Here is a 72,089-nt window from a genome sequence, read left to right on the forward strand (position 1 = left end):
GAAGTGACCCAGTTTGTAGTAATGTATTACAACAGCGTGAGAAAACAAATCTACGAAAAAAAAATCTTGTTGAATATCTCTCTGTGCTTAGCACAGTGACGGTCACTTAGAGAGATGCCAAAATGGTTTGGTCCCTGTCTTTAAGTTGCTCACCATCTACTCGAGGAGACAAGGCTTGCACAAGGAATGCCTAGGGGGTAATAAAAGATGACAGAGAGTTTAGAGCTAAAGTGAGGGATACAGAGGATAAATGCTCTTGGAATTCTGACCACATAAACAGACAGAAATTACAGGACCTAGCTTGCTCCTAAGAGAGAGTTCTGTAGGTACAGGAGGATGGCATTGGAGAACTGCTGACACAGCTGGGTTATCTGTCATTGTACTGTGTGCTGCAGGCCTGGCATGTTACCAGTGAGATCCCTGGACATTTGAATGGAGCTGAGGGGTGATGGGTGCCTTTCATCACCACGCTGATGTGCTGTCATACAGAAAAGAATCACTGAGCACTGCAACAAAAATAGTCCGTTAGCCCGTACTCTCCTAGCCTCCTTAAGAAACCCGTCCAGCCCCCAAGCATCTCAGCTGACATTGTCACACCATCTGTAGAATTCATCTGTCCTCATGCCCTCATTCCAGCCCACTGCTCCTTATTTTCAAGCTAACTGGTTCTCCCATTCACCTTCTCCGAGCCCCTGCAATTTGTTTCTGCCAATGGGAACTTAGCAATGGGAACTTGGGTCACTTCCCTTTTCTATGCCTTGGGTTCCTAATCTGCAAAATGTGGAGGATAACAGCGCTCATCTGGTAGGGGAGTTGGCTGTGAGGATTAACTTAGACACTGTGAGTAAAGTGCTTAGTCTAGTGCCTGGTAAGCACTCAATCAAAGTGCAGTAAGGTTATTATCACTCACTAGGACCAGGTATTATTTGATCATAAGTAGAGAAATCATATGTCCAGTTTGCACAGGGCAGCTCAGGCTTATACCTGCTTTCCCAGATTAGTTATTAATAGCACCCGTTTTTTGCATTTTATTTTATTTTTATTTTAGCAAATTGAAATATTTCACATTATTTGATATATTGCATTTTCACATAATTTTTACCATATCGTGAAGTAATTAAAAAGCCTGCAATTCATATAAGCTACATAATGTTGTATCTTATACCTTTTGTTGTTTTTTGATCTTATACCTTAAGTTGTTTTTTTTATAAATAATTTTTATTGGACTATAGTTGCTTTACAATGTTGTGTTAGTTTCTACTGTACAGCAAAGTTGCATCCCTTTTCGTTTAAAAAAATGTCCCCAAATGGCACCTTAATCATAAGGGAAGAGGCAAGAAGCCAATTATTAGAATTCAGTCATCAGATAAGCATCAACAAAAAAGCTGATTTATAGTAAAACATCTGGCTCAGAGCTTGTCCATCTTCCCTGCCTAAGGAACAGGATTGGTGCAAGGACCAGAGATGGGACTGAGTCTCTGGAACAGGCCAAGGGTATAGAAACGGCTACAGACAGAAGATTTCAGATACATGCTAAATTTCTCTTCTCCTTGAACAATTTCTTCTTCATCCTCCCTAATCTAGGGAGAAAGAGGGGATTAGAAAGATCCAGCTCTGCTGCCATTTGATTATTTCAAGCAGGCGTTTTTGTCTGCCTCCCTAGAAAGAACAAAGTCAAATCCTTTTGATATCGAATTGCTTCGATACTTTAAAGCTCCAGAGCTGTGATTATGGTCTGAAAATAGCTCTTGACATAAAACAAAGGTTAAAGATTCAGGTGAGTTTAAAGATGGGTTCTCCTTAGTTCTAAGGAGGCTAAAACGAGAGTTAGACCAAACAACAATTTATTACAGGGATAAGATAAGGAACTGTATCTAGGCATTCCTTCTTTATAATAGCTTTTCCTTTAGAATGACCTCTCTTTCAATCTTTCCATTCATAATTTTATATGTATATGGATGTATATATCCATATCTATATCATCTCTAAATATACATATTGTCAATTGTACTTATATGTATGTGTGTATATATACTCCCTATATATTTATATGTAGGGAGTTTCTGTAGGTATTGGCATGGAAGAATGTCTCTATCCATGTTGTACTACAGAAAGTAAGTGTAAAAATAAATATATGGAATGTGTGTGTTTGTACAAGCTTAATAAAAAATCTGAAACAATATCCCTGGGGAGTGGGAAAGGGGGCTTGGTAGGAGATGGGTAAATTTTACATTTTATGGTAGAGTCAATGGGTTTCTGTATCATTTTACTTATTTTTTAAACACTAAGCACGTGTTACTTTTATGCTTAAAAAAATTAATGCTCAAAAGTTATTATTTTGATTTTTTAGCATAATGAGGTCTCAAAAGCATGAAAATATTCCTTTTGAGAATGGGTATTAATAGACAACATGGTTGGACCGGAAGATCAAGGTTATAATTTGGCATATGTTAATTGGAGGCCAACTAACTAAGAGGAAATAAACAGCCTCTTGAAAGCATGACGACTCCACGTGTAACTTCTACCCCAGGAAAACTCATTCCTTTCTTAAAACGTAGAATTGTGGCAGCAGAAATCTAAAACACCTATTTGGTGTATAAACCTTGTATAATCCTTTCCCCTTGAGTGTGGTCAGAACCTGTAAATGTGATGGGATTTCACTCACATGAGTATGTGAGTATGCTACATACATGGCAAAGGTGAAGGGATTTTGCAGATGTTTTAATTTTTTATTTTTTTAACATCTTTATTGGAGTATAATTGCTTTACAATGGTGTGTTAGTTTCTGCTTTATAACAAAGTGAATCAGCTATACATATACATATATCCCCATATCTCCTCCCTCTTGCGTCTCCCTCCCACCCTCCCTATCCCACCCCTCTAGGTGGTCACAAAGCACCGAGCTGATCTCCCTGTGCTATGTGGCTACTTCCCACTAGCTGTGTATTTTACATTTGGTAGTGTATATATGTCCTGCCATTCCCTTCTGGCTTGCAGAGTTTCTGCTGAAAGATCAACTGTTAACCTTATGCAGATTCCCTTGTATGTTATTTGTTGTTTTTCCCTTGCTGCTTTTAATATTTTTTCTTTGTATTTAATTTTTGATAGCTCGATTAATATGTGTCTTGGCGTGTTTCTCCTTGGATTTATCCTGTATGGGACTCTCTGTGCTTCCTGGACTTGATTGACTATTTTCTTTCCCATATTAGGGAAGTTTTCAACTGTAATCTCTTCAAATATTTTCTCAGGCCCTTTCTTTTTCTCTTCTTCTTCTGGGACCACTATAATTTGAATGTTGGTGCATTTAATGTTGTCTCAGAGGTCTCTGAGACTGTCCTCAATTCTTTTCATTCTTTTTTCTTTATTCTGCTCTGCAGTAGTTATTTCCCCTATTTTATCTTCCAGGTCACTTATCCGTTCTTCTGCCTCAGTTATTCTGCTCTTGATTCCCTCTAGAGAATTCTTAATTTCATTTATTGTGTTGTTCATCACTGTTTGTTTGCTCTTAGTTCTTCTAGGTCCTTGTTAAATGTTTTTTGTATTTTCTCCATTCTATTTCCAAGATTTTGGATCATCTTTACTATCATTATTCTGAATGCTTTTTCAGGTAGACTGCCTATTTCCTCTTCATTTGTTTGGTCTGGTGGGTTTTTACCTTGCTCCTTCATCTGCTGTGTCTTTCTCTGTCTTCTCATTTTGCTTAACTTACTGTGTTTGGGGTCTCCTTTTCACAGGCTGCTGGTTCGTAGTTCCCGTTGTTTTTGGTATCTGTCCCCAGTGGCTAAGGTTGGTTCAGTGGGTTGTGTAGGCTTCCTGGTGGAGGGGACTGGTGCCTGTGTTCTGGTGGATGAGGCTGGATCTTGTCTTTCTGGTGGGCAGGACCGCATCCAGTGGTGTGTTTTGGGGTGTCTGTGACCTTATTATGATATGAGGCAGCCTCTCTGCTAATGGGTGGGGTTGTGTTCCTGTCTTGTTAGTTGTTTGGCATAGGGTGTCCAGCACTGTAGCTTGCTGGTTGTTGAGTGGAGCTGGGTTTTAGCGTTGAGATGGAGATCTCTGGGAGAGCTTTTGCCATTTGATATTATGTGGAGCCGGGAAGTCTCTGGTGGACCAATGTCCTGAACTCGGCTCTCCCACCTCAGAGGCACAGGCCTGACACCCAGCCAGACCACCAAGAGCTTGTCAGCCACATGGCTCAGAAGAAAAGGGAGGAAAAAAAGAAAGAATAAAATAAAATAAGATAAAGTTATTAAAATAAAAAATAAAAAAATTAAAAAGTAATTTAAAAAAAGAAAAAATAGAAAGAAGAGAGCCACCAAACCAAAAATCAAATCCACCAATGATAACAAGCACTAAAAACTATACTAAAAAAAAACAAAAAAGCGGACAGACAGAACCCTAGGACAAATGGTAAAAGCAAAGCTATACAGACAAAATCACACAAAGAAGCATACACATACACACTCACAAAAAGAGAGAAAGGAAGAAAAATACATATATTTAAAAAAAAAAGGAAGAGAGCAACCAAATCAATAAACAAATCTACCAATGATAATAAGCTCTAAACACTAAATTAAGATAAACACAAAACCAGAAACAAATTAGATGCAGAAATCAAACCCCAAGTCTACAGTTGCTCCCAAAGTCCACCACCTCAATTTTGGGATGATTCATTGCCTATTCAGGTATTCCACAGATGCAGGGTACATCAAGTTGATTGTGGAGATTTAATCCGCTGCTCCTGAGGCTGCTGGGAGAGATTTCCCTTTCTCTTCTTTGTTCGCACAGCTCCTGGGGCTCAGCTTTGGATTTGGACCCGCCTCTGCGTGTAGGTGGCCTGAGGGCATCTGTTCATTGCTCAGACAGGACGGGGTTAAAGGAGCTGCTGATTAGGGGGCTCTGGCTCACTCAGGCCAGAGGGAGAGAGGGGTATGGAATACAGGGCAAGCCTGCTGCGGCACAGGCCGGCGTGACGTTGCAACAGCCTGAGCCTGAGGTGCGCCATGTGTTCTCCCGCGGAAGTTGTCCCTGGATCACGGGACCCTGGCAGTGGCGGGCTGCACAGGCTTCCGGGAGGGGAGGTGTGGATAGTGACCTGTGCTTGCACACTGGCTTCTTGGTGGCTGCAGTAGCAGCCTTAGCATTTCATGCCTGTCTCTGGTGTCCGCGCTGATACCTGCGGCTCGTGCCCGTCTCTGGAGCTCGTTTAGGCAGTGCTCCGAATCCCCTCTCCTCGCACACCCCGAAACAATGGTCTCTTGCCTCTTCGGCAGGTACAGACTTTTTCCCAGACTCCCTCCCGGCTAGCTGTGGTGCACTAGCCCCCTTCAGGCTGTGTTCACGCAGCCAACCCCAGTCCTCTCCCTAGGATCCGACTGAAGCCCGAGCCTCAGCTCCCAGCCCCGCCCGCCCCGGCGGGTGAGCAGACAAGCCTCTCGGGCTGATGAGTGCTGGTTGGCACCGATCCCCTGTGTGGGAATCTCTCCGCTTTGCCCTCTGCACCCCTGTTGCTGCGCTCTCCTCCGTGGCTCCGAAGCTTCCCCCCCCGCCCACCCCCGTCTCCACCAGTGGAGGGGCTTCCCAATGTGTGGAAACTTTTCCTCCTTCACAGCTCCCTCCCCGAGGTGCAGGTCCCGACCCTATTCTTTTGTCTCTGTTTTTTCTTTTTTCTTTTGCCCTACCCAGGTATGTGGGGAGTTTCTTGCCTTTTGGGAAGTCTGAGGTCTTCTGCCAGCGTTCAGTAGGTGTTCTGCAGGAGTTGTTCCACATGTAGATATATCTCTGATGTATTTGTGGGGAGGAAGGTGATCTCCACGTCTTACTCCTCTGCCATCTTGAAGCTACTTGCAGATATTTTTAAGTCTCTATTAAGTTGCCTTTAAGTAATCAAAAGGGAGATTTTCCTGGGTGGGCATGACCTAATCAGGAGAGCTCTTTAAAATTGGGACTGGAATTCAGAGACAGGAGTATGAGTAGCAGATACTCAATTCTCCCATTGACCTTGAAGAAGCAAAATGCCATGTTAGGTAGAGGGTCATGTGACTGGGAATGGCAGGCAGACTCTACAGGCAGGCAGACTCTAGAAGCAGGCAGACTGGGGCTGAGGGCCTCAGTTCTACAGCCTCAAGAAACTGAATGCTGCCAATAACCACCAAGCTTGGAAGAGAATCCCAAGCCTCAGATGAGACTGCAGCCCTGGCTGACACCTTGATTGTACCCTGGTGAGACCTGAGCAGACAACCCAGCTAAGCCGTGCCTCAATTCCTGACCCACGTAAACTGTGAGATAATAAATGTGTGTTGCTTTAAGTTGCTAATTTGGGGGTAGTTTGCTGCCCAGCAATAGAAAACCAATGCAGGGATTAAGCCCAATTCCCTGCCTGGCCTTCAAAAACCAGCCTCTACTTCTTGTTTTTGCAAAACTGTCTTCTACTGCTCTTTGGTCTAGCCCAAGACAACCCTCTATGCAAGGACTCATAACTGTGTAGTTACCATCCACATACTCGCTCAGTTCATTACCCCAGGAAGAGATGGCATAGAGGAATGGTTAAATAAATAGATGGTAAACTAACGCCGTCTACCAGAAAGTTCTAGATGATGAAATTATTCTCTATATTTGTGCTGTCCAATATGGTAGCCACCAGCTACATGTGTCTATCAAACACCTGGAATGTGGTTAAATGCAAGTGAGGAACTGAATTTTAATTTGATTTCATTTTAATGCATTATATTTAAATAGCCACCAGTGGCCACCAGATTGGACAGTGCAGTTCTCAAGTTAGGCCATCTAGGTCCAACTCCCAGCTCCATGACTCAGCTGCACAACCTTGCACAAGTTCCTTCATCTCTCTGTGCCTGAGTTTGCTAATAATTTGATCTCCCTCATAGGGAAGTTGTGAGCATTAAAAGAGTTACTACTTGTGAAGTACTCAAAACAGTGCCTTGTGTATAGTAAGCATTATATAGTTTTATCAGATGAATAAGTAGATTTGACTACCCTGTTTTTTCCCCATCTCAATCTTACCCATTTATTTTTTAAACCCTAGGGATTTTCCCCTCTTACATGAAACATTTGGGACAACTCCAAACCACAATAAATATTTATTGGCTGTCACATTAATTTGGCACCTAATTACATACTGCCTTGAATTGTTATTGAAATATTTGTGGATGTATTTTCTGTCTTTCTCCAAGATTGAATGGTTCTCAGTGGAAATTACTATATCACATGTGCCTTTTTGTATCCCTCATACTGCTAAATACACATCAGATATCTAAAAAGACATTCAATAATATTTGTTGACATTTGTATAAGGCCTTGAATTAGAGATGGAGAGGCAGAGACAATGACCAGAGATACTGCTAATCCATTTCTTATGTAGCTAAGGTGTCACTAGGCTCAAGTAACATAGCAGCTTAGAAAACATACTGCCAAGAGTCTAGCTGTCAAGACCTGAGAGAGAGGAGAAAATTAGAATCCTAGGCTGAGAAGTTTGTAAAGAAGAGGATGGCAATGACCCCAATAAGGAATTCATATCCAGGTAGAGCAAAAACACTCCCCCAAGCCAAGGCCAGGCCATAATACACCCAGGCAGTGTGGTGTCATTACATGTAATGGGCACTGGGACCTTCTCAAAGGACAGAGATCTAATCTCCTTCCCCGGAGATTACAGACAATTAGTCCAAAGAGGCTTTGACCCTTTACATCTTGGGAAGCTGTCTTTGCTGTAAGCTCCCAGAGCAGTCATAAGACTCCTTAGAAACTAGTCCCGTTGGAATCTAGATCCTAATCCCAAAGTCTGACTCATGGCCTGCTTCATTCCTGCCTTATGCTCAGCCTGACAATCTCCTGTCTACTGATCCTGCCTAGACTTTTCTTTGGGATCATGCCTCAATCTGCCAAATCATTTGAAACTGCTTCACCTCCTGCCTAAGAACAAGACTTTGGTTCGATTTCTGCCAGGACCTGTGTCCCCACCTACTCCCTCTATGACTGCACCTCTAGCTGAAGCTCTGTCCATGCTCTGACTCACCTTGTCTCCAGGCAGCCTGACCACCTCTCTCTTCTGCGTGAATCCTAATCGGCTTGGCAGGCTACAATGCTGCCTGACACTGGCCATCCAACTCCACGGGCTTCCCAATGAGGAGCTGGAAGCTACGGTGGCAGGAGAGTCATAAGGATCCTATAGTCACCCCTTTCTCAAATCACACTAAGTTACTACCTCAATCCTGTGCCACTGTGCATATGACAGAGACAACAAGGTCCCTCCAGGAGCTCACTTAAGCTCACACTCTACTCTCTTTTGTAATCAACCAACTCTTTTTTCAATGGCTATAAATATTTCTCCTAATTTTAGGAAAGGCCAATCGACTTTTATTGCCAGGCATTTCCACTTACACTTGAGTGCATTTCTACATATAATCTTTAACCATCTAGTTGGTTAAGGAAGAAGAAAAGAAGAAATAAGTGTTAATCAGTTAAAAAAAAAAGTGTAAAACAGTAAAAAAGTGTAAAAGTGTAAAAAAAGTGTAAAACAGTAAAAAAAATAAAGCATCAGACTCAGCAACTGCAATACTGCTCACCATTAAGAGCTCCTCTGACTTTATTATCCGTTACTAATATAGCCCTTTATTTTTGCTGCATTTTTTCATTAGTAAGCCTGCATACAGTATACTGTAATAGCAACACTAACTCTATTCATTCTAGGACGTGGCAATAAAATGTGACTCATGAAGCTCATTAGGAAATACCAGTAATTTGTGGTCATTTAATACTAGAATATTAAACACAATATTCTCATTGTTACTTTGCATCATGACTCAAAACAAAATATGTGATTATAAAAAAATAAACATTTATATTAACTATGAGCTGCGAAAACTCCTGCATTAGATATTTTAAGCATAATTCTTATTTTTTAAAACTCTGGAATTGCAGAAATAGTTCCATGTTCTTCCTGGAAATGAATCCTATTGATAGATAATTCATGATGAAAGTTGTATTGTAATCAGACTACCAAAATGTCACCAATTCATATTAAGTGCAAAGAAGATCAGTGAGAACTAATGGAAAAAAGGTAAAGAAAATACTTTTATTACAATAACATAGAATAAGACAAATTTCCAATTAAAATATTTCTAAGCATTTGCCTCTCTGGTAATGAAGATGATGTTGCCTTTCACGTGTTATGAGCAATAAAAGAGATCATGTGTATCAAATGTCTTACACAGGTACTAGAGTAGATATTCAAGAGAAATAGTAGTTGTATTATTATGAAACACTAGTGCCCCAAGTTTTTTAGTCTTCTAAGAATCATTTTTCTTGAATATCTAAATAAAATAACTTGAGAACTCATCCTAGGTGACCATGAGTAACACAGAGTCCTCCTGTGTATTTCAAATGATTCCTGTGGAGTATAAACCTATCTCTCCTGTGCCAACTAAAAATTGGCACTTGCCATCTGCCTCTACAAAGACTAAGTCACAAACTGCTGCAGCCACTGACCTTCAACACCCCTGGAAAGGAGTTCAGGGTGGAGATCAGGAATGAGGCACTCTGTACTCTGGGAAAAACTGGCAGAACAGGCCTTCAGATAGTTAGATATTTTCAGGGGAAAATTTAATGCACCCAATTCTTGTATCTCCTCATATCTAGAAAAACACTAAAATCATTAACAGTGACATCTGCTCCTTGTGACTGGCAGCAAGCCTCTGCCAAAAGGTGTGCTTGACTGCACGTACCCGCCCCCCCTTCACTAAAACCATATATAACACTGACCTTCCCCCCTACCTCTCTGGAGCAGTTTCTCAGAGCTACCTGAAATGCTGTCTCCCAGCCTATAGTCCTCATTTTGCCCCAAATAAAACTTAACTCACAACTCTCACGTTGTGCATTCTTTTTCAGTCCACACCGGCTTTTTCCTTGTGACACTTGGCCCTAAACTGATGCCTCCAATTTCTCTGGATCACTCTAATTTTGGTCCATCTGGTTACCACTAAGCCAAGCCACTCCAGTTCTCAAAAACCTCTGAATACAGAAAGAGAGCTCCTTCCTCCCCTCCCCAAGGTAGTACTAACACAAGAGGGTGTGGTGGTTAGCACATCGTGCTGGAAACGTGATTACAGTGCAGAAAAGGAAAATTGGGTTCAATATCAGACATTATTGCTCCCCAAATCCATAGGACACACTCCAATATGGAAGGTCTCTTGCAGACCAGCTGCCAGAGTTTCTTCTCCCATCATCTCTCTCTCCCCAGTTCCAAGGCTCTTCAGCTTTTGTCCCAGAGCATGCCAAAGGAAATGGAAAATCCCTAGATATCCAGGGGTGCCTGGATTTCCATCCCTCCACCCCCCACCAAAAGTAAACTTTTGCATTACTAGAATAAGTTAGCTTTCCACTTGGAATTACTTACACTTAGATTACTTCCAATATCAGAAAACAAAGAATAAGTATTTAGCTTACTTCTGGATGTCAAAAAGCTTAATCCCTTCTAGAACAAAGAGAAAGACTACCTACTCCCAAGGCACATTCCCACTTTCACTCTTCCAGCCTCAGGAGGCAAATTTCCTGTAATTTTCGAAAAGCAGTTTTATCCCTGATGCTAGTCATCAAGGAATCAGAAATACTGAGTTTCAGTTTTGGACCCCTTTACTACAATATGAGTAACGTTAATAAGGTCTTGCCAGACTCTTTTGGTAGATAGATTTAAAAATATCATTTAAAATTAGTACATTAACTGTTTCGATGCAAATAGGAAGCTGCCAGCTTTCAATTAGAAAGCAGTTGGTTTCTAAGTAAGCCAACAATTACCCTGCAGATTTGTTGAGGGATTTTTTTGTTTTAGATTGTACAAAGATAAACTTCAGCCTAGACGGCACTCAAATCATCCCCCCCAAAAATCAAATTAATGAGCTTTTGCCAAACTGTAAAGAAGACTTTGTTTCTTACTAAAATACTAGTTCAACAATCCAGAGTGATTGTATTTAGATATGGTCACAGAATTCTCTAGTAGACAAAGATCTTATATATTCTTAAGCTTATCCTGTTGCTTTGTAGAAAAAAAAAAAAATCGGTCCTAAGAATGAGTTGCTCAGGTTTACACAGCTCCTGTGCCAGATTTTTTTTCTTAAATGGCAAGATTCTTAGGATGGTATTGCTTTAGCTAAATATATCTGTTTGGATTAGTGTCACCTGAGTATAGACTTTTAATTCTCACATTTTTTTTTTAAAACCACAGGTAAAAAATTGAGGGCTGGTATGATGGTTCCACGTGGTGCTTAGGACCTAAGCAGCTTCTGGGAATCTGTTCCACCACCCTAGAGGGTAACCTTAGTCCTTATGATCCAAGATGACTGTAGGAACAGAAGCAAAGTAGGGCAGAATAAGGGGATTCACCTCGCCTCTTAAAGAGACTTTTCAGAACTCCCAAATGACACTTCCACTCTCACTGGCCAAGACTCAGCCACATGGTCATGCAGAGCTGAAAGCAGTTTAGTAATGACCGTCTTGATTCGAGAAAAGAATGAAGATGCCATCAAAAACCCCCATGATAAGAGTAGTCATAATTTATTGACCCTCCACTTTTGGGGATTTGGGGATGATAGCTGTTCCCTCCTTTAAATCCACTGTGGGTTCACAACTAATTGAGATCATATAGATGGAGATCAAAATACCAGCTTCATACTATTAAGCTTGAATTGAATAAGTTGGTTTGGTCTATGGCCACAGTCGGACTTCCCAGTGAAGACTTCTGAATTGGATGTAGCCACCCCATCCCAGGCAGTGTTAGGCACACTCTGAGGGTAGGTGGCCCTGAAAAAGAGAAGACAAAAGGCACGGAGCTGAGCTTGGTCAGATTCTTCACTCAAAGTCATTAGCAAGGTCATTTCTCTTTTGGGATTGGGAGAGAGAGAGAGAGAGAGAGAGAGAGAAAAGGAAATCTCTTCCTTTTACTTCCAAAAAGTATGCGAGGATGGTATTCCTTACTCTGTGGACCAAGCTAAGGACACTGGAAGGAGAACATGGTTCCTGCTTCACCTATTAAATGCACACAGTATGAAACATTTTAGATCTACTTTCTATGCTTTTCACAACAACCCTCACAAAGTCAGCATTACCAGGCTTTGTAAATTACCCAGACTTTACAAAAAAGCAAAGTGAGACTCAAGAGAATTTAAGTAACTTGCCCAGTACTCACACTCTTGGTTAGATGGTTGAGCTGGGGTTCAAACCTAGGTCTATATGACTCCAAAGCCCACACATTTTCTACTATCCCCACTTCATACCCATGAAATCTCCTGATTTCCCTTGAAAATAATTATAGTGATGCAAATGGGGCATAAAAATGTCAGTAGTCCTTTCAACTTTCTTGGAAAATTGGTTCTTGTCAATCACATGCATTTGATTCAGTATTAGATTATGCCCAACAGTATGTCTCTTCACAAAAATGTATTGTTTAGTTTCAAGTTAATTCACTCTTGTAACTCTAAGAGGTTAAGTCCACTTTTGCCTTGGGTGTGTACACACAGTACCTATTAGCAATTAAAATAAGTTACAAATGTGTCAAGAAGAGATCCTGCTGCTGAAATCCAGGTCAGGTTACTTGAAATGGATATATATCTTACTCTTCTAAATGTTAATTAGATGTTCTATTTTATCTTCAAAAGTTTCTAGCAGAAATTTTCTTGAAGTTGACACTTATAGGTCAGGAGAGCTTCAAGATAGCATCCTCAGCCCCTACACTTATGAAGCTTACTCTGAAGGGTTTATGTAACTTTACTCAAAATTTTGAAATGAAGAAAAAAGCAAAATGAAAAAAAACCCCCCACTATTATAGACCCTGGTCTCCCTGCCACATCCTCAAAACGATTCAGTAGACCTAGTAAATGATAACATGAAATGTAAGCTACTTCAGATTCCATTAAATTTGACATTTTAGCATCTCTGTGCCCATAATAAAGTAAATCTTTTCAAACTCAATACCGAAGTCAGTGCTCATTTTTTTCAATTCAGTAAGTATTTATCAAGCATTTTATTCCATTTTATATAGTTTATCACCCAAAACACAAATAAATAGCAATAAACTTTTAGTCAAAAGACTTTAGAAATAAAATACTTTTGCTTCTTGTGGCTGACCAGCAAGCCACTTTTTATGGGCATATTGTAACATGGTTCATAAGCAGAGTGTACTGTGCTGCATTAAATGTTAATGCTGATTGTCATTGAAAAATACAATTCTAAAACTAAAGTATCAAAACATAAAACAACCCAGCATTTGCATGAGCGTTGGGAGATCTGAGTTTGACTCTTGCTTTGCCTATGTGACTTTGAATGTCACTCCGCTTTTCTGAGCCGTAGTTTCCCCATCTTATAAAATGAAGATGTTGGACTAGAATTGGCCCAGCAAATTGCATCAGAGTCCCTTGGGAAACCTATAAAAATGCCATTCTCAGACTCCACCTCCAGAAAGTTCCATTCCATGAGTCTGGGGTGGGCCCCAGAAATCTGCCTGTTTACCAAGGGCCCAGGGGATGTAGATGCTGGAGGCGCACACAAACCACACGCTAAAGTCCTCTAACTTTAAATCCCTCCCAGCTCTACCATCCTCCCAGTCTATGGAAAATTCAGTAAAAAGAGCAGTCGTGATGGTGTCTTTCTCACAGAAACCTCTATGTGATGTTGGCTCATTTCAAATAATCATTTTCTCAGGATACAGACTGCTGTTTGAGGTGTCAATAGTTTTCTCTGACAAAATATCTAATTGTGGATGAACAAATTCCCAAATCAGAAGAAAAAAAGGAAGGGAAGGAAGGGAAGGAAGGGAAGGAAGGGAGGAAGGAGGGAAAGCAGGCAGGCAAACATACACAACACAAATTCTTAGGCTATCAAGTGCTTTTAGTCAACATCTATACCCAAAATAATCCCTGACATTTGGCAACTAGAAAATTCTTCAAGATGACTAATTACTTTGGTATTTCAATGAAAGATAACAATTGAACATGCGTGAAAGCAGCTTTGTAAATCTACGGTTTAACTGTAGATCACTCATCTTACACCCTTATATTTTGAGATCTTTCTACATAGAATTATTTGTTATATTAATATATCATAGCAGTTTTTTTAATGACTTAAGGTGCTATTGCATATTGATATTGAAAATGGATCAAGAAATTGGATAACGTAACTCCATATAGGTATTATGGTTCATTAGCATTCTGGGAATCGTTTTGGACAAACCACTTACTTAAAAATCAGTGGAAAAGCACAATTTGATGAAGCCAGGTAGCCTGTGATCAATATCATCACTACAGCCCAAGACTGAATTTGGCTAAGGGCCATAGCAGGGGTAACGAACGATTCCATTGCTGCCTAATACACCTCAATGTTGTCAATGTAAATCATAGCAGATCTGTTCTGACCCTTGAGTAAATCATATATTTGAATTCTAAGCAACTGAAACTTTAAATCAGGGACTCGACTCGGGCTTACCCCAAATTGTTCTGTACTACTTATTTGTATTCGAGAGATAGGAGTTATCTTAGGTTGAGTGGTTATATTTTATAAAAATTGTAAGCAGAACATCAATTCATTAATTTGACAATTGTCCTTTCTTGCTGCAAATAATAGCCAGCATTCATCATTTAGCAATACTGTACATGTCTCCTTAAATATTAGTATTTCTATTGAAAAAATGTATTAAAATAATATTCAGTATATTCAATATTATATATTGAAATATAATATTCAATATATTTAAATGATGGCAGATAAGTTGTCTAGTTCAAATAGTGCTGTTTCCTGACCTGTACCAACTAGATCAATATATAAAGAGCTAAGGGGTTAGCATACTGAACTCATTATTCTGAAGCAATGATGTGTAGCAAAAAACAAGCTTGCTTTTCTCTCCTTTCAAAATATTACTAAAGTGACACTGACCCTACTACAGTACTTGAATTGCCGTGGCGATGTCCAGGGTGGGGGACAAATCTGGTGATGATTATGTCTCCAATTTTGTCATGCTTTCCTGGAGTTGCCCCAAAGTGATGTTTTTGAGAAACTCCATATGGTTCCTCCACCCCAGATAGACATCAGGCTATGTTTCTGAAAGATCTTCAAGGATATTCAGGTTATCAAAAGTGTCATGAAATTGAAGCTTTTTTTTCTTTTTCATTTGCCTAGGAACCATGGTACGACCACAGACAGCTGCAAAAGTTGTTTGATATATGTCCTGGAGCCATTACATTTGACTTAAAGGTGACTTCACCTGCAATAATCAGGTGAATTAGGGTGTGTGCCAGGTGGCACTGTAATATCACTTAGGCAGCTTCCTGGGAGATGAAAAATGGAAGGAAAATTAAAATGAACTGATATCACATCTGAGTCATAAATCATCAAGATTCAAGGTAAAAAAAAAATCCTTTCTCTTCTCATTGATTTGCAATGATGGTTGAATGCTGCCTCCAGCTATTACTCGGAAATGATTTTATTTACTTTCTAAATCTTACTCACCTCTCCTCTGAACCTATAATTTCTAAACCCTGCTTCATTTTGTGCAAATCACTTCAGGGTAGATCTGGAGTGTGTCATCCTTGCTATTTTTGAATATTAATGGCCTTGTCCTCCTCACAAATGATGACTTTTTTAAAAATCAGAAATAATGCAAATCCTTAGTAGCTGCTCTTTAGAACTGGGGGCCTTGTGTGCAGACACTTTTGAATGTTCCAGCAGAGTCAGCATTAAACTCTCTGCCACAGCACATACTTTACCTTATATTTATACTAGCCAAACATAAATACATAAATAAAATCAACAGAACTTAGTACAGAGGCTCGACTGCATTATACCGTTCCAATAATGTGCAGTGTCAAACTCAGTAAATTTGGTTTCCTCCTGAGTGCATTAGGTTGTAACTCCAGACCAAAACATAACTTCCAGCTGCAGTGAGATTAATAGGAAAGAATGTGTCAGGATAACTGAAATACCTATTAATGCTATCCCAAGTCTGATCTGTAAAATCTATGGCTTTTGCCATGTATATTCACTCCCAGGTCCAGTAAGCTTAAATATGGTCCTAACTGATGAATCACTCTGCTCAATCCCCACAGAGGGAGGTCTGGGACCCTCAGGGAGCAAGCCCACCACTAAGTGACATTTGATTTGAATACAATCGGTTGAGAGCCATAAGTTTTACTATAACTTTACTAACACCATATGCACTTTTTTTTTCTATTTCTAGTCTCCCCCTTTTGCTTTACTGCCCCCTTTCTCTGTTCTGTCCCATTTTCCTCCTCGGCTAGATCCAGTATGTCAGTGTTTTTCAAACTGTGAGATACGACCTGTTAGTCCCTCATGAAATCAGTTTAGCAGGCCACAGCCAGCAGTTTTTAAAATCAACTACGATAGAATATTTTAGGGTGCCTGGCTATGACAAGGGTAATATTGTTTCAGAAACTCTGGTTTCCACCCATGACTGTGCCCTGGGTCATGATAGAAAATATATTTCTTTGTGAAGAGCAGCACCAGTATGCATTGTCTGCCTCCACTGACGGTACTTGGGGTAGAAGAGGTGGCAGGCGGGCTGCAGGGTGTAGCAGACCATGAAGCAGGGCATCGGGGAGCCTGGAATCTTGGTCTTGCTCTGTCGTAAGTCATCATATACATTATGTTCCTTCAATTTGTTTAAGTGTGAAATAAACGTAAGGTGTTTATACACACATATACATATCATATACACACTATATATACATAAAACATGTATGTATATATACTATATAGTATACATATAGTGTATGTATATAAATATATGGCATACTGGTGCTACTGGAGAGTGGGAGAAGCCAGGGATGCTGTTAAACCTCCCACATTGCACACGCCAGCCCTCCACAACAAATACTGATCTGGTCCAAAATGTCAATTGTGCCGAGGTTGAGAAATCCTGATATACACACCTATTCAGCTATTTGGAAAAAATCTAGGGAAAAGATGAAATGCTTTCAAGTTTTCATTTGAATGTTTGACATAATATAGCTCCAACCAGAACAGTAAATAACTTTCTAATCCTGGTTCTATTATCCAATTTCAATTAAAACAATGCTTTCTCACTAAAATCATTGCTTTGTATAATTTACTTAAGAAGGGAATTTAAGAATTCCTCATTTCAAGAAGTACATATGTGTACCTCTTCACAACTTTCAAGGGTTTTTTATGAATCCCATCCTTACTGACGCCATATGGCAGGTGCTAGTACTCAGTTTTACACGTGAGGAAACTTAGAGAGGGGCAGTGCCTGCTTGGGATTTGAACCCAGGTTACTGGTCTCCAAGGGTTTGGATATGTGTTTGATTAAAAGACAAACTATTCTGGGTCCTGGCCCAGAACTCTTCCAACCAAGCCTGCCAAAATAATCAAAATAATTGAATTGACTTGAAAAATATCCACACTTTCAATGGCATCACAGAACCAATGTCTACAATATCCTTTAAACTATAATTACCGGTATTAACGGCATGTCCTCTGTGTCTCGTTTCTTTATTTAGGAATTTGTCTGTCTCTGTCTGAACTCTTCTTTGAAACCTTTGGTTCAAATGGACAGTATTCCCAGAAAACAACTCACATCGATCGGTCTTAGACTTACTGACTCTGTATGAGGTTTCTACTTTGCCTTATTCTGTAAATTTTTTAAAGCTTCCCAGCCCGGGATAGGTGTGGAAAAGGTGGAGAAGCAACATTCTCAGGCAAACTGTGTACTACATAGTAACTGTGCAACATTTGCATTGTCTTAGTAATGTACACACATTTTAAAAATTCATCCTAGATGAAATTTCTGATTTTCTCCTGATCTTAGATTGAAATTATAAAAGCCCAAGCAAAATTTAATTTTATTTCTGTATTGCCCCACTAGCATAGCAATCAGGGATCTCTAAGCCCTTTAGTAATATGAACTAATCAACAGAGAACAGCACACACAGAGATGCCTTTACAATGCCACTACACCAAAGAATTAAGAATGCCATTTTTATTAATTCACAGAAGTACATTAATGTGCATGTCTTTGATATTCAGTTATGTCAGGATTTTTCTCCCCTAACACAGAAACTTTTCGAAAAGTCAGTATAAAGCAGCTTTCAAATAAATTGGTACATTTAAAACTTTCACACGCTTCAAGCTCTCTTCTGTAATTATCTATGCAACAACCCTCACAGAAAGTTCTGTATTGCTCATCATTTTGTGTGTGTGTGTGTGCATTCAGGACACCCTTTGAAACAGCTACCCACCTACTTGAAAATGTTATGCCGACAAAAAGAAAAGTCTGCTCTTTTTTTTAAATCTTACTATCAGTGTGGTCCCGTGCAGAAAGGCAGGCTGCTAAATGCTTTTCTGAAGGCTGATAAACATGTTAGACTTGCTTACAAGGCTAATTAAAATGGATGCATGCCATATTTTGCAAGTTTCTACTGGATCAAAATAAAATGTCGGCCTGTATCATTGATAGCATGTTCCTCATCTAATCTGTATATGTTATGGCTTTTGTGTGTGTCCCCTTTGGCTAGGGACACACCACCCTTCTCAGTAAACTGTCTCCTTTTTTTCAGCATGACTGTCTCATTATTTCTGCCTTTGAATAGCCCCTCAGCTCTGTGTTTTGTGGTTGTTTATAGCCCCCATTAAATAACTACACGAAAAGATGACACAGTCAGAAATGAGGTAAAGACAGAAGAAACAGTATTAACTGTTCTCAGTAATACTATGATGTGCCCAGGCTGCTGCTATAGTCTGTAGCGAATAGCACGTTTGATGTTTTACACAAATAAGGATATTAATAAAGAAAGGCAATGTTTCTGAATATGTAACTGTAAAATAGCCTGCCCATGTGCATATGTGAGACCCGTGTTATTCTGAAATTACTTATCTGAATGGCAGGGAAATCTCAAAAAGGCTTTCTCAGGACTGAAGTAAAAGGAACAGTAATGATCCTTAAAACCTCAGAGATATGATTATAAGAGATAATTCTTTGGACTATTACTAAGGTAAACTCTGCATATGTGCATAATATAAGATTATCAGTAATTTTCTATTAAAAAGGCCCAGCATGGTCTCCATTATGAAAAGAAAGCCTAGAAGAGAAAGAAGAAGCATAAAAGATTCCCCAGGGTAAGGAGAAGAATGAGGTAGAGGACTGTGCCGGGAGAACGTGGTTTAAAAGTATAGGAAATAACCTTGAAACAGACAAATCCCAATGCAGATTCATTAGCCCCAGAGCTAGTTTTTGCTCTAATTTTGCACCCCTCCCCTCCCCTCCCCTCCTATTCTCCGCCACCCAGCTGGTGGATATTCTCAAGAATTGGGGTTTTACAGACTCCGTAGGGGGTATGAAAAGGACAGGGGACGGTGACGACTTTAATTAAGGCTGCTCTCCTCCACGACTGAAGGGGAAATGTCTCGGTGCCATCAAATCAACTCCCTGCTCCTGTCTTAATACAACTGTAACTTTCTCCCTAAGACCCTGGCAGAGGGGAGGAGAGGCCCTGGGGAAAGCGGGTCTGCAGGGAACCGCAACACTCTGGGCGAAAACCGCACCTCCCTCTAGAACTACAGTGACTCTTGCACGGAGCGCCTTCCCGTCATCGAAACACAACCACCTGGACTACTAACAGGAGGGCAAAGAAAGGAGAAAAGGGAAGGGAGGGTGGCCCAAAGTCCGCTCTAGTAGATCCAGGCAACGTCATGAAGAATGAAAAGAATCAAACGGAAACAGGGACTGGAATGCTGCGAAGGGCTGGCTCTGGTGAAAGCGTTTGCACTGGTCTCGCCCGGCTCTACATTATATGGAAATACCGTGTTTACCGTCCTCGTAGGAGGTCCTTACAGATCTGCCCGCAAGCTGCGAGGACCGGGCGCTGACTAGTTAAGGGGAGGCAGCCGTCCCGGACCGTGTCCGGCTCGGAGGGCTGGCTGCTTTCACTTGTCCGTAACTTCCACCCTGTGGTCATAGTGTACCCTAGCAAACGGTCCTGACCGAGTGCCATCCTTATTTCACTTGACCGCGTCCGATCCGCAGCCCCCGGTGGAAGCTGCAGGGACTGGGCAGAGTTCCAGGAGAAGGGGGCCGGGAGGCTTGAGCAGCGCTCCGCGGCGCTGGTCAGAGAAACGGAGCAGCGGCTCCTTTGTGGGCCGGTCCATCCCCCTCCCTGGTGCGCCGCGGGGACATTTGATCTGCGGGGTGATTGATAAGTGCGGGCGAGGGGCCGCCGGCCCGCCCTCCCCTCTCTTTCCTCCTCCCCGCTCCCGCCCTCCTCTCCTCCTCCCTCCCGGCTCCCTCCCTCCTTCCTGCCAGAAGCGCTGCCCGGCGGCGAGCCGCTCCAGTGGGGATCTGTCTGCCCTTGGGGGCGCCGCCCGCGCCCGCCCCCGAGCCCTCGCTCCCGGGCCGCGCCGGGCCGAGGCCGCGCAGCCTCCCGCGCCTCCCCGGGTCGCGGGTGCCGCGGGCACCTCCGGGGGAAGCTCCGGGCGGCGCGCTCGCCGGGTAAGTTCTGAGTACTCGGGGACGCCGCGGCGACGCGGCCGACTAGCCGGCTCCGCGCGGGCCCCTGTCTTTCGCGGCCACAGCCCCCGGCGGAGGGAACGGGCGTGGGCAGACGGCGCGATCCGCCGGGGATCGCGCGCGGGCGGCCGCCCCTGACCGCCGCCCCCGCTCCGGCTGTCCGGCCTCGGGACAGTCCGCGCGGGCGTGGTCCGGCTCCGGGCGTCGTGCGGCCCCACGGCCACCGCTCCCGACGAGGACGCGGCGCCCGGGCCCGGGGGAGGGGGCGGCGCGAGCGGCCGTCGCGGCGGTGTGGGGTGAGGGCAGGGCGAGCTGCGCGAGCGGTCGGTGCCTGGGACCCGGCCACGGGGGACTCGCCCGGCCCCTGGGTCGCCCGGAAGAGCCCTTCGGGAAGGGCTGGGCCGGGGGCTCCGGAGCGGGGGCCGAAGGCGGCGGCGGGCGGGCGGTGGAAGTCCCCTCCCCGGGCCGGCCGGGCTCCGTTAACCCCTCGCGGCCGGGGCGGAGGGGTACTGCCCGCCCGCCCTCACTCGCCGCGCCCGCTGGCGGCCCCGGAGACCCGAGCCCGGTTTCACTCGGGAAGATGCGAGTGAGACCAAGGCGACGGAGTTCGCGTTTCTACCTCCCTCGCCCCCGCGAGGACCGGGAGCGTTTGCCTTATTTTAGCGTCCGCCTCTGCCTCCCGCGGGCTCCGTGTTCACCCGGCACCGTTCCGCCGCCTTAGGAGCCCGCTCTCCCCGGCGCGGTGCCGCGGCCGCTCCTCCAGAGCCGCGGGGCCAGAGGAAACTTCCTTAAAGTGCTTTATCGGGGTGGAGGCTGATTTGTTCCCAATAACTGTGTTTGGGGAAACGGCTGCGGAAGCTCAGGGACAAGCGGGAGACGCAGGAGTGGTGGGAGGGTCCACCGACCCGCGTCGGCAGCTAACCGCGGGAGGGAGAGCTGCCGCCCCGCCGCGGGGTCCCCAGTGTCGTTACCCCAGCCCTCACCGCTGCGTTTCCCTCACCCCGTAGTATCAAGAATTTCAAGCGCCCCCTCATCTATCTACCCCCCCCCCCAAATTCGTAATAGGCTCTGTCCTCAAGGAGTATACAGAGTCATCAGTGTCTTGAAGGAAATTACGATATTTGAGAACTGAAACTCATATTTGGTATTTCACTTTCAAATACAATTTTTTTAAAAAGAACACATTTAAGTAAAACACCACCACTATTGAAGTTTAGGTAGATAGTTGTCTAATGCACAGTAAGCAGGAGTGAGGTTTTTTTTTTGAGAACTGCTGGCCTGGGACTCAGAACTTCTGGGTTCTGTTTCTAATTTTATAGATTCTTGAACTTAAGCAAGTCAGCACTTCCCCTGGTTGAGGAATGTCTTCATCTGTAAAATGAATCTGATTTCAAAGGTCTTGTCTAGCTCTCATGTTGGCGTCTACTTCAATGAAATATTAACCTAATTAATAAATGTTTGTTAAATGAATGACTGAATGAATAAACCATATCTCTCTAGGAACTATGTATATTTAATATTTGGAAATATGTAGAAACAAATGCCCCTTTGCTATGAAAGGGAGCTTAATTGTGCTCCCATTGCATCACCCCACTCGCATCTAATGATGCAATTGCCATGGAGGGTGGGAGACCATCGCAGGGCTGCCCCCTCCCCCTCCGTGGACAGTCCCTCTCCCGTTGCCCTTTGGCACAGGGAAGGGAAATTCGAGGGCCCGGAAGGAAAGGATGTTGCCCAAGGTGAAGCAAGAATTACTGGATGGGGAGGGGCTCTTGATGTCTGGCCCAAGGCTCTTCCCCAAAGGAAAAGCAGGGGGAAAGAAGAACGCCCATGACAAATTGCGGAGGAGAAGGCCAGAGCCACAGGTTGCTTTAGTGCCTAAGTTTATAAACCATGAGAGCCCTTCTTGGGGAGGAAAAAACTTGTATGGGTGGAACAATCCTAGGACCTGAGCTTCCCAGGGAAGGAGGAGGGGAGAAGCAGGGCGCTTTCTGTTCTCCGAAGGCTCAGCTTGCCTATGCGATTGCCCCTCTGCCACACTTGGCGCAGCAATGGGACCCTGTGTCGACTGCGGCAGGCGGGACCAAGAGGCGGGGAGAGCCAACAAAAGTGTCTGGCGGGACTGGCACATCGCTTGGTCGGTTCCTCTTCCCATTCTCTTTTCACCCCCTACTTTTGCTGCCTCATCTCCCCCATGCCCACCAGAGGCAGCCCCTGGCCCTTTCGGGCACCAGCAGACATTCCCATCTTGCAAATGGACTCCAACTGGGAGACTCCTGGGTCCAGGGGACCTTAAGATAATTAAGGAGAAATGAGATACCGAAGGCAAAAACCCAACACCTGGCCATTAATAATCCCGGGGAAAGGTTATCTGAATCCGATTAAATGTCAGAGCTGGGAGGGCCCTTATAAGTCCACCCCTTTTGCCCATGGGGGCGGGAAGATCCAGAAACAAGTGACACCTGGCAACAGAGCTGGATCCGAAGCCAGGTCTCCTGAGTCTCAGGCCAGGACTCCTTTCATTCCTCCTCTTTCTCAGGAGCCAGTCTTCCTGCATCTCCGCCTTCTGTTCCCTGGTTCCCTAACCCTGCAGTCTGGAGGGCTCAGCACCCTTTCCTGGGCGCCTACTCCCAGCTGAAGCTCACCCTGGCAGTGCCTGTCTGACACCCACTTCTCTTCTCCTTCTTCCTTCAGGCAAAAAGCACACGTTTAAACCTCATTATCTGGCTAAGTATAAACCTCAGGGGGAGAAGGGTTTTGTTGTTGTTTATCTCAGTCTACAAGCTAACGTTGAGCTGGCTTTCAGATTCCCGGCAAATATCTGGCCAGTCACCACCCAGAAAGTAATTCTCTCAGCACTGAAACAAAGCTCTGTATGTAAAGCATAAATCCCCCAGAAGAACTCCTCGCCCTCCCACACAGACACACCGGTGCACACACACCCCACTCTCCACACCAAGAGCATGTGAGCTAGGAGTTTGGCAGGCGGGCCCCAGTCCTATAGCAAAGAGACACATCTACAAACACACACCCCTTACTCGGAAGGATCTGGACCCCTGCTCGAGAATCTAGAATGAGACACCCCCGCGCGCGCACACACACACACACACACACACACACACACACGCACTGCCCCGCTGGAAGAGCCAGGAGGGAGGGGCGGGTGGAAGAAACCACTTGGAGGGGCCAGAGGCGTCCCGGCGGTGCCCGTCCTGGAGAACCCCCTCTCCAGGAGCTCCGCCATCCACTCGCCGCCCGCCGGGCTGGAGGTGGAGTAGTTCAGAAGCAACTGACGCAGCCGGGATTTGAGCTTTGCAAAGCCACTCGCAGGGAAGGGAAGCATCTGCCCTTCCCTCCCCCACTGCGCGCCCTCGATCCCCAGCCTGTCCCCTCCCCCCTCCCCCCGTGACGTCACCCCAGCCCTGTCCCGGGGAACCTGCAAAGCCTCTCAAATTCAAACTGCCGGGCGCACTGCTGCCACTGCCGCCGGATTGGAAGTGCGCGCCCAGTCTCGGTCGTCTCCGACGCCCGCCGACCCAGCCGGCAGGCTTCGCGACCTCCCTGCTCAGTCGAACCCCCGGGTCACCGTGGGCTCAGCTTCCCGCCGCTCCAACCCTCCTCTTCTTCTCCTGCCGCCTGCCGGATTCCTAATTTGTGCGCACCCCCCAGCAAAATTTAATCCACCGACAGAAAGCAGGGCATCCTTCCGTAAGCGGCGTCTCCTTTTACCTTGCTCTCCCTCTCTTTCCGAAGATGCTAAACTACCGGCGGGCTGCAGAGGAGAGGGGTCCCGTCTTCTCCTGATGTGTGAGTAACCCCCACCGCGCGCTGTCTTTGCTCTTCCACCCTCTCCCTTCCCCCGCCGCCAGTCCCCTGATTTTCCCACCCCCTTTTTGCGCAGTTAAAAAAAAAAGTAAAGCAATTTCTGCTGCGAGCCCAGGACGGGCTAGCCGCCCGAGATCTCTTCAAGATACCCCAGGGGAGGAGGAGGAGGAGATGGGCTGGATTTAGTAGGACAACTCGGTTACTAATGACTCCGCGGCTGGCTGCGACCCGCCGGGAAATCAGGTGCAAGCATGTGTGTTCCGGGACGCGTGTGTGGGTGGGCGGGGGGGGTGGGGAGGGGAGGAGAGCAGAAACCGCTTTGAAAAACGCAGTGATTTCATTCTGCCGTGCTGTCCACTCCCCGCATTCTTCCTCCGTCCCACTCCGCCCCCTCGCTTTGCCATTTTAATCAGGCTTCCGTGTTTCTTTCTCCCCCGCATCCCGCTCTCTCCCGCCCCCCTCCCCAAGGTTTGCCTGTAGGTACCTGAGCTGACACCGACGGTGCCTAAAGATGCTGAGCGGCGTTTGGTTCCTCAGTGTGTTAACCGTGGCCGGGATCTTACAGACCGAGAGTCGCAAAACTGCCAAAGACATTTGCAAGATCCGCTGCCTGTGCGAAGAGAAGGAAAACGTACTGAATATTAACTGCGAAAACAAAGGATTTACAACTGTCAGCCTGCTCCAGCCCCCCCAGTATCGAATCTATCAGCTTTTCCTCAATGGCAACCTCCTGACGAGACTGTACCCCAACGAGTTCGTCAATTACTCCAACGCGGTTACTCTCCACCTGGGTAACAACGGGCTGCAGGAGATCCGAACCGGGGCGTTCAGCGGCCTGAAAACCCTCAAGAGGCTGCACCTCAACAACAACAAGCTCGAAGTGCTGAGGGAGGACACCTTCCTGGGCCTCGAGAGCCTCGAGTACCTCCAGGCCGACTACAATTACATCAGTGCCATCGAGGCGGGGGCCTTCAGCAAACTGAACAAGCTCAAAGTGCTCATCCTGAATGACAACCTTCTGCTGTCTCTGCCCAGCAATGTGTTCCGCTTCGTCCTGCTGACCCACTTAGACCTGCGAGGGAACCGGCTGAAAGTGATGCCTTTCGCCGGCGTCCTCGAGCATATCGGAGGCATCATGGAGATTCAGCTGGAGGAAAACCCGTGGAATTGCACTTGTGACTTACTTCCTCTCAAGGCTTGGCTGGACACCATAACCGTTTTTGTGGGGGAGATTGTCTGTGAAACTCCCTTCAGATTGCATGGGAAAGATGTGACCCAGCTGACCAGGCAAGACCTCTGTCCCAGAAAAAGTACCGGTGACTCCGGTCAGAGGGGCGGCCACGCTGACACACATGTCCAAAGGCTGTCGCCTACAATGAATCCGGCTCTCAACCCAACCAGGGCTGCAAAAGCCAGCCGGCCACCCAAAATGAGAAATCGCCCAACTCCCCGGGTCACAGTGTCGAAAGACAGGCAGAGCTTTGGACCCATCATGGTGTACCAGACCAAGTCCCCGGTGCCCCTCACCTGCCCCAGTAGTTGTGTCTGCACCTCTCAGAGTTCAGACAATGGTTTAAATGTCAACTGCCAAGAAAGGAAGTTCACTAATATCTCCGACCTGCAGCCTAAACCTACCAGTCCAAAGAAACTCTACCTAACAGGGAACTATCTTCAAACTGTCTATAAGAATGACCTCTTAGAATACAGTTCTTTGGATCTCTTGCATTTAGGAAACAATAGGATTGCAGTCATTCAGGAAGGTGCCTTCACAAACCTGACCAGTTTACGCAGACTTTATCTAAATGGCAATTACCTTGAAGTGCTATATCCGGCTATGTTTGATGGACTGCAGAGCTTGCAGTATCTCTATTTAGAGTATAATGTCATTAAGGAAATTAAGCCGCTGACCTTCGATGCTTTGATTAACCTACAGCTACTGTTTCTGAATAACAACCTGCTGCGGTCCTTACCTGATAATATATTTGGGGGCACGGCCCTCACCAGGCTGAATCTGAGAAACAACCATTTTTCTCACCTGCCTGTGAAAGGGGTTCTGGATCAGCTTCCGGCTTTTATCCAGATAGATCTGCAAGAGAACCCGTGGGACTGCACCTGTGACATCATGGGACTAAAGGACTGGACAGAGCATGCCAACTCCCCTGTCATCATCAATGAGGTGACCTGTGAATCTCCCGCTAAGCACGCTGGGGAGATCCTGAAGTTTCTGGGCAGGGACGCTATTTGTCCAGACGGTCCAAACTTGTCAGACGGAACCATTTTGTCAATGAATCACAACACAGACACACCTCGCTCACTTAGTGTGTCTCCCAGTTCCTATCCTGAACTACACACTGAAGTTCCACTTTCCGTCTTAATTTTAGGATTGCTGGTTGTCTTTATCTTATCTGTCTGCTTTGGGGCTGGCCTATTCGTCTTTGTCCTGAAACGCCGAAAGGGAGTGCCAAGTGTTCCCAGGAGTGCCAACAACTTAGATGTAAGTTCCTTCCAGTTACAGTATGGGTCCTATAACACTGAGACTCAGGATAAAGCAGACGGCCACGTCTATAACTACATCCCCCCACCTGTGGGTCAGATGTGCCAAAACCCCATCTACATGCAGAAGGAAGGAGACCCAGTGGCCTATTACCGAAACCTGCAAGAATTCAGTTACAGCAACCTGGAGGAGAAGAAAGAAGAGCCAGCCACACTTGCTTACACTATAAGTGCCACCGAGTTGCTAGAAAAGCAATCCACCCCAAGAGAGCCCGAGCTGCTGTATCAGAATATCGCTGAGCGCGTCAAGGAGCTCCCCAGTGCAGGACTCGTCCACTATAACTTTTGTACCTTACCTAAAAGGCAGTTCGCCCCTTCGTATGAATCTCGACGCCAAAACCAAGACAGAATCAATAAAACCGTTTTATATGGAACTCCCAGGAAATGCTTTGTGGGGCAGTCAAAACCAGACCACCCTTTACTGCAAGCTAAGCCGCAATCAGAACCAGACTACCTCGAAGTTCTGGAAAAACAAACTGCAATCAGTCAGCTGTGAAGGGAAATCATTTACAACCCTCTGGCATCAAAGGATGCTGCTCCAAACTGTTGGAAACACTGCATTTGCTTTCGTGTGTGTTTGTGTTCTCCCTTTCCCAGCCTCAATGGGGGACTTTGAAGATGTTTGGGGGATGGGGTGAAGCAATGATACTGCTTTTTCAAGTTTTCCTTTAAATTATTTCTCTCTTGCTCTCCTCCCTCCCCCACCTTTTTTTTCCTTCTCTCCTTAGGAATCATCATTGAACATGACTGTTTCTACAATGCATTTTTTTTTCATATATTTTGTTTATGGTTTTGTTTCCTTTTTCTTCTTTTATTTTTCCAGTGTGGGAATGGGAAGAGGAGATTATAGTGAATGAAGAAAGAGTAAGCAAACTTTTCAAATGAAAATGGATATTTAGTGTATTTTGTAGAAGATCTCCAAAGATCTTTTGAGACTATAAATTCTTTTGTAAATAATGATATATGGTATTTCCGTCTTCAGTTACCAAGCATAGTCACTAGGCATCACTTCTTCGTGTTAAAGTGCCTTTGCACTTTAAGTACATTACTTAAATGTTGCTTTTAGCTTTGATAAATTGAACATATTTTAATGTGTTGTATTTTTAAAATTAAAAACACTGTAAAATAGATCGAAATGTCAGCTATATTAAGTCAACGTACAGTTTGCTTGAGTTATAGAAACCGGCCTGTCATCAAATGATTCTAGTTCTAGGACTTTATAGATTTAACTGTAAAATATTTCCTTTCCTTTGGGTTTGTTCTAAGTGATTTTATTTAAGTCAACTAAGGGGACTTAACAGTGGACTAGAGGTAATAAAATGCCTCAGTTGGGATTAGTAATTCATTAATAAAATATATTTAACACAATATCAGAGTGAATTGAACAATTAATGCCCTTCCGTAAATCATTATTTTACACTAACATGGTCAGTGTTTTAGATTATTTTCCTAATTAAGAGTACATTACACAACTTGTAATATATTTTTTCTGCATTAAATTAGATATTTTTATATATTTAAATGAGAGTCTGTGTTTCTAACTTTTTAATTGAAATTAGTATTTTTTCTGCCTATTGAAACATTTTCTATAAACACACACCAGTAGAGGCCGCCACACACCTCATTTAATAAAGACATATGAGCCATTACATACCTTGAAGGAAGACTTCAAAGGTGAGATTAAGACTTCCCAAGTAAGTTCTTTGCAAATTCAAGGCAGCAGAGACAAATGTATGCGTTAGTTTCTGTCTCTTTTAGGATTAAAGGTTAGACTCAGAATCCTTCTCAATGTTCACATTTTCAGAGAAAGCAGCGTTTTCCTCTTGAACTTATGGAAGCGTTAACAGGGTGCTATCAAATGATGTACTCTTTGCATCTCCAACCTGATTAATAAGTACCTAAACCAAGAAAGTAGGCATCCTTTTTTTCCTGCCTTCTTTAAGCAAGGGTTACTTGAATTTTTCCTTGTCAGCTTCAGCAAGCTTTTGGTTTTGGTCTTAGCATTAAAATGATTTTAACTAACCAAATCTACATAACATTTATGAAGCCTATTAGCCTGTAAATAATTTTTAGATGCAAATATTATTGTGTGATTTAAACAAACAGCCCTTCTTTACAAAAAAAATAGTTTTGTTTTGTCTATTGTAAATCCTTATGCAACTGGAATGGTGATCTGCATATAAAGTAGTCCAGCTTTTCAATTCCTTATTAAAGCAATTGATGGCGTCTGAAAGAAGCACACTGTTTCCTTTTCATAAATAGGTTACTGCACATAATAATCCTTTATTATCATGTGGAGATTGAAGTGGATCCTGATAACTTACTTTTAAAGCTTTAAAATGACTAATAGTTTATTATCTGTCACTATAAACAATTCATGAGATAGGCTTTCAATTAGAAATTACTTAAATCCAAATTATTTGGATTAATAACTACTGGTGCAAAATAGTTTTTATTTAACAATAGAAGGTATTTGTATATATATATATATACATATATATATACATATATATATATATGTAAAGTACATTCAGGAAAAAAATGCCTTTAATACCCTAAAATCTCTGAATAGCTACAGTGACAAGCTAACATGTTCATTCTTGATTAGAGATCATAATTCTTATTTAAATCCATTAGATTGAAGTTGAAAATGGTGGGCTGAAATGATCTACAGGAAAGTTAATGTACAGAGACTTTACATTTCATAGAAGAGGAGCAAGAGTATTTTACCAGTTGAACTTGGAGATAGCTTCTGGAAACCACCTCCTCTTATATATGTAAGAGTTTCAAAAATTCTCTCGTGGCTGCTCTCATTTGGTGCAATGATAAATACAGAATACAGAGGTAGGTATTTGGGGAAATGATTATGAAGGCAAATTAGTATACATATTCTATTAAGGTAGTTTTTTGGTTGACATTCTATCACTAGAACTACTGATGTGGTGATTCCACTTCAGTGTTCGTATTCTCCTGAAAATAAAGTCATTCCTGTAAAACACCATTATCCATAGAAAAACTAATTCATTAACTGTAAGCAGAGATAGCTTACTGTTCATTTAGTTACAAGACTCTAAAGAGGCCTCCTGGAAGAACTCAGATTCATAAACTCTTTTGCTTAATAACTATGGTTTAATTTTAGATTCTCATGCTTCTTAGATTTGTACTTTATTCTGTATTAGGTTTTAAGATGAAATCGTTTGAATGTGGTCCAGACTATTTCATTTAAAGGCATAATACACCATATACTGTGAAGCTTTACTTTTTAATACAATCACAAACACTTTAAGTTGATTAACTTATTAGCATCCCCACTGACTATATTGTTTTGCTTTACCCACTCAAGTGCTTTCAAACATATTTTACTTTAGGATTTTTATTTTTATCTCCTACAGCTGGATTTTGCTATTTCACTTTTATTTCACATGCAGCTTGTAATGGGTATGAGCATCAGCACAGTGAAATGGTTCCAGCCAACAGAATACGATCTCCCCTGGCCCTGCCTGGAACAGATCTATATGTCTGGCAAATGGTAATTTCCTTTGATTCTAGCTCTTAATTAGTTGCTTCCGCTGTTTCTGAATACACCTGTGTCTAAGTTTGTATTGAAACACTCAAAAGCACCACTTCTCAGTCTGGACACAATTGCCAAAAGTCTAACTTGGTTTTGGACTTTGGTCAACCTGTGTGCCTTGTTACTTCCCTCCAGCAGTTGGTGAGTAAGGAAATGACCCTTCAGTTTCCTCTGCTTTGTCCTCTGACCTCTAAGGTGGTTTAATTTTTTGAAATATTTCCATGTCATCAAGGGCTCAATGTTTTATGGATTTTACAGAAAGTGTATAATGAAAAAGAGGGAGGTTCTGTGATTTTTCAGACTCTGGAAATTCATTTTGATAGGACACATTCCAGAAACATCCTGGATTGGATGCTAGACTGAAGGAAGCCTTCCAGACAGTTCTCCTAATCCAGTCATTTCTTCATTCATTCAATAAGTATTTGAGTGCTTGCTTCCTAGGTGCCAGGCTTTGTGCTGTGTACTGAGGGGGCACAGAGATACAGTAGACAGGCTCTCTGCCCACCTCCTCACCACCACCCCCCACAGAGAGCTTAGTGCTAATAAAGGAGAACGTTATCTGAATGACAATCACCCAGAGTAAACAGTGGGAACAGCAGTGAAATGCAGGAAGTTGGGTTTTTAAAGGTGATTCTGTGCAATGAAGTATAAAACTGATATATCATGGGTTAGCTACTGTGTAACCACAATTAACATCTCTTTAGAGTTACACAGCTACAAAGGGAGAAAACCCACAAAAATAAAATAAAACAACTTTCTGCAGAAGAGGGCCCAATATTATGGCCTGAAGATAGCTATATACTTGTGCTATCTAACGATCTACATTGTAAAGGTGACTTCCCAAATTGTAAATACAAAAATCACAAACATACTTACATTTTCTGGAATATCCATGTTTTAGAGGCAATATTTACTTTCTATTTCAGTGGCTTAAAATATAACATTTTGGCTTAAGTGTCTTTTACAGAGACAATAAGACATTTACCTAAATCCTGAGAGAGAAAAATTAAGTACTGTATATAGGTGTACTTTGCTTCTCACAATGGTTGTGCAAAAAGTCCCGTGTAAATTGAAGTTTTGTAAGTTAAATTGTATTTTAAATGCATTAGGAGAGCTGCCAGTTAGAGGAAACTTGTGAATCCTTTTATAAAGCAGAAAACCATTTTATAAGACAAATAATCACTCTGTAATTTATCTGTTTTGTATGTTTGGAATTTCAATATTGACCTTGCTTAAAACGGAGCCCACCTGCCTAATAAGAGTGTGTTTTGCCAATGCTGCTTGTGCTACCGGTTTCTCGGTTGCTAAGGGCTTATACTTGAAAATCCTCTGCAGTTTCGTGTGGCTTGCGCTATGGGGCGAGTCTACGATGGCGCAGTAACATTCCAGAGCAGTCTGAGTAGCCAACCCATTTCAACTCCATTGAACACAGGACTCATGCTCAGCAGGGTCTCCTCTGTCAGACGTGGCCATGATTCGTTAGAGGGTAGAGTGACTCCCGTATTCACATCCTATAAAGCGCTTAGAGTCACAGGTTTTATAACAAATATATGGTATTATGTAAACATATTAAACTGCATGTGTGTTGGAATTTTTTAGCAGTATTTTAGCTTGAAAGTACTTGTACAAATACTGTTAGATTTAGTTGCAAATAATTGTTCTCAAGTTATTGGAATAAATGGCAAATGAAACGAGCTCTCGTGTAAATAGACTTCTGTGCCAAATAGTGACATTGTTTCAAAACATGAATGCCATATTTTGGGCTGTTAATAGGCAAAATGAAATATTGAAAATGTGGTCAAATGATATTATGTCTTATTGGATAAACTTTATACAGTTATTTTGTGCTGTAGTTAGCTTTCAGTTAATAAATAAATATTCACTAAAAATAAACATTTGAATTAGTTAGAAAAATTCTTTACACTCTTGAGAGGAATTAATGACAAACTACTACTGGAACCATCCTCTTTGCCTTGATATATATACTGTTCAAATGTTTACAAATTTAGGTCTTCTTTATATAATTTACATATTAAGGGTAAAATGTGCTTTTAAAAACATATTAATACTTTTCCATTAAGGCCCATTAGTATCAGCGTTAAAAAATTAAAACTAGAGAGAACAATAAAAACATTTCAAATAGAGCTGTCTCTCTAGGAATTGAAAGAAAGTTTGATTTCACACTCCCCCTACCACACACATCCACCCACACAAGAGCCAACTGTTTTTCATTATAAAATTCTATCTAATACAATAGGTGATCTAATAAATTTATATCTGTAAAATGAGAGAAAGATTGACATGCAAATCCAAGGAATAGAAATTATGAATCCATTAAAGAAGATGTTATTACTGTATTCCCAAAGACTAGAGTCAAAACAAATGAGAGGGAGAGAGATGCACTTGTTGCTATAACTGTGGTAATATTATAGCAAAGCGACTTATTTGGCTTTTGCATTGGTTGAACATCAGAATATATCTGCCAGGTATGCTCCATTCACAAATGTATAACGTAACAAAGGTTTTGAGGTTTGTGTGATGGACAAGAGGACTTGAAACAAATTATCCTCTCTTGAGTTTCTTAATTTGCTGTATGCACGATATATTCAGTTTATTCGTGTGGCCTTCAAAAGTTGGTAAAACAATTGGAAGTCTCATTCTAGAGTGTTTTATTGAAGAATGAGAGTTGGTGCTTAGCACACTAGATTATCTCATCCTTTACAAAGATGAGTGGAAGTGGAATGGGAATGAAAAGAATGTACAGCTCCCCATTCTGAACACATGTCATATAAGACATCAGCAAGTCATATGTGTCTGTTGATACTTGGAAAAAACCATCAAAATAGATGCTGTCATTACTGAATGGGGTCTGGAAATGCACCTGATCTGTGTTTCCCTGTGCAACCAGTATGTGATTAGTTATACATCATGTTTATTAATTTGATTTTTCAAATATTTTATGTTTGCTATCAACATTACCCTAAAAAGGAACATCTGAGCTAATTATCTGTCAGATCTGGTTACCTGGCATTTTTGGACATATTTGATCTTGACAGAATGTTGGCTACAACATGAAGTATAAGGTAATTTCTGGCTCACAAAGTGACTGTTGGGCAGACAGGAGAGGTGAATGGGGTCTGCTCTGGGTAATCCTTGGCCAAGTCCCTCACTCCTCAAGCCCCCTTTACCTTCACATCATTAACACCTGACATAATGATTTGGAACTTAATAACCCTCCAATAAATATTTCCATAATGAATAAATGAATAAGACTCTGGCTCTCATGTGAACACTGAAGAAGGGTGGAAAACTGAAGGATCTAAGTTCAAAGCGATTAGAATGGGTTCTTAGCTGTTCCAGGAAGTCCTAGACAAATATTTAGTTGGGCCATTTTCAGAGCTTATGAAGAACACACACACACACACACACACACACACACACTCCATGAGGATGGCAGAGAAGTTATGGTGACACACAGGCAAGATCCAAGTTTATTACATGCCTGAGGGCCCGATTTTAAGTGATACCTGAGTCTGTCTATTGAACCCAATGATCTCATTCTGGAGTTAAAGTAGCTTTACTGCTGAGTGCTGAGATTGCCTTGTTATTGGCTTTTGGAATCGGGAGACTTAGTTGAGAGAGAATACACTCCCTGACAAGCTTGAATGATGAATTCTTCCAGACCTTATCATTTAGTTCTTCCTAGGATCTGTGTATTTGGTTTGTTTCTTAAGTCTTCCAGATAGGAGAGAAATTCTTTGGGTTCAGACTACATTAAGTCATATTTCTGTCAGAACACAGTTGTGTCATAAAATCTGATTTATCCAAAATAAGAACTTATAGGTGGTGTTTCATAGCAAAGAGTCCCAGGATCTGCGGTTCTGATCTTCGTGCAGCTAAAAAGCTGTGAGGACAAGTCATGGTTCTCACTGGGGTCTCAGTTTTCCTCCCTGGGAACGGTGTTGGTCTGGATGAACTCAATGGACATGCTCTATGATTCTAGGCTATTTGGGGAGTGACTGCTACACACAAAATAAACAGCGCGTTGAGGCAATTATTCAGGAAATTCAAGCCTGAAAATCTCTTACCCTTCTCCTTTCTAGTGTCTAATTTGGACATAGCCATACTCATTTTATTTTTTACAGGATTCAAATGTACCATTTGTCTTGGGTTAATTTCTCTTCCTAAACTTGACTTTAAAAATGTTTAAGTCATTTTTCTTACTTCTTTGTAAATCACAACATTTTACTGCTTTTTGGGAGGGGAGGGAGGTGATGGGATTTTCATTTAGCTGTTTGGCAGGGGAATTTTCTATGGGGTTGATGAGTTTATTCCATGTGATAATTAGGAAAGTCAAACTATGAATTTATCTAGGAAGATCATATTATCACATTTCAGGGCACAAATCAGTTTTCCCATTTGGTTGTTCATCATCCCACCCTTTTAGCCAGCTCTGCCAAGTTTCTTATCATCCGGGAAACTGATGGACCCTTGGACAACTCAGCTGAGCTTCAGAAATTCAATGATTCATTCCAGTGAGCAAAGCTTTTAGCTGACAAGTGGTGTTTGGCCTCTTCCTGATCATAAAATTCAGCCATAGTTTTACTGCTGGGCCAATGAGTCTCTAGTTGGTCAAATGGATTTTAACTGGAAACAAAGAAATAAAGCCCTCAATCTTGTAATATTCAGCTGACATAATTTTTACAAGGGTAGAAAAGAGGAAAAAACATTCATTCAAAAACTTCCTCTGCTTTCCAGGTGTCTGTGGGGCTTATTAAAAATGCTAGTGAATGAAAGGAAAATCCAGCTACACTTTGCTTTGTGTTTTCTTCTTCCACGTTACAGAAGGTTGTGAAAAAGGAAATGTAGGCTATCCTTGTCGAAGCCATTATCTTAAAAAATTTAAAAACTAGGATGCCACTGAGATACTAAGGATTTAGAGTATAATTACATTTCAAATGTTTAACTTGAAATTTTGGAACAAAACCTATTTTATTTACTAAATAGATCTCTGAAAAGCAAGTACATTTTAAGCAATAATCTGGGTAATTTGAGAGCAGGGCTTGTTGAAGGAATCTTATTCTTTAAACTGGATTTATTCAGATTTTGTTTTGTGCAAATTCATCAGAAAGTTGTTCAGTTCTACTACTCAAACAGTTCAAATGTTCTGAAATTTAAAAAATAAGCTAATTATTCTGCTCTTACAGATTAAAGTGGGAGGAGGCTCTACCTGTGTTGATGTAGTTTGTTGTTTTCCACCTGGACTTTCTAAGTTTCTATATCCAAGGATGGATATTTGTACAAAGACAAGGTAACGTCTTACGAAGAGAGGGGTAAATAGATACTTTCTAGAATGATTTATAACAGAGGTCCAGGAAACGGGGAGTTTCACTAAATCTTCTTGCCTTGCCTTTTTGAAAGAAATCTTTCTTAAGCCTTGATCCCTGACCAGGAGACAAACATTTTCCTATGTGAGTAAGACTGTGGGTTTTACTGGGTTCTGCTTTGTTTTAGTCTTCAATCACACTGATTCTTTCGGATTTGCTGACAAAGGAGGATCTGAGAACAGTGCGGGGACCATTTCCCAGAGAACAAGGAGCCCTCGGATTTAGCCTCCATGTCTCTGCTAACTCTCCATGTGACACTGGACCAGTTCCTTCCCATCTCTGAGCCCCAGTTTCCTCATCTGAAAATGAAAGTAGTTAGACTTAGCCTTGCCAGTCAAGAAAACAATTGAATAAAAACAAGCTTACTACTGGGGAAACCTGAAATCCACTTCAATTCATAAAATGTAGTAAATCACTTGCAAACTTGACACGTTAACTATCATTAATAACAAATTATTTTCAACAATCCTCACACCTGTTCTGTGACACACCAGTGAAAACATTTGGACTACAGTCTCATGATTTTCTTTCCCTCATCTTTATTCCAGCTCCTAAACATTATAATTGTATAAATCCATTTACACAAAGAGTATGAGTAATTTCTGGTAGTCCTTATGTGGTAACAGATTGTCTCTAAAAATACGATTTATGGAGTGCTCATTGTGTGCTGAGCACTTGGGCAGAGGCTGTGCACATCTAAAACAAATCCACAAGTGTTCCTGAAGGCCCAGCATGTGCCCAGCGCTGGGACGAGACTGGGGTTGGGGGGAATGAAAAAATCGGCTCCTGTGTGTTGGGGAGACATAACATATACATCAGAAGTAAGACGTGGCTCCTGGCCTCAGGGAATATAAAACCAAGTTGGGAAGATGAGCTACTTATCCTTGAAAGGGATAGGAGAGGTCAGGGTCAGAAAAGAAAAAGATCAGTGCAGATTACACTGGAATTATCTGAGAAGGCTGCTGGGAGGAGGCAGGGCAGAAAACAAGAGCCTTGAATTGGGGAAAGTCTTGGGGAATCAGCAAGCTTGAAAATGTAAACACAGAAATAGGCCTGCAAAGAAAACAAACTTATGGGTACCAAGCAAGAAAGGGGGGCGGGGATAAATTGGGAGATTGGGATTGACACATAAACACTACTATATATAAAATTGATAACTAATAAGGACCTACTGTATAGCACAGGGAACTCTACTGAATATTCTATAATGGCCTATATGGGAAAACAATCTAAAAAAGATTGGATATATGTATATGTATAACTGAATCACTTTGCTGTACAACTGAAACTAACACAGTGTAAATCAACTATACTCCAATAAAAATTAATTAAAAAAAAAAAAAGACAATGTCATGGGAGAAAAATATTGCCCATATTGGCAGATGATATAACAATTTACTTTTTTTTTTTTAAATCTTAGTTGTACGAAAGAAACTCATAATCTAAGATGTTTGTTTTTTTTAAATTAATTTATTTATGGCTGTGTTGGGTCTTCGTTTGTGTGCGAGGGCTTTCTCTAGTTGCGGCAAGTGGGGGGCACTCTTCATCGCGGTGCGCGGGCCTCTTACTATCGCGGCCTCTCTTGTTGCGGAGCACAGGCTCCAGATGCGCAGGCTCAGTAGCTGTGGCTCACGGGCCCAGTTGCCCCGCGGCATGTGGGATCTTCCCAGACCAGGGCTCGAACCCGTGTCCCCTGCATTGGCAGGCAGACTCTCAACCATTGCGCCACCAGGGAAGCCCCAACAATTTACTTTGAAAATTCAAGAGAAGTAACAAATAATAAAAATTAGTTAAAAAGTTAAAAAAAAAAAGAAAGGAAGGAAGAAAGAAATAGGCCTGCGAAGAATAGTGAAGAGCATGGAAGGCTGTTTTGATGTACCTTTTGATGGCTTTGAAAGCCAGAGTAAGACATTTGGACTCAATTCCACAAATAATGGAACGTTCTTCAAGCAAAGTAAAAATTGTATCAATAGAACTGTTACTATTTGTATAGGGCCTTATAAAGTATTTCACATGCATTTCTATTAGCATCTGAGATGATTATATCTGGGTTACGATGACGAAACTGAGGTTTAGGGAGTTTTGGTACTTGCCCCGGTGACCCAGAGTGTAGGGAGAGGCCACCTATTTCAACAAGTTAGCACAGAGAAGTGTTCGCAAGCAGGCAGGCACTCTGGAGGCCACATGCTGAGAGTTGAAACCCAGCTTTGCCACTCACCAGCTGTGTGAACTTGGGCAAGTCACTTCACCTCTCTGGGCCTCAGTTTCCTCACCTGAAAGGAGACAATGATCATATTTTCCCTCACGGGGTGGTTATGAGAATCAGTCACTTAATATTTGCAAACTAAAATGTATTTGTTAAACAAAACAAAAGATGGCAAAGGTGTACTTTGAAACCAGTTCTGACTGACTTGAAACCCATGTCCAGTCCACACCATCACTGGGTCTCCCTGGATAAACAGAGGAGTGAGTCGTCTGGCAGAAAGAGTGATCTGAGCATTAGGGCAGGCAGAAGACTGTGGTCCAGGATGAGGGAAATGGGAGGAAGATGAAGCCAAGGGACCCTGCTCTTATGTTCAGCCGCAGACTGTCCACCACCTGGGAGTACAGACCGATGGTTTAGAGAGCCACATTTAGTAACATGTCTGTCTTTTATCTTCAGCAGATTCTTAGTTTAATAATATTTATATTCTTTAAGGGAAAAGCATAAGGCAAAATGGGTAAGGAAAAAAGGGCTGTTTCTTCATGAATTCTGAACGGAGAGGGGCTCAAAGGGCTTGGTTATGAGCAGAGAAACCTGAGGCCACCTGGGGAGGCATTTCAGGCTTCCCCGAGCTTCCCACAGGCTTCTGGGTGGGAGATCTGCACAGGGCTGGTACTCAAGCTTGGAAGTGTCTAGAAGTGTCCCACACTTGGCCTAATGCTCTGCTGCTCTGATGGCTCTTGAAATTATGAAGAAGTTTTGAACAAGAAACCCTACATTTTCACTTTTCACTGGGCCTCACAAGTGATGTCACCAGTCCGGGGTCTATGACACCAGAGACTTGCCGCAGACCGGCTGCAGAAAGCTAGAAGTTCTTGGCGGTGAGGGGTAAGGAACTGAAAAGCACCAGTATGGGATCAGAAGGGCCAAGACAACTGATGGTTGCAAGGCAAGTTTATTCAAAGAGCATGAATGTATATATAGGTTTAGTAAGGAACGAATATCAGACAATAAATCAGTAAACCTTGTATTTCCACATAATTCTGTCGCCACTATCTATGCGCCACTATCTATGCGTCAGCATGCCTTATGGGCCATTCTTTGGAGATACAGACTTCCCCCTCAGGGCAGCACGTCCTTCTTCTGGGGAACAACCAGGGGCTCTTAGATCCAGAGCAGGCACCTGGAACGAAACTGGCCGCAAGCCATTTTCCTTTTTTACGCTCAATACCGCAGCGTCAGGAGAGCATACCAAGAAAGAGACAAGCAGTTCTCCGGAAAGCAGAAAGCTGAATAAGCTTACAGCTTGGGGGCCACCACAGAGACTCAGTGAAGTTCCACCAATTCCTCCTGCCTAAGGCAGATCTATGAGTACCAGGACTTCTACCTTCTGAACAGCCTGCCCCGTCTCATCTTTCTGGCCAAGTGTCTCTCGTATGCCGTCTCACACTAAATGAAATTGTGGATGCTTCTCCTTTTAAACACATTTTATTTACATTTGACACAGTTTGTAGCTAATTCAGAAGGTGTTTGTGTGTGCGTGTGCATGTTTAAGATAAGTGAAAGTATCTGGGGCTAAAGCAGTGGCAGTGGTGGTTATCTCAATGGTGTACAGCTGGTGAGAGCAGTCAAATGATTTTGCAATGTGAGAAGAGCAATTTGGTTTTTGTAGGGCAGGTAAAAAAATGGCTTTGTATGATTTGGGTAGGCTTTGTGGGAAAGAAATTGTGTACTTTTTTAAACTCTCCATTTACCTCTGCCATCTAAGCTGTGATCACAAGAATAACTTCCAGTGAGCCCAGGTTTCATTCATCAACAGAACAGCCTTAAGAAGAAATGGAAAAGAAGAAACCAGAATTTTCTCCATTTAAGAACATAAAGAAACAGAAACATTTTGAGGGGAAGGGAACTAGGGAAATTTGACACTGTAAGTTAGACCAGAGCTGGGTATGATGAAAGCCTGATTCACGGGATCAGGATATTTCGACTGTAATTCTATTGCTTCGTTGTAAATGAAATTGTTCCAAAGCCTTTGAGGATTTCCATTAACTGGCACCCAGATAAATTTTCACAGTTATTCATAGCAAAACTCTTTAAATAGTAAATGAGAAAGGTCACATCATGACAGCATTGTACAAAAAAACCCTCCCCCGATGCCCATGCACAGATTTCTATCAAGCATTTGTCAGCCGCATAGGAGGAGCTCGGAGGCAAACCTCACAGCTGCCTCTGAAGCCCGGAACATTCGGAAGCCTGAGATGTTGGGCCACGTATGAGTCTTCTGTTTACATCTGATCCACAAACCATGGGTCTTTCTTGGAATGCAAATGAATGAGCCCTAAGGACAACAGTGCCTTTGATTGATGTATTTGGGCTTTCTGACCTGAAAATGCATCAATAATTGAAGGGCTGTGTGGGCATGGGTGTGACAGGAAAGTCCACACTGTATGTTGGGCTCAACACTTGGGGCTTACATTCTTCTTCTTCTATTTTTTTTTTAAATAAAAGCACTCACCACATTGCTCATTGATTCCTTGGGCTGACAAAATCTCAATAGTGTCAAGTAGTGCAGAGGCCCTGAGCCGAGAGGAGAGGCAGTCTCTGCTGTGGGGCTGGCTGCCTTGCTTCCTCAAGCATGGAAGTGTGGATTCAAGCACCACAAGCTTCTCTCCATGAGCTCTGGGAAGGGTCAGATGGCTACAGATTCAGAAAGCTTTGCTCTGCAACTGCTAAAAGTTGCTGAATCACAGTAGAGAGCTAGCCTGTGACTTAAAAATCTTCTGGCATTATTTGTTTTGTTTTAAGCTAATAACCTTAGTTAAGCTAATAACCTTAGTTATTATTAGCCAGTTACTGAATTCCATTCACGATTGTTATAAACAATCAAACCAAGTAAAGATCATACAAATAAATCTTATAGACTGATTTGGAAAATAAGTACAAAAGGTGTCTACTTGATGCCTAAATAGACAAATCAAGATTTCTTTACATTTGTTTTTGGTTATCCCTAGAATTGGTAGATTAAAAACTGTTGTGTGGCTTTCTGCACACATAATATCTCATACTGCTGATGGCTTTTTTTTCTATAAGTAATAATGACATCAAAATCTCCCCAAATCTGTTATCTACATTGGACAAAAATGGTCCTAAAACCTCTTTTGATCAAAAATGCATGATTCTATGGCTTACTTTACAAATTGTGTCATGATTAGAAATTATACTAAATAAACTTGTGAATTAAATTTTGGATGAAGAAATTTCCACAGTTTTGTAAATTGAACAAATAATTTTTACCTACAGCAAGCAATTTATTTTATTAATTTTTTCAACATCTTTATTGCAGTATAATTGCTTTACAATTGTGTGTTAGTTTCTGCTTTATAACAAAGTGAATCAACTATACATATACATATATCCCCATATCTCCTCCCTCTTGCGTCTCCCTCCCACCTTCCCTATCCCACCCCTCTAGGTGGTCACAAAGCACCGAGCTGATCTCCCTGTGCTATGCGGCTGCTTCCCACTAGCTACCTATTTTACATTTGGTAGTGTATATATGTCAATGCAACTCTCTCACTTCATCCCATCTTACACTTCCCCCTCCCTGTGCCCTCAAGTCCATTTTCTACGTCTGCATCTTTATTCCTTTCCTGCCCCTAGGTTCATCAGAACCATTTTGTTTTAGATTGCATATATATGTGTTAGCATACGGTATTTGTTTTCCTCTTTCTGACTTACTTCACTCTGTATGACAGACTCTAGGTCCATCCAGCTCACTACAAATAACTCAGTTTCATTTCTTCTTATGGCTGAGTAATATGTGCCACACCTTCCTTATCCATTCATCTGTCGATGGACACTTAGGTTGCTTCTATGTCCTGCCTATTGTAAATAGTGCTGCAATGAACACTGCGGTACATGACTATTTTGAATTATGGTTTTCTCAGGGTATATGCCCAGTAGTGGGTTTGCTGGGTCGTATGGTAGTTCTATTTTTAGTTTTTTGAGGAATCTCCATAGTGGCTCTATCAATTTACATTCCCACCAACAGTGCAAGAGGGTGCCCTTTTCTCCACACCTTCACCAGCATTTATTGTTTGTAGATTTTTTAATGATGGCCATTTTGACTGGTGTGAGGTGATACCTCATTGTAGTTTTGATTTGCATTTCTCTAATGATTAGTGATGTTGAGCATCCTTTCATGTGTTTGTTGGCAATCTGTATATCTTCTTTGGAGAAATATCTATTTAGGTCTTCTGCCCGTTTTTGGATTGGGTTGTTTGTTTTTTTGATATTGAGCTGCATGAGCTGCTTGTAAATTTTGGAGATTAATCCTTTGTCAGTTGCTTCATTTGCAAATATTTTCTGCCATTCTGAGGGTTGTCTTTTAGTCTTGTTTATGGTTTCCTTTGCTGTGCAAAAGCTTTTAAGTTTCATTAGGTCCCATTTGTTAATTTTTGTTTTTATTTCCATTTCTCTAGGAGGTGGGTCAAAAAGGACCTTGCTATGATTTATGTCATAGAGTGTTCTGCCTATGTTTTCCTCTAAGAGTTTGATAGTGTCTGGCCTTACATTTAGGTCTTTAATCCATTTTGAGTTTATTTTTGTGTATGGTGTTAGGGAGTGTTCTAATTTCATTCTTTTACATGTAGCTGTCCAGTTTTCTCAGCACCACTTATTGAAGAGGCTGTCTTTTCTCCAATGTATATTCTTGCCTGCTTTAACAAAAATAAGGAGATTATATGTGCATGGGTTTATCTCTGGGGTTTCTATCCTGTTCCATTGATTTATATTTCTGTTTTTGTGCCAGTACCATACTGTCTTGATTACTGTAGCTTTGTAGTATAGTCTGAAGTCCGGGAGCCTGATACCTCCAGCTCTGTTTTGCTTTCTCAAGATTGTTTTGACTATTCGGGGTGTTTTGTGTTTCCATACAAATTGTGGAACTTTTTGTTCTAGTTCTGTGAAAAATGCCATTGGTAGTTTGTTAGTGATTGCATTGAATCTGTAGATTGCTTTGGGTAGTATATTCATTTTCACAATGTTGATTCTTCCAATCCAAGAACATGATATATCTCTGCATCTGTTGGTATCATGTTTAATTACTTTCATCAGTGTTTTATAGTTTTCTGCATACAGGTCTTTTCTCTCCTTAGGTTGGTTTATTCCTAGGTGTTTTATTCTTTTTTTGCAATGGTTAATGTGAGTGTTTCCTTAATTTCTCTTTCAGATTTTTCATCCTTAGTGTATAGGAATGGAAGAGATTTCTGAGCATTACTTTTGTATCCTGCTACTTTACCAAATTCATTGATTAGCTCTAGTAGTTTTCTGGTAGCATCTTTAGGATTCTCTATGTATAGAATCATGTCATCTGCAAACAGTGACAGCCTTACTTCTTTTCTGATTTGGATTCCTTTTATTTCTTTTTCTTCTCTGATTGCTGTGGCTAAAACTTTCAAAACTATGTTGAATAACAGTGGTGAGAGTGGAAAACCTTCTCTTGTTCCTGATCTTAGAGGAAATGGTTTCAGTTTTTCACCATTGATAACTATATTGGCTGTGGGTTTGTCATATATGGCCTTTATTATGTTGAGGCAATTTCCCTCTATGCCCACTTTCTGGAGGGTTTTTATCATAAATGGGTGTTGGATATTGTTGAAAGCTTTTTTCTGCTTCTATTAAGATGATCATATGGTTTTTATCCTTCAATTTGTTAATACGGTTTATCACATTGATTGATTTGTGTATACTGAGGAATCCTTGCATTCCTGGGGTAAACCTCACTTGATCATGGTGTATGATCCTTTTAATGTGCTGTTGGATTCTGTTTGCTAGTATTTTGTTGAGGATTTTTGCATCTATGTTCATCAGTGATATTGGCCTGTAGTTTTCTTTTTTTGTGACATCTTTGTTTGGTTTTGGTATCAGTATGATGGTGGCCTTGGAGAATGACTTTGGGAGTGTTCCTCCCTCTGCTATATTTTGGAAGAGTTTGAGAAAGATAGGTGTTAGCTCTTCTCTAAATGTTTGATAGAATTTGCCTGTGAAGCCATCTGGTCCTGGGCTTTTGTTTGTTGGAATATTTTTAATCATAGTTTCAATTTCAGTGCTTGTGATTGGTCTGTTCATATTTTCTATTTCTTCCTGGTTTAGTCTCAGAAGGTTGTGCTTTTCTAAGAATTTGTCCATTTCTTCCAGGTTGTCTATTTTATTGCCATAGAGTTGCTTGTGGTAATCTCTCATGATCCTATGTGTTTCTGCAGGGTCAGTTGTTACTTCTCCTTTTTCACTTGTAATTTTATTGATTTGCATCTTCTCCCTTTTTTTCTTGATGAGTCTGGCTAATGGTTTATCAATTTTGTTTATCTTCTCAAAGAACCAGCTTTTAGTTTTATTGACCTGTGCTATCATTTCCTTCCTTTCTTTTTCATTTATTTCTGATCTGATCTTTCTGATTTCTTTCCTTCTGCTAACTCTGGGGATTTTTGTTCTTCTTTCTCTAATTGCTTTAGGTGCAAGGTTAGGTTGTTTATTCGAGAGGTTTCCTGTTTCTTGATGTAGGCTTGTATTGCTATAAACTTCCCTCTTAGAACTGCTTTTGCTGCATCCTATAGGTTTTGGGTCGTCGTGTCTCCATTGTCATTTGTTTCTAGGTATTTTTTGATTTCTCCTTTGGTTTCTTCAGTGATCACTTCGTTATTAAGTAGTGAATTGTGTAGCCTCCATGTATTTATATTTTTTCAGATCTTTTCCTGTAATTGATATCTAGTCTCATAGCGTTGTGGTCGGAAAAGATACTTGATATGATTTCAATTTTCTTAAATTTACCAAGGCTTGATTTGTGACCCAAGATATGATCTATCCTGGAGAATGTTCCATGAACACTTGAGAAAAATGTGTATCCTGTTGTTTTTGGGTGGAATGTCCTATAAATATCAATTAAGTCCATCTTGCTTAATGTATCATCTAAAGCTTGTGTTTCCTTATTTATTTTCATTTTGGATGATCAGTCCATTGGTGAAAGTGGGGTGTTAAAGTCCGCTACTATGATTGTGTTACTGTCGGTTTCCCCTTTTATGGCTGTTAGTATTTGCCTTATGTATTGAGGTGCTCCTATGTTGGGTGCATAAATATTTACAATTGTTATATCTTCTTCTTGGATTGATCCCTTGATCATTATGTAGGGTCCTTCTTTGCCTCTTGTAATAGTCTTTGTTTTAAAATCTATTTTGTCTGATATGAGAATTGCTACTCCAGCTTTCTTTTGATTTCCATTTGCATGGAATATCTTTTTTAATCCCCTCACTTTCAGTCTATATGTGTCCCTAGGTCTGAAGGGAGTCTCTTGTAGACAGCATATATACGGGTCTTGTTTTTGTATCCATTCAGCCAGTCTATGTCCTTTGGTTGGACCATGTAATCCATTTACATTTAAGGTAATTATCGATATGTATGTTCCTATTACCATTTTTTAAATTGTTTTGGGTTTGTTATTGTAGGTCTTTTCCTTCTCTTGTGTTTCCTGCCTAGAGAAGTTCCTTTAGCATTTGTTGTAAAGCTGGTTTGGTGGTGCTGAATTCTCTTAGCTTTTGCTTGTCTGTAAAGGTTTTAATTTCTCCGTCAAATATGAATGAGATCCTTGCTGGGTAGAGTAATCTTGGTTGTAGGTTTTTCCCTTTCATCACTTTAAATATGTCCTGCCCCTCCCTTGTGGCTTGCAGAGTTTCTGCTGAAAGATCAGCTGTTAACCTTATGCAGATTCCCTTGTATGTTATTCGTTGTCTTTCCCTTGCTGCTTTTAATATTTTTTCTTTGTATTTAATTTTTGATAGTTTGATTAATATGTGTCTTGGCGTGTTTCCCCTTGGATTTATCCTGTATGGGATTCTCTGTGCTTCCTGGACTTGATTAACTATTTCCTTTCCCATGTTAGGGAAGTTTTCAACTGCAATCTTTTCAAATATTTTCTCAGTCCCTTTCTTTTTCTCTTCTTCTTCTGGAACCCCTATAATTCGAATGTTGGTGCATTTAGTGTTGTCCCAGAGGTCTCCGAGACTGTCCTCAATTCTTTTCATTCTTTTTTCTTTATTCTGCTCTGCAGTAGTTATTTCCACTATTTTATCTTCCAGGACACTTATCCGTTCTTCTGCCTCAGTTATTCTGCTATTGATTCCTTCTAGAGTATTTTTAATTTCATTTATTGTGTTATTCATCATTGTTTGTTTGCTCTTTAGTTCTAGGTCCTTGTTAAACTTTTCTTGTATTTTCTCCATTCTATTTCCAAGATTTTGGATCATCTTTACTATCATTATTCTGAATTCTTTTTCAGGTAGACTGCCTATTTCCTCTTCATTTGTTAGGTCTGGTGCGTTTTTACCTTGCTCTTTCATCTGCTGTGTGTTTCTCTGTCTTCTCATTTTGCTTAACTTACTTTGTTTGGGGTCTTCTTTTCGCAGGCTGCAGGTTTGTAGTTCCCATTGTTTTTGGTGCCTGCCCCTAGTGGCTAAGGTTGGTTCAGTGGTTTGTGTAGGCTTCCTGGTGGAAAGGACTAGTGCTTCTGTTCTGGTGGATGAGACTGTATCTTGTCTTTCTGGTGGGCAGGACTTCATCCGGTGGTGTGTTTTGGGGTGTTCATGACCTTATTATGATTTTAGGCAGCCCCTCTGCTAATGGGTGGGGTTGTGTTCTTGTCTTGCTAGTTGTGTGACATAGGTTGCCAAGGAGTGAAGCTTGCTGGTCATTGAGTGGAGCTCAGTATTAGCACTGAGATGGAGATCTCTGGGAGAGCTCTTGCTGATTGGTATTACGTGAGACCAGGAGGTCTCTTGTGGACCAATGTCCTGAACTCTGGCCTCCCACCTCAGAGGCACAGGCTTGACACCCATCCGGAGCACCAAGGCCCTGTCAGCCACACAGCTCAGAAGAAAAGGGAGAAAAAAGAAGGAAAGATAGAAAGAGGGAAATAATATATAATAAAATATAATAAAATTATTAAAATAAAAAATGAAAAATAATTATTAAAAATAAAGTAATTTAAAACATAATAAAAAAAGAGAAAAAAAAAGAAAGAAAGTAGGAAGAGAGCAACAAAACCATGAAACAAATCCACAAATGATAACAAGCGCTAAACACTATACTAAAAAAACAAAACAAAAAAAACCGACAGGCCGAACCCTAGGACAAATGGTAAAAACAAAGCTATACAGACAAAATCACACAAAGAAGCATACACATACACACTCACAAAAAGAGAAAAAGGAACAGTATATATATATATATATCTTTTGGGAAGTGTGAGGTATTCTGCCAGCGTTCAGTAGGTGTTTTGTAGGCGTTGTTCCACATGTAGTTGCGTTTCTGATGTATTTTTTGGGGAGGAAGGTGATCTCTATGTCTTACTCCTCTGCCATCGTGAAGGTCTCATCCAGCAATTTATTTTTTAAACCATACTACCACGTTTGTAAATTCACCTGATCTTCATAAAAATTTGAAAATCAAGAACAATTAATATGAAAGTATTTCCTTTTCACTCTTTAGAGACCAGAAATCTGGACGAAAGAAGTTGACCTTTTTTTTTCATCTGGTAAACACTGGCAAGAGCGAGTAGAGGGAGAGGACAGAAATATGGGTTATCACCTTACTGCTCCCAGGGTTAAAGACAAGAACTTTTCACTCCTAGCTATTATTCAACGAAGCATTTCTTCAACATTCTCATTCATGATATATTCTGGCATGTAACTTCTGTCTTTAAAGGGATTAAGCTAATGCCCACTTAAAAATATTTTCCCATCTGTTACATTTCCTTTTCCCAGATCTCTGGTAGACCTAAGAGGCCTCATTATACCAAATGGAAATAAAGAGATTCCCAAATGCAAAAGGCCTCTTTTGAATGCTGACTAACGTCCATAGCAGGGGGAAGTAATTAACTCATTAACTCACTCATTCATTCATGTAACGAATATTTATTAAACACGGTGCAAAACTCTGGCACTAATCCTCCATGAGTTCACAATCAAGTGGTGTAAAAAGTCATGCATAAAACGAATGCTAATGCAGACCTATAAATGCTACAATAGAAGGATACATAGATAGCATTGAGAAAAGAGAGGAGGAAGCCACTAACTTGGTCTGAGCAGGAGACCTAGCAAAATTTACCCTAGAGCTGTACTGAGAAGGTTGAGTAGAATTGTGTTGGCTGCAAAAGGTGGAAAAGGGAACAGAGATTCAAAGGCACAGAAGGATGCAAGTGTGTCACCTGTTTTGGTTGAGGTGAGACATCTGGTGGAACTAACTGGAGGCTGGAGCATAGAGGGAGAATGGCAAGGATGAGGTGATAAGATAGGCTGCAGTCAGCTCATGAAGGCCCTTGAATGTCATGCTAAGGAGACTGAAGGCATTGTGGGTTTGAGCAGGGTAGTAACAAGATTAAATCTGTATTTAGAAAAATCTCTTTGGTGCCTTGAATAATGGACTAGGGTAGGGAGGAACCAGAGATGGGAAAACAATTGTGAAGTCAAGACAGGAGCTGGAGCAGCTGAAAGTAGGGGTATGGAAGTCTCAATGAGAAAAGGAGGTAAGGAATTTGAGGAGCTATCATTAGTTATATTTGCAAGGTGAGAAAAATGGAGGGGTCAAATCTTTCTAGAATCTTGTATGTTTATATTGTACGGGATGTTCACATATATTTAACTAAAGCTTTGTATAATAAATAAAGTCTTGGCATAAAAAGCATTTACTAAGCCCATATCCCTGTTTGTGTGGAATTCCAAAGTACCTATGAGAAGCATAGACATTTTTACTTCTTCACATGTACTGAAGGCCTTTTGTAGATAAATGACTTGCTTCAAATAAATAGCTGTACTTCCATCAGAAACATGTATAAGTGCCCCGATTAATGAATGTTTTAACAGTTTCTCTGAATCATGAACATTAGCTGGTATCTATTCTTTAGAATGAAGATGTATGTATGTGGTGATTAGATGAGCATATAAATTCTGTATGGACTGTGGGAACCCAGTAACATGTGAATTTATTGTAAATCTCAGATGATTTTTAGGTGGAAGGTCAATATAATTTGGATGTCAGTCATGTATTACACACAGCAATCAGAAAGCATTCAAGTAGAGAATTATAACTGAGTTATTACTTACATTTGATTCTCAATTTTGTTACTTAAAAGGGCTTGCATATTTTATATTGAAAGGGGCTATCCTAAAACGTCTAGGTCTATGATGATAGCTTTACTAAATGATTTCTATAATGTATTCATTATGTTGTTACACCAATATTCAAGTGCCTGCTGCATGCTAGGTACCAGAATCCTGCATGGATGGGGCAGATGGGCAATGGCCCTTATAAAGGTCAAGGGGATGTGGGAAAACACTGCCTAGGAATATATTCTTCTCAGTTGCATTTGAGATCACAGCCACATAGCTCTCCGAAGAGCTGGTTCCATAATCATTCATTCAGTCAACTGATTGGGCACTTTCGCTGTGCTGGGCACACAGTGGTAAATAACACAGACAAGGTTTCTGCCCTCATGGAGCTTACTGTCCTAGGGAGCACTTGCAGTGCAGTGCTCTGAGTGCTAAGGTGGGGTTAACTTGACACTCAAAGTTCCCAGGATGCAATGGGCACTTGAGATTTCTGTGGATGATGTATAGGATTGAGAGAGAGAGAGAGAGAGAGAGAGAGACAGAAGTTAAGGTATGCTTATCCTAATTTTACCTAAATATAACAACACTCTTTCAGAAATCTGTGAAAGGAAACAATAAAGAATGAAACAGGAAGAGGGGAAAGAAATGTGAAAGTCACACCTCCTCCGTGAAGCCTTTGCTGCTTCCTCCAAATGGAAGTGATTCCTCAGTAATTACAGCTCTCAATTCTGGACCACTCTCTCCAATTTATGGGCATATTCTTTCTTGACTAAAAATAAAGAATATCTCACAGAATATCAAGTTATTTCCTATTCCTACTTTTATTTTTTCCCTATTCCTACTTTTAAATAAATCCAGAAAGACTCTTTAATGTTTGTTCTTCTTAAATGCTTTTCCAAAAAAAGATTTATCAGAATGCGGTGTAAAGAGTGAAAAAAAGATGAAGACCATAACTTGTTCAAGCTTCATCTTCTGTGATGATTTATGCTCCTTTTTGCCCACCTTTGCCTTCCCTGTAATCAGCGTCATCCTGTAGTATGCTGGAAAAGATGCTGATTACATACAAGTCACAGGGTAATTTACCCTTTAGACCTTACTTGAGCTCTTATAAATCTCTCCACTGCTGGGAGGCCAGGGTTTTGTTCTTCCCTCAGCAACAAAGGGCTGTTGCTTTGTGAGCTGCCTCACACAGCAACAGAAAGGAAACAGTGAAAACTGTGTGTGAGGCTGGCTGGGGGAGGGGTGACTATGACCTTGGCCTTTCTGAGAATGTGGGGAAGAGGAACACTTACTATTTTCCCAGTGTTAGCACCCCTCATCGTGCCAGAAGCAACGTTGGTGACAAATTGGAATGCAGTTATCAGTTGTGAGTGTAAAATGAGGAGGTTGGACCAGTTGATCTCAAAGGCCCCTTCCAGCTCTCACGTTCCAGGATTCTTAATATGTCTCAAGGGTGATAACTTGAAGAGAAAATTGAATAGGGTGATGAATTAGGCTTATGTGTGAGAAGCACCCCGGTGGATAGGGCCATTCACAAATTACAGCTATAGACAGCCTCTCCTGAACTCAGATGTTGAACATGGAAGGTTCAGTCTGAGTTGTGTTAAAGAAACATAGACAGCCTGACTACCATACTGACTAAAGCAGGGCATTTCTGACCTCCAGGAGAAGGTAAGCAGATAGGAAAATAATTTCAGTGTTTGGTTTCTGTAAGTCTGGGAACCTTTAACCTCTGTAATCACATGGCTGCTCACAAGACTCCTAATACTCAAGAAGAGGAGGGAGGTTCTAAAAAGGTTTTCCAAAGTCTGGTGATCTTATTGGGTCAACTGATACCTGCTTTTCTCTAGGATTCTGCTTATGATATTCTTAGACTTTTTGTTTTCAATGCATAGCATGATCCTAATTGCTCCCATTATTTCTTTCATTTCTCTTTCTGTATTAATTTTAATGTGCAAAGGTGAGTCCTTTTACAACTTGATCTATTCTTTTTTTTTAACATGTTTATTGGAGTATAATTGCTTTACAATGGTGTGTTAGTTTCTGCTTTATAACAAACTGAATCAGTTATACATATACATATATCCCCATATCTCTTCCCTCTTGCATCTCCCTCCCACCTTCCCTATCCCACCCCTCTAGGTGGGCACAAAGCACCCAGCTGATCTCCCTGTGCTATGCGGCTGCTTCCCACTAGCTATCTATTTTACATTTGGTAGTGTATATATGTCCATGCCACTCTCTCACTTTGTCCCAGCTTACCCTTCCCCCTCCCCATATCCTCAAGTCCATTCTCTAGTAGGTCTGCGTCTTTATTCCCATCCTGCTCCTAGGTTCTTCATGACCTTTTTTTTTTTTCAGATTCCATATATATGTGTTAGCATACGGTATTTGTGTTTCTCTTTCTGACTTAACTTCACTCTGTATGACAGACTCTAGGTCCATACAACTTGATCTATTCTTGTCGAGACTGGATTGTGAAGCAAATATCTTGAGCAACTCAGGGTGATTTATTCCTGTGGTCCAATATGGACATAGGCCCATCTTCATACAAGTAATAATGATAACAATTACATAGAACTTAATCTGTGTCATACGATATTCGCAGTGCTCTGCGTGTATTAATTCAGGCCATGTTCCCACCCACCCTGAGCGAGTGTGTGCGTGTGTGTGTGTGTGCATGGCTGTGCTGGCTTGTATTTTTAGTAGTTCATAGTGTCCTGTGTTTTATTTTTAGTTTGAGGCTCTGAGAAAAGGAAAGAGAAATTCCCTTGATTGGTTCATTTCTCTCCTCTCTTACCATGGCACTCAGCCCTGGCCTGGCAGCCTTTCATGCCCAGGAAATATTTTGTTGGTGCCAAGAGCCGCAGCGGCTGCGCTGCCGCGTTCCGCTGGGAGCGCCACTTTGCCTGATGTGCAGGCTCCGGCGGGCCTCGCCTGGCACAGAGCGCTTGCTGTTCCTATTTTCATCTTGCATAGGAAGATGTATGACAGAGGGAGAGCCTCATCCTAGCGGCGACCTGGAAAGCTCTTCTCCCCCAAGTGCCCAAGAGCAGGTTCTCCGTGAAAGCCGGGCCGCAGCTCAGATGCTCACCCGGAGCGTGTGAGGGCGGAGACATAGTGACATGCCGCTCCAGGACGGCCGCAGAGCACAGCTATTGTGCCATGCTGGAAACATGCACCACATTGTTTAGTTTTCTGGTAAGAGTGTTTGACAGCCTGCACAGTGCCCTTGTCCTGGTCTTCCTGAGCACTTTTAAAAAACACTTGTATCAACACAACGCTTGTGGAAGCCCACATGCTAGATGATGTTTGAAATTTGTGAACAGAATACAGTATTAAAACCAGGTCTGAACAGTCATAGGAAAGTGAAAGGAAACTCAACATTATTTTGTGAGACACTAATGATCCCTTATCTTCTGGGGCTTGAGTGAGTGGTTGTTTGTTGTAATGAGTTTATTTTATGACTATGATTACATCTCACCCACCCTACCCCCGGCCTAAACATGAATGACTTTGGAGGTATGGTGGGTTTTACATATGCCCCTGCTCCACAAAGTCCACACTGCAGTATAAACTCCAGATGCTGGGAGATTGGGTCTGTGTTCGCTTGGGTGTGAATGTCGTGGGAGCACTGTGTGTGTCAGCATGTTTTTATTCTAAAATGCTTCTCAGTCAGTGGCTGCTAAACTTTGTTGTTAAGTCATACTGGAAAGGGAAGCTGGCATGCAAGTGGTAGCATCTTGCAGGCAGCATTGTGACATTTACTTTTCCCTCACGGTACCCATAAAAATACCAAGATTAAATTTGGTTTGCCTTTTATTTTTTCTGACACCCTATGCTGGCTTTGCATTGCAGACACTTCTCATGAGCGTGTTGGACGTGGGAATGGGCTGCCAACAGATGAAATAAAAATACTTCCATCATTCTACCTACCACCTCGGAGAAGCAGATGAAAATACTTGAAGACCAGGCCTCACATCTACATAGTATGTACATAGTACATAGTATGTGAAACTGAGGTGCTTTCCTTTCAATCTTAAATGCAGCCAAAACAGACAAGCACAGTGTAGTCTGAGAATTTTGGTTACTTCAGAAGAGAGTAAATACATATTTTAGTTCTCAAAACAACAAAAGAGCAGGAATGTGCTTAACATTGTCTTGCTAATTTCAAAGCATTTTAGAGAAATGTTTGTTTGTGCTTGCTAATGTTCAGTATAGACAGAAACGCAGCATGCATGGAACTGGTTCCACAGGAGTCATTAAAAGGCTTGCTGAGAATGTGTGCTAAGAATAAGACACAATTCTTTGTGCCTGTTGTCTGGCAAAACTCATAAGGAGTGATTCCAAAGTCATGAGAGATGACGTGTTCGTGCCTCCTGGAAGAGGGAAGCCTGAATGGCAAGTGTGTTCTCTTGCTCTATCTTTCAGGACAGTGCCTTTGGCTGGTATGGCAGGAAGACAGACTGGAAGCAGGCAGGAAAGATGAGGGAGAACAGAATCAGGGTGGGGACCAGCCCGACACGCTATTGATCAGCATCCTGACTGTACAATTTCAACCACACAGGACCCAAGAGCATATCCTGTCTATTTGATAAAAGGGCATTTCCTTTGCAACACGATGCGGTGGAAAAGGGTCTCAAAGTCAGAAAGCGTATATTTATTTTTTTATTTTTTTAACATCTTTATTAGAGTATAATTGCTTTACAATGGTGTGTCAGTTTCTGCTTTATAACAAAGTGAATCAGTTATACATATACATATGTCCCCATATCTCTTCCTTCTTGCATCTCCCTCCCTCCAACCCTCCCTATCCCACCCCTCTAGGTGGTCACAAAGCACCGAGCTGATCTCCCTGTGCTATGCAGCTGCTTCCCACTAGCTATCTATTTTACGTTTGGTAGTGTATATATGTCCATGCCACTCTCTCACTTTATCCCAGCTTACCCTTCTCCCTCCCTGTATCCTCAAGTCCATTCTCTAGTAGGTCTGTGTCTTTATTCCCATCTTGCCCCTAGGTTCTTCTGACCATTTTCTTTTTTTTTTGTTTGTTTTTGTTTTTTAGATTCCATATATGTGTGTTAGCATACGGTATTTGTTTTTCTCTTTCTGACTTACTTCACTGTGTATGACAGTCTCTAGGTCCATCCACTTCACTACAAATAACTCAGTTTCATTCCTTTTTATGGCTGGGTAATATTCCATTGTATATATGTGCAACATCTTCTTTATTGATTCATCTGTTGATAGACACTTAGGTTGCTTCCATGTCCTGGCTATTGTAAATAGAGCTGCAATGAACATTTTGGTACATGACTCTTTTTGAGATATGGTTTTCCCAGGGTATATGCCCAGGAGTGGGATTGCTGGGTCGCATGGTAGTTCTATTTTTAGTTTTTTAAGGAACCTCCATACTGTTCTCCATAGTGGCTGTATCAATTTACATTCCCACCAACAGTACAATTGGGTTCCTTTTCTCCACACCCTCTCCAGCATTTATTGTTTCTAGATTTTTTGATGATGGCCATTCTGACCGGTGTGAGATGATATCTCATTGTAGTTTTGATTTGCATTTCTCTAATGATTAATGATGTTGAGCATTCTTTCATGTGTTTGTTGGCGATCTGTATATCGTCTTTGGAGAAATGCCTATTTAGGTCTTCTGTCCATTTTTGGATTGGGTTGTTTATTTTTTTGATATTGAGCGGCATGAGTGGCTTGTAAATTTTGGAGATTAATCATTTGTCAGTTGCTTCATTTGCAAATATTTTCTCCCATTCTGAGGGTTGTCTTTTGGTCTTGTTTATGGTTTCCTTTGCTGTGCAAAAGCTTTTAAGTTTCATTAGGTCCCATTTGTTTATTTTTGTTTTCATTTCCATTTCTCTAGGAGGTGGGTCAAAAAAGATCTTGCTGTGATTTATGTCATAGAGTGTTCTTCCTATGTTTTCCTCTAAGAGTTTGATAGTGTCTGGCCTTACATTTCGGTCTTTAATCCATTTTGAGTTTATTTTTGTGTATGGTGTTAGGGAGTGTTCTAATTTCATTCTTTTATATGTAGCTGTCCAGTTTTCCCATTATCACTTATTGAAGAGGCTGTCTTTTCTCCACTGTATATTCTTGCCTCCTTTATCAAAGATAAGGTGACCATATGTGTGTGGGTTTATCTCTGGGGTTTCTATCCTGTTCCATTGATCTATATTTCTGTTTTTGTGCCAGTATCATACTGTCTTGATTACTGTAGCTTTGTAGTATAGTCTGAGGTCAGGGCGTCTGATTCCTCCAGCTCCGCTTTTCTTTCTCAAGATTGCTTTTGCTACTTGGGGTCTTTTGTGTTTCCATACAAATTGTGAAATTTTTTGTTCTAGTTTTGTGAAAAATGCCAGTGGTATTTTGATAGGGATTGCATTGAATCTGTAGATTGCTTTGGGTAGTAGAGTCATTTTCACAATGTTGATTCTTCCAATCCAGGAACATGGTATATCTCTCCATCTCTTTGTATCAACTTTAATTTCTTTCATCAGTGTCTTATAGTTGTCTGCATCCAGGTCTTTTGTGTCCTTAGGTAGGTTAAATCCTAGGTATTTTATTCTTTTTGTTGCAATGGTAATGGGAGTCTTTTCTTAATTTCACTTTCAGATTTTTCATCATTAGTGTATAGGAATGCAAGAGATTTCTGTGCATTAATTTTGTATCCTGCAACTTTACCAAATTCATTGATTAGCTCTAGTAGTTTTCTGGTGGCATTTTTACGATTCTGTATGCATAGTATCATGTCATCTGCAAACAGTGACAGTTTTACTTCTTGTTTCCCAATTTGTATTCCTTTTATTTCTTTTTCTTCTCTGATTGCCGTGGCTAGGACTTCCAAAACTATGTTGAATAATAGTGGTGAGAGTGGACATCCTTGTCTTGTTCCTGATCTTAGAGGAAATGCTTTCAGTTTTTCACCATTGAGAATGATGTTTGCTGTGGGTTTGTCATATATGGCCTTTATTATGTTGAGGTAGGTTCGCTTTATGCCCACTTTCTGGACAGTTTTTATCATAAATTGGTGTTGAATTTTGTCAAAAGCTTTTTCTGCATCTTTTGAGATGATCATATGGTTTTTCTTCTTCAATTTGTTAATATGGTGTATCACATTGATTGATTTGCATATATTGAAGAATCATTGCATTCCTGGGATAAAGCCCACTTGATCATAGTGCATGATCCTTTTAATGTGCTGTTGGATTCTGTTTGCTAGTATTTTGTTGAGGATTTTTGCATCTATGTTCATCAGTGATATTGGCCTGTAGTTTTCTTTCTTTGTGACATGTTTGTCTGGTTCTGGTATCAGAGTGATGGTGGCCTCGTAGAATGTGTTTGGGAGTGCTCCTCCCTCTGCTATATTTTAGAAGAGTTTGAGAAGGATAAGCGTTAGCTCTTCTCTAAATCTTTGATAGAATTCGCCTGTGAAGCCATCTGGTCCTGGGCTTTTGTTTGTTGGAAGATTTTTAATCACAGTTTCAATGTCAGTGCATGTGATTGATCTGTTCATATTTTCTATTTCTTCCTGGTTCAGTCTCGGAAGGTTGTACATTTCAAAGAATTTGTCCACTTCTTCCAGGTTGTCCATTTCATTGGCATAGAATTGCTTGTAGTAACCTCTCATGATCCTTTGTATTTCTGCAGTGTCAGTTGTTACTTCTCCTTTTTCATTTCTAATTCTATTGATTTGCGTCTTCTCCCTTTTTTTCTTGATGAGTCTGGCTAATGGTTTATCAATTTTGTTTATCTTCTCAAAGAACCAGCTTTTAGTTTTATTGATCTTTGCTATCGTTTCCTTCATTTCTTTTTCATTTATTTCTGATCTGATTTTTATGATTTCTTTCCTTCTGCTAACTTTGGGGTTTTTTTGTTCTTCTTTCTCTAATTGCTTTAGGTGTAAGGTTAGGTTGTTTATTTGAGATGTTTCTTGTTTCTTAACGTAGGCTTGTATAGCTATAAACTTCTCTCTTAGAACTGCTTTTGCTGCATCCCATAAGTTTTGAGTCATCGTGTTTTCATTATCATTTATTTTTAGGTAGTTTTTGATTTCCTCTTTGATTTCTTCAGTGATCTCTTGGTTATTCAGTAGTGTATTGTTCAGCCTCCATGTGTTTGTATTTTTTACAGATTTTTTCCTGTAATTGATATCTAGTCTCACACTGTTGTGGTCGGAAACGATACTTGATACGATTTCAATTTTCTTAAGTTTACCAAGGCTTGATTTGTGACCCAAGATATGATCTATCCTGGAGAATGTTCCATAAGCACTTGAGAAGAATGTGTATTCTGTTGTTTTTGGATGGAATGTCCTATAAATATCAATTACGTACATCTTGCTTAATGTATCATTTAAAGCTTGTGTTTCCTTGTTTATTTTCATTTTGGATGATCTGTCCATTGGTGAAAGTGGGGATTTAAAGTCCCCTACTATGATTGTGTTACTGTCGATTTCCCCTTTTATGGCTGTTAGTATTTGCCTTATGTATTGAGGTGCACATATATTGGGTGCATAAATATTTACAATTGTTATATCTTTTTCGGTTGATCCCTTCATCATTTTGTAGTGTCCTTCTTTGTCTCTTGTAATAGTCTTTGTTTTAAAGTCTATTTTGTCTGATATGAGAATTGCCACTCCAGCTTTCTTTTGATTTCCATTTGCATGGAATATCTTCTTCCATCCCCTCACTTTCAGTCTATATGTGTCCCTAGGTCTGAAGTGGGTCTCTTGTAGACAGCAAATACACGGGTCTTGTTTTTGTATCCATTCAGCCAGTGTATGTCTTTTGGTTGGAGCATTTAATCCATTTACATTTAAGGTAATTATCGATATGCATGTTCCTATTACCATTTTCTTAATTGTTTTGGGTTTATTATTGTAGGTCTTTTCCTTCTCTTGTGTTTCCTGCCTAGAGAAGTTCCTTTAGCATTTGTTGTAAAGCTGGTTTGGTGCTGCTGAATTCTCTTAGCTTTTGCTTGGCTGTAAAGCTTTTAATTTCTCTTTCAAATCTGAATGAGATTCTTTCTGGGTAGAGTAATCTTGGTTGTAGGTTTTTCTCTTTCATCATCATAAATATGTCCTGCCCCTCCCTTGTGGCTTGCAGAGTTTCTGCTGAAAGATCAGCTGTTAACCTTATGGGGATTCCCTTATGGGTTACTTGTTGTTTTTCCCTTGCTGCTTTTAATATTTTTACTTTGTATTTAATTTTTGATAGTTTGATTAATATGTGTCTTGGCATGTTTCTCCTTGGATTTATCCTGTGTGGGACTCTCTGTGCTTCCTGGACTTTATTAGCTATTTCCTTTCCCATATTAGTGAAGTTTTCCACTATAATCTCTTCAAATATTTTCTCAGTCCCTTTCTTTTTCTCTTCTTCTTCTGGAACCCCTATAAGTCGAATGTTGGTGCGTTTAGTCTTGTCCCAGAGATCTCCGAGACTGTCCTCAATTCTTTTCATTCTTTTTTGTTTGTTCTGTTCTGCAGTATTTATTTCCACTATTTTATCTTCCAGATCACTTATCCGTTCTTCTGCCTCAGTTATTCTGCTCTTGATCCCTTCTACAGGATTTTTAATATCATTTATTGTGTTGTTCATCTCTGTTTGTTTGCTCTTTAGTTCTTCTAGGCCCTTGTTAAACGTTTCCTGTATTTTGTCCATTCTATTTCCAAGATTTTAGATCAGCTTTACTATCATTATTCTGAATTCTTTTTCAGGTACGCTTCCTATTTCCTCTTCATTTGTTAGGTCTGGTGGGTTTTTGCCTTGCTCCTTCATTTGCTGTGTGTTTCTCTGTCTTCTCATTTTGCTTAATTACTGTTTTTGGGGTCTCCTTTTCACAGGCTGCAGGTTCGTAGTTTCTGTTGATTTTGGTGTCTGTCCCCAGTGGCTAAGGTTGGTTCAGTGGGTTGTGTAGGCTTCCTGGTGGAGGGGACTGGTGCCTGTGTTCTGGTGGATGGGGCTGGATCTTTTCTTTCTGGTGGGCAGGTCCACGTCTGGTGGTGTGTTTTGGGGTGTCTGTGGCCTTATTATGATTTTAGGCAGCCTCTCTGCTAATGGATGGGTCTGTGTTCCTGTGTTGCTAGTTGTTTGGCATAGGGTGTCCTGCTCTATAGCTTGCTGGTCGTTGAGTGGAGCTGAGTCTTGGCATTGAGATGGAGATCTCTGGGAGATTTTCACTGTGTGATATTATGTGGAACTGGGAGGTCTCTTGTGGACCAGTGTCCTGAACTTGGCTCTCCCACCTCAGTGGGAGATCCCTGATGCCTGGCTGGAGCACCAAGAGCCTGTCCTCCACACGGAAAAAGAGGAAAAGGGAAAAACATATATATCGTTGCTCCCAAAGTCCACCTCCTCAATTTGGGATGATTCGTTTTCCATTCAGGTATTCCACAGATGCAGAGTACATCAAGTTGATTGTGGAGATTTAATCCGCTGCTCCTGAGGCTGCTGGGAGAGATTTCCCTTTCTCTTCTTTGTTAGCATGGCTCCTGGGGTTCAGCTTTGGATTTGGACCCGCCTCTGTGTGTAGGTCGCCTGAGGGTGTCTGTTCTTCGCTCAGACAGGACGGGGTTAAAGGAGCAGCTGATTCGGGGGCTCTGGCTCCCTCAGGCCGGGAGGGAGGGAGGGGTAGGGATGCGGGGCGAGCCTGCGGCAGCAGAGGCTGGCGTGATGTTGCACCAGCCTGAGGCGCGCCATGCGTTCTCCCGGGGAAGTTGTCCCTGGATCACAGGACCCTGGCAGTGGCGGGCTGCACAGGCTCCCAGGAGGGGCTGTGTGGACAGTGACCTGGGCTTGCACACAGGCTTCTTGGTGGCGGCAGCAGCAGCCTTAACATCTCAGGCTCGTCTCTGGGGTCTGCGCTGATGGTCGCGGCTCGCGCCCGTCTCTGGAGCTCCTTTAAGCAGCGCTCTGAATCCCCTCTCCTCGCGCATCAGGAAACAAAGAGGGAAGAAAAAGTCTCTTGCCTCTTTGGCAGTTCCGGACTTTTTCCCGGTCTCCCTCTCAGCTAGCTGTGGTGCACTAGCCCCTTCAGGCTGTGTTCACGCCGCCAACCCCAGTCCTCTCCCTGCGATCCGACCGAAGCCCGAGCCTCAGCTCCCAGCCCCTGCCCGCCCCGGCGGGGGAGCAGACAAGCCTCTCGGGCTGGTGAGTGCTGGTCGGCACCGATCCTCTGTGCGGGAATCTGTCTGCTTTGCCCTCCGCACCCCTGTGGCTGCGCTCTCCTCTGTGGCTCCAAAGCTCCCCACTCCGCCACCCGCAGTCTCCACCCGCGAAGGGACTCCTAGTGTGTGGAAGCCTTTCCTCCTTCACAGCTCCCTCCCACTGGTGCAGGTCCCGTCCCTATTGTTTGTCTCTGTTTTTTCTTTTTTCTTTTGCCCTACCCCGGTACTTGGGGGAGTTTCTTGCCTTTTGGGAGGTCTGAGGTCTTCTGCCAGCGTTCAGTAGGTGTTCTGTAGGAGTTGTTCCACATGTAGATGTATTTCTGATGTATTTGTGGGGAGGAAGGTGATCTCCACGTCTTACTCTTCCGCCATCTTGAAGATCCTCCTAGAAAGCGTATATTTAAATCTTGGTTCTGCCACTTCCTCTGTGATCTCGAGCGAGTTCATCTCCTTGAGTCTCAGTTTCCTCAACTGCAAAATGGGCATAATGATAGGACCTACTTTACAGTGATATAAGGATTAAATGCACCCCTATATATGAAAGTGTCTCTTATAGGGCTTGGTACCCAACTGTTGACTCATAAATTTAAAAAAAAAATCTGTCAGTATAAGGAATGACAAAGTAGCCAGTATTATGCTATGTGGCTTGACCCACCCCTGAGTGTGCTAAGCTATGAGCGCCACTTTAATATATTTTGGTTGTTCCTAGAGCCACTGACCCTCCAGCCAGGTTTTCTTTAACTTGCAAAGGCAATTTCCTGCTAAGCCTTAGCGTAAGCACTCTCCTTTCTATACTTTTCTTGACCACTTTCTGAAGATCATGCACTTAGAGCAGGGGTTACCGAATTTAGGGGCTCATTACTATCACTCAGGCACCACAGATGCCCAGGCCCTACCTGCAGAGATTCTTATTCAACTTGTCTAGGGTGGGTCCCTAGACATTTTTGGCATTATCAGTTTTTAAAGATTCCAAGGTAATTCTAGTATGAGGCCAGAGTAAAGAACTGCTGATTTACAGGGTTCCCCTTGCTTTCCCCCACCCTCCCACCTGTTCCAGTAAGAGAGACTGTGGGTTGCTTAAGCCAAGCACTGCTTATTTCTCCTCACCCCAGGGTTTTGCATGGTGCTTGGCACATGGTAAGTGCTCAATAAATATCTCTTGAATAAATGAATGAATGAATGAATGAAGCACCAGTGGTAGCTGCTTGCAAGGTTGCTCGCTGATATTAATGAGTGATAAAGTAAAATGATCCAACAAACAAAAGCCCAGGACCAGATGGCTTCACAGGTGAATTCTATCAAACATTTAGAGAAGAACTAACACCTATCCTTCTCAAACTCTTCCAAAATATTGCAGAGGGAGGAACACTCCCAAACTCATTCTACGAGGCCACCATCACCCTGATACCAAAACCAGACAAAGATGTCACAAAGAAAGAAAACTACAGGCCAATATCACTGATGAACATAGATGCAAAAATACTCAACAAAATACTAGCAAACAGAATCCAACAGCACATTAAAAGGATCATACACCATGATCAAGTGGGGTTTATCCCAGGAATGCAAGGATTCTTCAATATACGCAAATCAATCAACGTGATACACCATATTAACAAATTGAAGGAGAAAAACCATATGATCATCTCAATAGATGCAGAGAAAGCTTTCGACAAAATTCAACACCCATTTATGATAAAAGCCCTGCAGAAAGTAGGCATAGAGGGAACTTTCCTCAACATAATAAAGGCCATATATGACAAACCCACAGCCAACATTGTCCTCAATGGTGAAAAACTGAAACCATTTCCACTAAGATCAGGAACAAGACAAGGTTGCCCACTCTCACCACTATTATTCAACATAGTTTTGGAAGTGTTAGCCACAGCAATCAGAGAAGACAAAGAAATAAAAGGAATCCAAATCGGAAAAGAAGAAGTAAAGCTGTCACTATTTGCAGATGACATGATACTATACATAGAGAATCCTAAAGATGCTACCAGAAAACTCCTAGAGCTAATCAATGAATTTGGTAAAGTAGCAGGATACAAAATTAATGCACAGAAATCTCTTGCATTTCTATACACTAATGACGAAAAATCTGAAAGTGAAATTAAGAAAACACTCCCATTTACCATTGCAACAAAAAGAATAAAATATCTAAGAATAAACCTACCTAAGGAGGCAAAAGACCTGTATGCAGAAAATTATAAGACACTGATGAAAGAAATTATAGATGATACAAATAGATGGAGAGATATACCATGTTCCTGGATTGGAAGAATCAACATTGTGAAAATGACTCTACTACCCAAAGCAATCTACAGATTCAATGCAATCCCTATCAAACTACCACTGGCATTTTTCACAGAACTAGAACAAAAAATTTCACAATTTGTATGGAAACACAAAAGACCCCAAATAGCCAAAGCAATCTTGAGAACGAAAAATGGAGCTGGGGGAATCAGGCTCCCTGACTTCAGACTATATTACAAAGCTTCAGTAATCAAGACAGAATGGTACTGGCACAAAAACAGAAATATAGATCAATGGAACAGGATAGAAAGCCCAGAGATAAACCCACACACATATGGTCACCTTATCTTTGATAAAGGAGGCAAACATACACAGTGGAGAAAAGACAGCCTCTTCAATATGTGGTGCTGGGGAAATTGGACAGGTACATGTAAAAGTATGAAATTAGAACACTCCCTGACACCATGCACAAAAATAAACTCAAAATGGATTAAAGACCTAAGTGTAAGGGCAGACACTATCAAACTCTTAGAGGAAAACATAGGCAGAACACTCTATGACATACATCACAGCAAGATTCTTTTTGACCCAGCTCCCAGAGAAATGGAAATAAGAACACAAATAAACAAATGGGATCTAATGAAACTTAAAAGCTTTTGCACAGCAAAGGAAACCATAAACAAGACCAAAAGACAACCATCAGAATGGGAGAAAATATTTGCAAATGAAGCAACTGACAAAGAATTAATCTCCACGATTTACAAGCAGCTCATGCAGCTCAATAACAAAAAAGCGAACAACCCAATCCAAAAATGGGCCGAAGACCTAAATAGACATTTCTCCAAAGAAGATATACAGATTGCCAACAAACACATGAAAGAATGCTCAACATCATTAATCATTAGAGAAATGCAAATCAAAACTACAATAAGATATCATCTCACACCGGTCAGAATGGCCATCATCAAAAAATCTAGAAACAATAAATGCTGGAGAGGGTGTGGAGAAAAGGGAACACTCTTGCACTGTTGGTGGGAATGTAAATTGATACAGCCACTATGGAGAACAGTATGGAGGTTCCTTAAAAAACTACAAATAGAACTACCATACGACCCAGCAATCCCACTACTGGGCATATACCCTGAGAAAACCATAGGTCAAAAAGAGTCATGTACCAAAATGTTCATTGCAGCTCTATTTACAATAGCCAGGACATGGAAGCAACCTAAATGTCCATCGACAGATGAATGGATAAAGAAGATGTGGCACATATATACAATGGAATATTACTCAGCCATAAAAAGAAATGAAATGGAGGTATTTGTAATGAGGTGGATGGAGTTAGAGTCTGTCATACAGAGTGAAGTAAGTCAGAAAGAGAAAAACAAATACAGTATGCTAACACATATATACGGAATCTAAGGGGAAAAAAAAGGCCATGAAGAACCTAGTGGCAAGACGGCAATAAAGACACAGACCTACTAGAGGATGGACTTGAGGATATGGGGAGGGGGTGGGGTGAGATGTGACAGGGTAAGAGAGTGTCATGGACATATATACACTACCAAATGTAAAATAGATAACTATTCGGAAGCAGCTGCATAGCACAGGGAGATCAGCTCGGTGCTTTGTGACCACCTAGAGGGGTGGGATGGGGAGGGTGGGAGGGAGGGAGATGCAAGAGGGAAGAGAAATGGGAACATATTGTATATGTATAACTGATTCACTTTGTTATAAAGCAGAAGCTAACACACCATTGTAAGGCAATTATACTTCAATAAAGATGTTTAAAAAAAAAAAAAGGAAAATGAGCATTGACTTAGGTGACAGAGAACTTGGGCTTTTATTATGATTCAGTCACAAGCTTGGTGGGTTTTCATGGTTAAATCACTTAAATCACTCCGAGCCTCAGTTTCCCCATGTGTAAAATGAGAAGAATAAACAAAACTATGCCTCAGGGCTTTTCTAGCTTAACATTGTTATTTTATGAGTCCATGAAATCCCACGGCACTAATAGCTATATTTCTGACACCCTGATAAAATGACATGTACGTGGGGAAAGGAAGTTTAATGAATCTTGTAAAAAGCACTGTCTGGAACTAGAGAAGCCATTTTCATAATGGAGAGGATTTAATGGACTCAGCTTGTAAAGAGGCAATTTAGTAGCTTCTGTCCATTTGGAGCTGTTGTCCATGCTAAGTGGAAAGAAGGGAGAGTGGAACGAGTAATCCTGGAACATCCACCTTCTTTCAGAGACGGCGTGTCTTCTGGAATCAGACGAACTGGATCCAGGCTGACTGATTACCAGGTGGGTGATTTGGACACGTTCTTTGGGGTTTGGTCAAGATGAAATGAAATCACACATGTGAAGCAGTTAGAAGAACATCTGGCAAGTTAAAAGGACACAATAAATGTTAACGATAACACCACACAACACAACAAGAATAAAACCCCATGAGTCCAGTACAATTCACCTCCATCTTCCAATTGCAGAAATGGAAGCTCAGGGCAGTCAAATAAATTTGCCCAAGGTGACAGAGCTGGTAAATCACAAATCTGTGATTTCCAGCGAGTACACATGACTGCAAAGTCGGTGGCCTTGTCCTTATTCCTCACTGCTTTATTGGGATTCCTAATGTGGCTAGATCTGCTTCCAGTAGTCATTGCTGGGGGTTTGTTCACTTCAGCAGCCTGTCCTGGGTCCTTATAGGTATGGTTTGACCGCTAATCCTCAGCTTTTCCCCATTGCCCTTTTTCAAGTGTCCTCCACCATGAAAGAGTGACAGTATTGCTGCTTTTATAGATGTAGCTGGATTCACATATGCACCTCTAGCTTCTAACACAGCAAAACCCCCTGTATAGATAGAATTGTTTCTTTATGCATCAAGCCATAAAGACTTTTTGCAAAGGAGAAGCTGGTCTTAGAAAGCTTAACTCTTCACACTGCTGTATTTAAAATAGATAACCAACAAGGACCTACTGTATAGCACAGGGAACTCTGCTCAATATTCTGTAATAACCTATAAGGAAAAAGAATAGATACATGTATATGTATAACTGAATCACTTTGCTGTACACCTGAAACTAACACAACACTGTTAATCAACTATGCTCCAATATAAAATAACAATTTTTTAAATAAAAATAAATTAAAAGAAGAAAGAAAGCTTAACTCTCTAACTTCCACAGCATCTAGCCCACACTGACTGCTCAGTAAATTTGGCACAGGGCCTGAGCAATGTGCTTTGCAAGTTTTCCAGGTGATATTACTATGCTCCCCTGGTTGAGACCCCACACATTCTAGTTCAAAACCCTCATTGTATAGTTGGGGAAACTGAGCCAAAGAGGAGTAGAAATTTACTCAAGGTGGCATCAGAAGAACTAAAATCTAGGTCACCTGATTTCAACTACAGCTCTCTTTTCCCTGCCTGCCAGTCCAAAGTGGATTTAGGTCTTTGGGAGTGCTACATTGTTCTATTTGGGTAAGCCAAGGTCAGCATCATAGCTGAGTAGTCTTTATGAAATGCTTTGCTGTCTAGTGGCCCTCTGCTCCTTTCTGAAATACCATTTTGGGATAATGAGAAAAGCTCTCTCACGAGGAGGCAATATGTTATGCTGGTTAAAAATGTGAAATCATGAAAAGATGCTTGGCATTGATAATTATTAGAGAAATGCAAATCAAAACTACAATAAGGTATCACCTCACACCGGTCAGAATGGTCATCATCAAAAAGTCTACAAACAATAAATTCTGGAGAGGGTGTGGAGAAAAGGGAACCCTCCTACACTGTTGGTGGGAATGTAAATTGGTGCAGCCACTATGGAAAACTAAAAATAGAGTTACCACATGACCCAGCAATTCCACTCCTTAGGCACATAGATTTAATTATACTGGCTCTCCAGCAGAATGGCTTTTCCCAAATTATGCTTTGGTATGATACTGTACCATTAACTTCTATTAAGAGTCATGTTAAGCAACAACCCAATGAAAGTCATTGTTACATATATGGTGTTAGAGACCTTAGTCATTATACTACCAGTACTGTTTCTGTGGATGCCTGGGTAAACTTCCTGGCCTCTCTACCAAGAATTATACATCCATTGTATCATTGATATATTTGTACTTCACGGATATTGTGGCTTTTACAGCATACAGATTCTCCCTTTTCTTAATGGCTGCTATGACTCTTAGAGACAATTTTGTGGTTATATCCTTAGCACGTGTGTAGAATACCATGGTCTTCAATTTTAGTTCAGAACCAGATCATTTTGTTTCTATACTTTTTCCCCTTTCATCTTTCATACCAAGTCATATTTTATGCATTTTTGTTTCTTTTGAATGTTTAATATCTGACTATGTAAGAGAGGAAGGAGAAAAGGAAAGAAGAAAGATAAATATAAAAAAGACTTTCTCAGTCCTTCAAAACTCAGTCCAGAGATGCTATATACATCAGTATTTACCCACAAGCCCAACTCCCACAATACAAGAGTGCATTTTTAAAATGCTCTTATTGGCATTATATTTTAAACATCAAGAGCAATATTATGACTTATAAGAAAGGCCAATGAGGCATCTATCATGCCACTTCAGACTCATTGAACAGACTCATTTTACAGTGTGTTTTCCTTCCTGGGTAGCGGTGCCCTTTGAAGACCACCAAGCGGGAGCCATCCACAATCACGGAGATTCTCTTTTCCAGTGTCTGGAGCTTTCTATGCTTTCCAGTCTCTATAATGAATGGAGGTTTGAGGAAGAGATAACTTAGCATAGCTCACATTTCATTGCATTTTATTTGTTTAATGGTGCTTATGCTCAGAGATATGTTGAAAATAAAGTCAGAAGCATGACATGTCTTCCCAAATCAATAGTTTAATATCTTGGTTACAGATACTCCTACCATTAATCTTGGTCTGTTTATAAAGCTATGGGTTATACTTGATGTAGCCAGTAAATAAGCATGTCCTTTTATTGGTTTGGACTCAGAAAGATAAACATATTTTAGATATGCTTCACTTTAGGGAGGTGAGTATCATCATCAACCATTTAAATAAACCCTTTTTGATCAAAAATATAATTTCCATGTCACTCTTTAAAAGTAAATGAAACATTTGCAGCTAGCTTTATGGTGTGCTCAGTACATACTGGCATATGACATTTAAATTTAAATACATCAGCTATAGCCCTATATCTCAATTCACTTGTACTTTAAGATATTCATTTGTACAACAGAAATCTAACACTTTAATGGAATTTTCTAGGCTATGCTTGAGAACTTATCAATGTGGAGTGAATTTTTTAAATGGTCATAAATGTTAACCATTAATTTCCTTATCACAATGATAATTTTCAATTTAGCAATCCAGCAAGCAAATTGCTTCTTTTAAAGCTAGGTGCATGAAATCATATCCATTATGAAAATGCCTAGTTGCATTTCCAGGAAGTGATTTTTACAACATTCATCAAACTCTCTTTCCCAGAGCATAGGTCATTTTAAAAGGGAAGTAGCAATGTGGATATTAGTGTCATGGTTATTCATAGACTTTGAAATAAAGACACTTAGAGTGGGAAGGCGTCTTAGAGATCATCTAGTCTTCTCCATTTTACGGAGGGAAAAAAGTGAGAGCAAGAGAGGAGAAAGAGTGCATTGCTTAAGATTGCCCAGCTTCACTTTGTTATACAGCAGAAACTAACACAACATTGTAAAGAAATTATACTCCAATAAAATGTTAAAAAAAAAAAAGATTGCCCAGCTTAAGTGGAAAGAAGCCCTGTGTATGTGGAGAGAGAGAAACAGAGACAGAGTCAGAGGGATAGAGAGATTAATCCAGTGGTAGCCTTTCCTTTCAACTGAGAAGCTAGTATTTTTGTGACTTAGGGCTTCAATGAATATAACAAAATCTGTTTGCTGTAACCAAAGTCTATAGCTATTAAAAATGTGGGAAAATGCTGTTATGCTATTTGCATGCATTTTCACATCAGAATCGGCATAGATGCAGAATGATCCAAATTTTAGTATTGACTGCAATTAAGATCATGGAGAAATCCAAAGATCCAGGAGACTCAAGGGAGAAAAGAACCCAAGGAAAATCCTCACTAAAAACATGTGCCTTTTCAGACATATATCTGTAATAGGGTAGAATTTATATTGTCACTAACTGTTTGCTTTATTTAGTATGTAAATTCCTTGAAGATCCAAACTAGCAATTAATCTTCTTAAGAACAAAATAACTATTTGAAATTTGCTTTTATGAGCAAGAATATCTATAATACTTCATTGTAACTTAATATGTTCTAGGGCAACTCTGATGTATCCATTTGCATGGGTGAGAGAGTCTAATGATCTGTAGCTGCGTGTCACAATCCACTGACAGCTGCTCTTTCTCTCAGAGCCATCAGCAGCGCTGAGCAATGCTTATGAAGACACCTGGAGGTCCAGGGCAGGCTGAGGTAGGGCAAGGCTAAAAAGGAGTAAGGAAGATGGAAAGGGGGGAAATTGACTCTGAAAGGAGAGTGAGAAATAGAGAAGAAAGAGAAAACAAGGGGATTAAGAAAGGACATCAAATGCCAGGACATGATGTTACAGCAAGCTGAAAATCCTTGTGCTAGCCTATTATGAACATTTTTGGGGTATTTCCAAAGTTTCCAAATGATCATTTTGAAAAAAAAATATTTTAAAACATAAGCTGGGGGCTTCCCTGGTGGCTCAGTGGTTGAGAATCTGCCTGCCAATGCAGGGGACACGGGTTCGAGCCCTGGTCTGGGAAGATCCCACATGCCACGGAGCGACTGGGCCCGTGAGCCACAACTACTGAGCCTGCGCGTCTGGAGTCTGTGCTCCGCAACAAGAGAGTCCACGATAGTGAGAGGCCCGCGCACCGCGATGAAGAGTGGCCCCTGCTCGCCGCAACTAGAGAAAGCCCTAGCACAGAAACGAAGACCCAACATAGCAATCAATCAATAAATAAATCTTTAAAAAAAAAAAAAACAACATAAGCTGTTTTGTAAAGTATGCAATATTCATTGTAATGCTATTAAAACACCACTTTTCACCCATAATACACCAAACGCCTACATCTTTACAAGGCAAACTTCCACGTGACCCTATGGAATTTAAACCATCAAAAGCACGAAGTTATTAGGTGTGTCAGGTTTTTAAGAGAGAACTTGTGCTTTTGGAATTTTATTCATTTTAAATTAATGATTATCGCTCTGATAAAAAATATATGATCAAAACCACAAGTAGCCAAGGAAATGCATTAAATGAGTGCTGTTACTGCTTCCCACCAAACAGCAATTATACCACGAGGCTTTTCTTGTCTCTGTTATCTTCTCAGAAAGCTAAACTGTCATGAATAGGACTTTCATGGTAACCCAGAAACTTCTCTAGCACACAATTTTGATAACCTAGTACCAGATAGTGCCCAGGAATCATCTGATTTTAATTTAGAAATATGCCATTGCAACCCAAGGGTCCACTGATGAATGAATGGATAAACAAAATATGGTATAGCCATACAATGGAGTATTATTCAGCCTTAAAAAGGAAGGAAATTCTGACACATGCTAAAACATGGATGAACCTTGAGTGCATTATGCTAAGTAAAATAAGACAATAACAAAAAGACAAATACTATTACTTTCACTTATATGAAGTGCCTAGAGTCGTCAAATTCATAGAGACAGAAAGTAGAATGGTGGTTACCAGGGAGAGTGGGTAATGGGGAGTTGTTGTTTATGGGTACAAAGTTTCAGATATGCAAGATGAAGAGAGTTCTGTGATGGATGGTGGTGACGACAGCACAACAATGTGAATGTACTTGGTGCCACTGAGCTGTACACTTAAAAATGTAAGATGTCAAATGTTATGCATATTTTACCACAATTTTAAAAAATAAAAAGAAATAGGAACTTTCCTGGTGGTCCAGTGGTTAAAACTCCGTGCTTCCAATGCAAGGGGTGCGGGTTCGATCCCTGGTAGGGGAACTAAGATTCCACATGCCCAGCGGTGCGGCCAGAAAAAATAAATAAATAAATAAAATAAATAAAATAAAAAGAAATAGGTCACAGGAGCACCTCCAGGGCTCCTGGCTTTCACCTGTTTTCTTGAATCCTTCACGGTCACTTTAAGACGTTGTGAATCTTAAAGAACATCCCCTAAACTCCTCAGTGCCAAGTATGCCCTCACTGCCACTTCTAGAGCTCTCTTTGTATAATATGTTCTTCTCTGGAGGATGATCATTAAAATTGAGCCTATTAGAGCCTCCCTCAAGTTAGACCTCTCTCAATTAGCACCCTACTTATAATGACATATTCTCTTAGGTGATAAACCTCCCTTGCTGAGGGGCTGGAGAATTAATGGATGGGGTGGGTGGAGTGGAAGTTTTCCCAACATAAGGAACAGTGTGACTCTGAGTCATCCGGTACTTGATTGCTTAATGGAATTCGATGGATGGCATCTAACCTTTGGGAATAGTTGTTCATCTGCTTTATTTCTGTGTGTAGAAAGCATCAGTCATTTTCCCTGATTTCATAGGTCAGACCCTTGAAATTTTGCCTTAAAAGAAAGAGTCAATTTGCCTGCATTCTGTTCTGAGCCTCCTGGTCATGTGCAGATGACTGCCTTGATACTGGATCTGCCCATTGCTGAGCTGTCATGGCACATGGGGCAGGGTCAGTTCTATTCAGGGACTTGAAGGGGTTACAGAAGCTGGGCACCTGGAGAGTTCCCATTTATCAGCCCTGTCATTCAATTATTTCCTGTTTATTCAGGCCTATATGAAATCCTTGAATTTTTTATGAAAAAATCCCATTAGCACAGAAGGATAGAAGTGTTATTAAGCTAATAAAACAGATTTCCATTGAAACTAACAGGGAAAGTGAGAGAAATTAACATAAGAAATATAAAACTAACTAATTCCTGGCTTGACACAGTTAAGGATTGTTTAGATTAGACACAGCAAAATGGGAGGTAACTGTTTTTTAATAATAAAATAAGCCTACATACCAATATGCATTTTCAACAAACAAGACAGAATGAGGGCATTATGATTTAGATACTTTGAGCATACTTGCAATGATAAATTTAGTAGACTTGAAAAAATGGCCTGAAGATCTCACAGTGAGTGTCATATGGAAGAGACAATAGGGGGCACCTGGCTTACGAACTAAGCGTGAAGCAACAGCAACACAACTGGACCCAGTAAAGACCTATAATCTTCTCTCTTAAGAGTTTGCTCCTCATTCCTGCATATGGGGAAGGCTTTTAAATTTCACTTGGCCAGAATGGTAGGTAATGATTATTATAAAACTGTTGCCTCGGGCGTCCCTGGTGGCGCAGTGGTTGAGAATCTGCCTGCCAATGCAGGGGACACGGGTTCGAACCCGGGTCTGGGAAGATCCCACATGCCGCGGAG

General features: G+C 41.3%; 1 protein-coding gene across 1 annotated transcript; it reads left to right on the forward strand.

The window, feature by feature from the left end:
- Positions 1 to 20,207: 20,207 nt before the first annotated feature.
- Positions 20,208 to 47,315, forward strand: SLITRK2 (SLIT and NTRK like family member 2). Its single transcript, XM_082376091.1, has 5 exons — positions 20,208 to 20,518; positions 24,290 to 24,343; positions 24,438 to 24,604; positions 24,830 to 38,294; positions 42,179 to 47,315. Exon 4 carries the CDS (start codon positions 24,873 to 24,875, stop codon positions 27,408 to 27,410), a length of 2,538 nt encoding a protein of 845 aa, XP_082232217.1. The 5' UTR covers positions 20,208 to 20,518; positions 24,290 to 24,343; positions 24,438 to 24,604; positions 24,830 to 24,872; the 3' UTR covers positions 27,411 to 38,294; positions 42,179 to 47,315.
- The last annotated feature ends 24,774 nt before the right edge of the window (positions 47,316 to 72,089 follow it).

Source organism: Balaenoptera borealis (assembly GCF_965194805.1).
Source record: "Balaenoptera borealis genome assembly, chromosome: X".
Lineage (NCBI taxonomy): Eukaryota > Metazoa > Chordata > Mammalia > Artiodactyla > Balaenopteridae > Balaenoptera > Balaenoptera borealis.

Bases quoted from the DNA above. Each gene is read 5' to 3' on its own strand.
- SLITRK2 (XM_082376091.1), top strand. From the start codon at position 24,873: ATGCTGAGCGGCGTTTGGTTCCTCAGTGTGTTAACCGTGGCCGGGATC.